Source organism: Drosophila suzukii, chromosome 3 (genome assembly GCF_043229965.1).
Source record: "Drosophila suzukii chromosome 3, CBGP_Dsuzu_IsoJpt1.0, whole genome shotgun sequence".
Lineage (NCBI taxonomy): Eukaryota > Metazoa > Arthropoda > Insecta > Diptera > Drosophilidae > Drosophila > Drosophila suzukii.
The window spans coordinates 34,771,051-34,843,139 of record NC_092082.1 but is presented as its reverse complement, the minus strand read 5'-3'; the positions used below and the strand labels follow the sequence as shown (position 1 = coordinate 34,843,139).

The following is a 72,089-nucleotide window of genomic DNA, read 5'->3' as shown; positions in this document are numbered from 1 at the left end:
GCTTCGGCCATCTCGGACAAAAGGAGAGCCCCACATAACTCCAGCCTGGGAAGGGACACCGTTTTTACTGGCGCCACACGCGTCTTGGCCGTGAGCAAGTGCACCATCGTCTTATGGCCTACTTCTACGCGCACATAGATCGCAGCACCGTATGCCTTTTGCGAGGCGTCACAGAATCCGTGATGCTCTACGCGGAACTCTGGACGGAAGGAAATCCATCTGGGTATTCTGACCTGGTCTAGGACCGAATAGCTCTGGAGAAAGCTGTTCCACCTTTGGCACAGCTCAATTGGAAGTTTATCGTCCCAGCCTAGATCCTGAAGCCAAATCTCTTGCATAAAGATTTTGGCACACACAACAAATGGAGCGAGCCAGCCTGCTGGATCAAACAGCTTGGCAATTTGGGAAAGGACTTGGCGTTTCGTGTGGGACATTTCCGTTGCTAAATCTGGTGGAACGAAAAAGAACCCATCGGACGTCGCCTTCCATCGTACGCCGAGAGTTTTGGCTGTGCTCTCAGTGTCGATCTCGAGGAAGTCGGTTGTCAGAAGATGATCGCTTTGGATATGAGCTAATATTTCTTTGTTGTTGGAGGTCCATTTTCTCAATGGAAACCCCGCGGAAGGACATCGTCTACATACATATGATTTCGAATGTCGTTGCTCGCTCTTGGATGGCTGAGCTGCACGTCAGTTGCCAACTGTTGCAGGACTCGAATGGCCAGGAATGGTGCGCAATTGACTCCAAAAGTTACCGTCTGTAATTCGAAATCTCGAATGTGCCCCTCGCTGTTGCGGAATAAGATGCGCTGGAACGGGGAATGCTTCAGATCTACCCATATCTGCCGATACATTTTCTCGATATCGGCACTGTAGACGTATCGGAAAAATCGCCACTTCAGGATCTTGATAGTTAGATCGGACTGTAAGACTGGGCCAGCATGAAGGATATCATTTAAACTGACCCCATTCTCTAAAGGGCTGGAGGCATTGAAAACCACACGTAACTTAGTGGTTGTACTTTCCGGCTTGAGCACGGCATGATGCGGAATGTAATAACTGGGAGAATTATGGGTAGGACGGACTTCTTTCATGTGATTGAGGTCGAGATACTCTTGAATCACGGAGTCGTATTTGGCTTTCAGCTGACAGTCTCTCTTTAGGCGTTGCTCGGTTCTTAGGAACTGCGACAACGCGGAGGATCTGGAGTGACCGAGGGCGGATTTTACGTTTTGAGGGTCACGAAACGGAAGACTTACGACATACCTGCCGTTATCGTCTCTCGTAGTCGTTCGGAGAAAATTTTCCTCACATGCCAAATCGGAAGATTTTGTCACTTTTACTGGCAGATCCTCCACCTCCCAAAATTTGGTGAGAAGCCTATCCAGGGACGTGTCAACTGTGTGGGAGGTTCGTGTGGAAAAAACGGAAATCTGATTTTCCCTTGGAGCAGGAACGGGTCCTGTTAGGATCCACCCGAAAATGGTTTCTTGCCCGAGGAGAGAGCCACAAATATTCGGCCGGGTGCCGCTTAGGAGAATGGATGGCAGTATGTCGGCCCCGACCAGAATATCTATCTGTGCGCTTTCGTAGAACTTCGGATCCGCTAGTGACAGTTCGGGAAGATCCCGTAGAAACTGTTGCGGAATCGGACAAGATGGAAGGTTTCCAGCTAATTGAGGAAGAACATAGGCCGTCGTGTTTATTTGCAAGCCAGGCCTGGTCGAAGAACGGATGGTAAACTGACAAAGCTTTTTGGATTCAGCGGATACTGTCTGGTTTAAGCCTGATACTTGGGCTCGGATTACCTGGTGAAGCAACTTAATTAGTTTGAACAGCCGCTCAGAAATAAAGGTTGCCTCTGATCCTGAATCTTTAAAATTCGACCCCAGGTGACATATGTCAATTATGGCGGTGCCCAGCAAGACGGATCTATACCCCGTCGCGAAGTAATTTTGGACTGTAGAGTCCGTGGACCGGGAAGCGGTGGCAACTGGTGTACTTGGTCTTGATCTGGGTCTTGGGGCGGGATTCGAAGGCGATTGGGAGGAGTTGCCTCTGTGTAGTAAGGTGTGATGGCGGCCGCGGCACGTAAAGCAACTATGAGTGCTTTCACAATCACGCAGCTGATGCCCTCGTGCGAAGCAGTTTAGACACAGCTGCTTCCTCTTTATGTATGCCGAACGCTCGTCGACCGTCATCTGGAGGAACCGTGCACATGTGCGGACAGGATGGTTTTCCTTCTTAAAAAGGTCACATCCTTTTGGCTTGGGTGCTACCCTTGTCTCGTAAGAATTTATTCTTCGAGGCGCTGCAGTGGGGGCGGATGTTTTTGGCAGAGATTGACTCGAGCCTGACGGCCGTACGTCGTCTATGGCTTCTAAGGTCCGGTGACGCTCCGTAAGGAAGGCGTTCAGTTCCTGCCACGTCGGAATCTCTGCCTTATTGTGCAGGGACTGCTCCCACAAGGATAGCGTGAGCTTAGGAAGTTTGGAGGAGCACATGTACACTAGGAGACAATCCCAATTTTCGGTTTCAATTCCGGACATTTCTAAAGCCGTAAGGCAAGATTGCCAGCCCCTCAGCCGAATGGCTGAAGAAGTTGGAATGGGCGAAGACGGTGCTCCCCAACTACGGGCAAGAGAAGCCTAATGCTGTAAGTGCACAGCCAAAGAGACAACGATCTCTAGAGTTGCCTGGACCTGCGGCAAAGAGATCTAGGGTCCAACAGAACCTGTCATTTGCGGAGATAGCGCGGGACAAGGTTCTGATTGGACTGGTTGACAAGGGAAACCCCGGAGGCCGGATCCCAAGAAACCAGTGGAAGGCGGTCGAGGAGCAGCTAGCGGTCATCTGCATGGCTTTGCTCCGGGACTTCCCCCAACCGACGCCATGTTGCAAGGACGCAGGCTGGTTCCAGGGCAGCGTCAAGGCGGTGTCTTGCGACAGTCAGAGATCAGCTGACCTCTACAAGAAGGCGACGGAGAAGCTCGGAGAGGTGTATCCTGGGGCGGAAATCGTTGCACTAGATTGGTGCGACGTCCCCAGCAGACCACGAGCGAGGATATGGCTGCCGTCGTCTATCAAAGCACCGGAGGACATCCTCTTTATGTTGCAAAGATGCAACCCCAATTTGCCCACGCACGACTGGAAAGTCGTAAAGGTGGAACCTCACGAGGGGCCGATCAGCCAGGCCATCGTGGTACTGAATAAGGAGTCAGTATCCCCAATAGAGGCCGCTCACGGGGAGCTGAACTTCGGATTCAGTGCCATCCGCATCAAAGTCTGTAAGGGAGACTCCAACTCGAAGGAGGACCTGACCGGCAACCCAGCCGAGCAGGTCTTTCCTGAGGAGATAGAGGCTCCTGGAGATGATGAACCGGAAGATGGCTACTCAACCGACGCGTCGCTAAGCAGAGGGATGCAGGCGATGAATCCGGCGGACGAAGACGACGGCGACCTCAGCGGCAGCGAGGAAGCGGACGTAACAGTGGTGGAGGGGAACTCGGCAAATGTCGCTAAGACTACTGCAAGTGAACCTCCATCACAGTAAAGCAGCGTCGGCTGCCCTCCTGCTCCGCCTGGCTGATGGCGGGGCAGACCTAGTACTCATACAGGAGCCTTGGGTGGTAGGAGGCAAGGTTGCTGGACTGGGTACCAAAGATTTCAAGCTGCTGCTTGATCCAAAAGAAGGTAAAATTCGAACCTGCATTTTAGCCAAAAGGCACCTTAGCATATTTCTGCTTCATAATTACAGCAACGGAGACAACACCGTTGCAAGTCTGGAGCTTCCAGCGGCTACAATCAGGGTGGCTTCAGCTTACATGGCCTTCGAGAAGGAAGACCCCCAGACGAGCTTGTCCGGACACTGGTCAAAGATAGCGAGGCGCTCAAAATAGGACTGGTAATCGGCTGCTACGCAAACGCTCACCACACTTAGTGGGGAAGCCCAACAAGCAACAACAGGGGTGAGTCTCTTTTTAACTTCATCCTTGGCTCAAATCTATTTCTATGCAACAGAGGTAATACCCCCACCTTTATCACAAAAAATAGCCAAACAGTCATTGACCTTACCATGGTGTCAGGTAATCTGCTAGAAGCAGTCAGAAACTGGGAAGTCTCAAACGAACACTCTTTCTCTGACCATAGAATTATAGAAACCACTTTATCACTAGACCCTTCTACTCCAGCTGAATCCGTCAACCATAGACGTACCAACTGGCGCGCTTATAGGGAAGTCCTACTAAACATTCTTCCAATAGAACCCCCAAATGACAACAGTGATATACTCAGTCTTGATAACATAGTAGGGATGTTCACGAATGCCTGCAACTCGGCTTTCGAAGCAGCCCACCCTAAACGCAAACCGAGAGGAACCAAAAAGCCTCCTTGGTGGACACAGAAACTTTCAGAACTCAGATCCAGTTGCAGAACCCTTTTTAACAGGGCAAAAGCAGGAAATGAGGATCTAAAATGGCAACAGTACAAGTTAGAACTAGCCTCCTACAAGAAAACCATAAGGAAAGAAAAAAGATCAGCTTGGCAGACCTTCTGCTCAAACATAGAGGAAACAGCCGAAGCAGCTCGGCTTAGGAAGATCCTCTCCAAAACAATCCCCTCCTTGGGGTACCTTCAAAAACCAGATGGCTCGTGGACAGACTCTAGTGAGGAGTCCCTAAGCCTACTACTAGACACCCACTTTCCGGGTAGTCTCCCGGTAGAACGTCTCCCAGAAAATCATGCAGGTCTAAGCATTGACTCGGAAACGCTTCTTTTCGAACGCAACATGAGTTGGGCCAAAAACAGCTTCAAACCCTTCAAATCACCAGGACCCGATCATCTCTCACCTGCGCACATCCAACACGCAGGTCAACTTGCCATCAACTGGCTAAAGACAATTTTCCGTACCATTCTTAGGATAGGAACGTTGCCATCAACATGGAGGGAAACAAAGGTAGTCTTTATACCCAAAGCGGGCAAAGCCTCGCACACGATGACGAAAGATTTTAGGCCCATAAGTCTGACATCCTTTCTCCTTAAGAGCTTTGAGCGACTGATTGGACTGCACATCAGGTCAGTCATGGACTCGAAACAGTTATCAGCAGCGCAGCATGCATATTCAAAAGGCAAGTCCACCGAATCAGCTCTACACGCGGTAGTCACCCAAATCGAAAAGTCACTCAATCACAAGGAATACGCACTTGCTGCATTTCTGGACATAGAGGGCGCTTTCAACAATGTTCTCCCTACAGCCATAACCGAATCCCTCACCGACCTGGGTGTTGAGATCCAAGTCGTGGAGTAAATCCATAAATTGCTGATGAGCAGAATGGTAACCTCCACCCTAGGAATCTCAACACAAACAAGGTTCGTGAACAGGGGAACCCCTCAGGGTGGTGTACTCTCCCCCCTGCTATGGAACATCGCAGTAAATAAGCTGTTGTGCTACATGGAAGGGGTGGATGCAAGGTTGTGGCATATGCGGACGATGTAGCCATTATTTTCTCAGGAAAATTTCCTCAGACACTATGCGATCTAATGACCGCCAAACTTAAAATACTCTCTGACTGGACAACAGAAAGAGGTCTAGGGGTAAGCCCCTCGAAAACGGAACTGGTGCTGTTTACAAACAGATACAAGATTCCTCAACTAAACCCACCAATATTAAATAACTGCTCTCTCTCCTTCAGTGACAACGCCAGGTATTTGGGGCTAGTATTAGATAAGGGTCTGACATGGAGACTAAACAGCCAAGAGAGAACGAGGAAGGTAACAATTGCCCTCTACTCCTGCAAAAAGTCCATCGGAACGAAATGGGGCATGTCCCCAAAAATCGTCAACTGGATACACACAGCGATAGTTAAGCCTATTCTGCTCTACGGAGTGTCAATATGGTGGCCCGCGCTAATGAAGCAGACAACCACAACAAACCTAAACAAGGTACAACGAATGCCTTACGCCTATTCTAAACCTTCCAATTCTGGACTTAGCCGGCACATTGCAGATGAGCTGGCCAGGCATGGCACTACCGTTCCTCTCCTTCCGGACAAGGAGAACATTGGTATGCCGATGGCCACCTGCAAGCTTAACATTAAAAACCAATATAAGAAACTTGCGAGCCTAGCATGGACACATGTTAAGCACTGTCGCATCTCTCGCCAAACATGGCCAATCATTGACGCGAAGAGAACTTCGGAACTATTAAGACTAAACCGTACCGAGTGCGGAATGGTAATACGAGTGTTAACAGGCCACTGGTTGGTTGGCACACACGCAAGCAGATTGGGCGCGCCCCGAAACGATTTCTGCAGAAGCTGCAGGGACGAGGAGGAAGAGCAAACGGTGGAACACCTGTTCTGTTCCTGCCCGGCCCTGAGCAGATCTAGACTGTACCCCTTAGGGAATCCCTTCATGAGCAGTCTATCTGAACTGGCGAACATAAGCCTAAAACGAATAATAAAATTCATTAAAGCAACCGGATGGGAATTATGCTAAGCCAGCTGCAATAAAGGCAGCAGATTTTTAGGAAAGAGGATACAGATCCACGCGGTACCACAATGGACCTTTTAAGGACTAAGTGTATCAATGATTTGGCAGCCGCTCTAACCTAACCTAACCTAACCTAAAGCCGTAAGGCAACCTTGGATGGTACGTTGGAGCTCACGGATAGCTGACCCAGATTCCTGATTAACGGACTGCACATTGAAAAGTATTTTTAATTGGCTATTTACTAACAACCGCTTGTTTTCGAAACGCTCAGTTAGGTTAGCCCAAGCTGAGCGAAGGCCGTCGTTAGTAAGGGGGGAGTTCGACACTATCGTGTGTGCATCGCCGCTTGTTTTGGCATTTAGGTGAAACAATTTTTCGACTGGCGTCAGCCTTGGATTGTTTATATAAATGGCCGTAAACAGATCCCTAAAGGTCGGCCACCGCAGATAATCTCCTGTGAAAACCTCGGTATCGCACGAAGGCGGCCGACATCCAGAGGCAATGTAAGTCTGGGTAGGAACAGCTTGAACTTGGGGAGCCTGGGCTATCATATCCGCGATCTGAGCCCCACATCTCTCGTAAACGGAATTGCAGTAGCCGTATTTAGCCTTGAGAACTGGCAAACTATCAGCTGCACTGTCTCCGGCTTCTGCTATGCACCCGGTGCATTCATCGTTTTCTGCCTTGATGCGGTCGCATAACGCGCGTATTTCTTCGCGGCGGATGTTCAGCATGGACAGAGTAGGAGGGATCGGCGAAGGAGTGTTTGCTCTGGATTCAAACTCACTCAGCCGATCTGAGACCTCAGTAAATTTGCTTAGAGCGATTTGGGAAGGTGTTAGTGCCATTTTGACGTTTGCACAGGTGACCCTTTTTCGGGGCGACGAGGTCTTGGCAGTTTGTTCGGGTGTGGGCGGATCTACGGATATGCCTGCGACTACGGCAGGTGGAATAGACAACTTGTTGTTATCACTTCCAGCGGACATTTAAAGAGAAATGACCTTTTTTTTGGGTCAGAATCTGCTCGCCTTTGTTTATGTCGGATAAATAGGAAACCTGGCCCACTTGTTGAACAGTGGAACGAGGTGTCGACAAGAAAAAGTAGTGGATCGGAGAAATAGAAATTGGATGCAAGTACCGACCTGGTTACTTTGTTGAATTAAACCCAATGATACGGATTAGGAACGGTGAGTAAGGAGTTCGAATATCACCCGTTGAGAAGAAATACTGTAATATTTAACCCTTTTGGTATATGTATTATGGTTGGGATCAAGTTTGGTATATTTTTGCTGGTATTTTTTGCGTTTGGATAAATTGAGGGGGAAAAATACCAACTATGTGTATATATATAGTCCCCGGTGGAGTAATTGTAATATTTTCGCCTTTATTTAAACTTCTGAATGAAGAAAAAATACCAAAATTTGTTGGCCGGAGGATGCGATCGGTTGATTATTTAATATTGGAGTATTGCTTTAATTTGATTTAATATTCCGAGGGAAAAATATTAAAAAATATAACAAAAAATTGGTGGACGGAGGATGCTATGCATGCAGTGGAGTGCAGGGATTCTTCTCGTTTAAATAAAATAAATTTTAAGGAGTAAATACCAAATACCGAAAAAATACTAAAAAGTTTGATGGTAACTAAAACACAATGACCAAAAAATTTTCACGTCGGTTGGTGTAATTTTATTTTTATTATTTTTGACCGGATGGCCGACGGAAAACTTTAATTAGTCGGAACGGGATGGGGGAGTTAAAAAATTATATGTGACTGTATGTAGATATGTGTATATATGTAGATATTTGTATGTATGTAGATATTTGTATGGATGTAGATATGTGTATGTATGTAGATATTTGTATATATGTAGATATTTGTATGGATGTAGATATTTATATGTATGTAGATATTTGCATGTATGTATATATTTGCATGTATGTAATTTTCGCCGGTTTTAAATTTATTAAATAATTATTGCCGGCGGGGTATGTGTTGTTGTGGAAGTTATTGATTTATTGTGTGTGGACTGTATTTGGAAAAACGAAAAAATATGTGGAAGTATTTTAGCGGCGTCGGATATACAGTGAGAAAAATCTTGAAAAGTTTTGGGGGCCTGAATTGGCGGAAAATTTACCGAGTGCGGAATGGTAATACGAGTGTTAACAGGCCACTGGTTGGTTGGCACACACGCAAGCAGATTGGGCGCGCCCCGAAACGATTTCTGCAGAAGCTGCAGGGACGAGGAGGAAGAGCAAACGGTGGAACACCTGTTCTGTTCCTGCCCGGCCCTGAGCAGATCTAGACTGTACCCCTTAGGGAATCCCTTCATGAGCAGTCTATCTAAACTGGCGAACATAAGCCTAAAACGAATAATAAAATTCATTAAAGCAACCGGATGGGAATTATGCTAAGCCAGCTGCAATAAAGGCAGCAGATTTTTAGGAAAGGGGATACAGATCCACGCGGTACCACAATGGACCTTTTAAGGACTAAGTGTGTCAATGATTTGGCAGCCGCTCTAACCTAACCTAACCTAACCTAAAGCCGTAAGGCAACCTTGGATGGTACGTTGGAGCTCACGGATAGCTGACCCAGATTCCTGATTAACGGACTGCACATTGAAAAGTATTTTTAATTGGCTATTTACTAACAACCGCTTGTTTTCGAAACGCTCAGTTAGGTTAGCCCAAGCTGAGCGAAAGCCGTCGTTAGTAAGGGGGGAGTTCGACACTATCGTGTGTGCATCGCCGCTTGTTTTGGCATTTAGGTGAAACAATTTTTCGACTGGCGTCAGCCTTGGATTGTTTATATAAATGGCCGTAAACAGATCCCTAAAGGTCGGCCACCGCAGATAATCTCCTGTGAAAACCTCGGTATCGCACGGAGGCAGCCGACATCCAGAGGCAATGTAAGTCTGGGTAGGAACAGCTTGAACTTGGGGAGCCTGGGCTATCATATCCGCGATCTGAGCCCCACATCTCTCGTAAACGGAATAGCAGTAGCCGTATTTAGCCTTGAGAACTGGCAAACTATCAGCTGCACTGTCTCCGGCTTCTGCTATGCACCCGGTGCATTCATCGTTTTCTGCCTTGATGCGGTCGCATAACGCGCGTATTTCTTCGCGGCGGATGTTCAGCATGGACAGAGTAGGAGGGATCGGCGAAGGAGTGTTTGCTCTGGATTCAAACTCACTCAGCCGATCTGAGACCTCAGTAAATTTGCTTAGAGCGATTTGGGAAGGTGTTAGTGCCATTTTGACGTTTGCACAGGTGACCCTTTTTCGGGGCGACGAGGTCTTGGCAGTTTGTTCGGGTGTGGGCGGATCTACGGATATGCCTGGGACTACGGCAGGAGGAATAGACAACTTGTTGTTATCACTTCCAGCGGACATTTAAAGAGAAATGACCTTTTTTTTGGGTCAGAATCTGCTCGCCTTTGTTTATGACGGATAAATAGGAAACCTGGCCCACTTGTTGAACAGTGGAACGAGGTGTCGACAAGAAAAAGTAGTGGATCGGAGAAATAGAAATTGGATGCAAGTACCGACCTGGTTACTTTGTTGAATTAATCCCAATGATACGGATTAGGAACGGTGAGTAAGGAGTTCGAATATCACCCGTTGAGAAGTAATACTGTAATATTTAACCCTTTTGGTATATGTATTATGGTTGGGATCAAGTTTGGTATATTTTTGCTGGTATTTTTTGCGTTTGGATAAATTGAGGGGGAAAAATACCAACTATGTGTATATATATAGTCCCCGGTGGAGTAATTGTAATATTTTCGCCTTTATTTAAACTTCTGAATGAAGAAAAAATACCAAAATTTGTTGGCCGGAGGATGCGATCGGTTGATTATTTAATATTGGAGTATTGCTTTAATTTGATTTAATATTCCGAGGGAAAAATACTAAAAAATATAACAAAAAATTGGTGGACGGAGGATGCTATGCATGCAGTGGAGTGCAGGGATTCTTCTCGTTTAAATAAAATAAATTTTAAGGAGTAAATACCAAATACCGAAAAAATACTAAAAAGTTTGATGGTAACTAAAACACAATGACCAAAAAATTTTCACGTCGGTTGGTGTAATTTTATTTTTATTATTTTTGACCGGATGGCCGACGGAAAACTTTAATTAGTCGGAACGGGATGGGGGAGTTAAAAAATTATATGTGACTGTATGTAGATATGTGTATATATGTAGATATTTGTATGTATGTAGATATTTATATGGATGTAGATATGTGTATGTATGTAGATATTTGTATATATGTAGATATTTGTATGGATGTAGATATTTATATGTATGTAGATATTTGCATGTATGTATATATTTGCATGTATGTAATTTTCGCCGGTTTTAAATTTATTAAATAATTATTGCCGGCGGGGTATGTGTTGTTGTGGAAGTTATCGATTTATTGTGTGTGGACTGCATTTGGAAAAACGAAAAAATATGTGCAAGTATTTTAGCGGCTGCGGATATACAGTGAGAAAAATCTTGAAAAGTTTTGGGGGCCTGAATTGGCGGAACACTAGAAATTTACCGAGTGCGGAATGGTAATACGAGTGTTAACAGGCCACTGGTTGGTTGGCACACACGCAAGCAGATTGGGCGCGCCCCGAAACGATTTCTGCAGAAGCTGCAGGGACGAGGAGGAAGAGCAAACGGTGGAACACCTGTTCTGTTCCTGCCCGGCCCTGAGCAGATCTAGACTGTACCCCTTAGGGAATCCCTTCATGAGCAGTCTATCTGAACTGGCGAACATAAGCCTAAAACGAATAATAAAATTCATTAAAGCAACCGGATGGGAATTATGCTAAGCCAGCTGCAATAAAGGCAGCAGATTTTTAGGAAAGGGGATACAGATCCACGCGGTACCACAATGGACCTTTTAAGGACTAAGTGTGTCAATGATTTGGCAGCCGCTCTAACCTAACCTAACCTAACCTAAAGCCGTAAGGCAACCTTGGATGGTACGTTGGAGCTCACGGATAGCTGACCCAGATTCCTGATTAACGGACTGCACATTGAAAAGTATTTTTAATTGGCTATTTACTAACAACCGCTTGTTTTCGAAACGCTCAGTTAGGTTAGCCCAAGCTGAGCGAAAGCCGTCGTTAGTAAGGGGGGAGTTCGACACTATCGTGTGTGCATCGCCGCTTGTTTTGGCATTTAGGTGAAACAATTTTTCGACTGGCGTCAGCCTTGGATTGTTTATATAAATGGCCGTAAACAGATCCCTAAAGGTCGGCCACCGCAGATAATCTCCTGTGAAAACCTCGGTATCGCACGGAGGCAGCCGACATCCAGAGGCAATGTAAGTCTGGGTAGGAACAGCTTGAACTTGGGGAGCATGGGCTATCATATCCGCGATCTGAGCCCCACATCTCTCGTAAACGGAATAGCAGTAGCCGTATTTAGCCTTGAGAACTGGCAAACTATCAGCTGCACTGTCTCCGGCTTCTGCTATGCACCCGGTGCATTCATCGTTTTCTGCCTTGATGCGGTCGCATAACGCGCGTATTTCTTCGCGGCGGATGTTCAGCATGGACAGAGTAGGAGGGATCGGCGAAGGAGTGTTTGCTCTGGATTCAAACTCACTCAGCCGATCTGAGACCTCAGTAAATTTGCTTAGAGCGATTTGGGAAGGTGTTAGTGCCATTTTGACGTTTGCACAGGTGACCCTTTTTCGGGGCGACGAGGTCTTGGCAGTTTGTTCGGGTGTGGGCGGATCTACGGATATGCCTGGGACTACGGCAGGAGGAATAGACAACTTGTTGTTATCACTTCCAGCGGACATTTAAAGAGAAATGACCTTTTTTTTGGGTCAGAATCTGCTCGCCTTTGTTTATGTCGGATAAATAGGAAACCTGGCCCACTTGTTGAACAGTGGAACGAGGTGTCGACAAGAAAAAGTAGTGGATCGGAGAAATAGAAATTGGATGCAAGTACCGACCTGGTTACTTTGTTGAATTAAACCCAATGATACGGATTAGGAACGGTGAGTAAGGAGTTCGAATATCACCCGTTGAGAAGTAATACTGTAATATTTAACCCTTTTGGTATATGTATTATGGTTGGGATCAAGTTTGGTATATTTTTGCTGGTATTTTTACCAACTATGTGTATATATATAGTCCCCGGTGGAGTAATTGTAATATTTTCGCCTTTATTTAAACTTCTGAATGAAGAAAAAATACCAAAATTTGTTGGCCGGAGGATGCGATCGGTTGATTATTTAATATTGGAGTATTGCTTTAATTTGATTTAATATTCCGAGGGAAAAATACTAAAAAATATAACAAAAAATTGGTGGACGGAGGATGCTATGCATGCAGTGGAGTGCAGGGATTCTTCTCGTTTAAATAAAATAAATTTTAAGGAGTAAATACCAAATTCCGAAAAAATACTAAAAAGTTTGATGGTAACTAAAACACAATGACCAAAAAATTTTCACGTCGGTTGGTGTAATTTTATTTTTATTATTTTTGACCGGATGGCCGACGGAAAACTTTAATTAGTCGGAACGGGATGGGGGAGTTAAAAAATTATATGTGACTGTATGTAGATATGTGTATATATGTAGATATTTGTATGTATGTAGATATTTGTATGGATGTAGATATGTGTATGTATGTAGATATTTGTATATATGTAGATATTTGTATGGATGTAGATATTTATATGTATGTAGATATTTGCATGTATGTATATATTTGCATGTATGTAATTTTCGCCGGTTTTAAATTTATTAAATAATTATTGCCGGGGGGGTATGTGTTGTTGTGGAAGTTATTGATTTATTGTGTGTGGACTGTATTTGGAAAAACGAAAAAATATGTGCAAGTATTTTAGCGGCTGCGGATATACAGTGAGAAAAATCTTGAAAAGTTTTGGGGGCCTGAATTGGCGGAACACTAGAAATTTACCGAGTGCGGAATGGTAATACGAGTGTTAACAGGCCACTGGTTGGTTGGCACACACGCAAGCAGATTGGGCGCGCCCCGAAACGATTTCTGCAGAAGCTGCAGGGACGAGGAGGAAGAGCAAACGGTGGAACACCTGTTCTGTTCCTGCCCGGCCCTGAGCAGATCTAGACTGTACCCCTTAGGGAATCCCTTCATGAGCAGTCTATCTGAACTGGCGAACATAAGCCTAAAACGAATAATAAAATTCATTAAAGCAACCGGATGGGAATTATGCTAAGCCAGCTGCAATAAAGGCAGCAGATTTTTAGGAAAGGGGATACAGATCCACGCGGTACCACAATGGACCTTTTAAGGACTAAGTGTGTCAATGATTTGGCAGCCGCTCTAACCTAACCTAACCTAACCTAAAGCCGTAAGGCAACCTTGGATGGTACGTTGGAGCTCACGGATAGCTGACCCAGATTCCTGATTAACGGACTGCACATTGAAAAGTATTTTTAATTGGCTATTTACTAACAACCGCTTGTTTTCGAAACGCTCAGTTAGGTTAGCCCAAGCTGAGCGAAAGCCGTCGTTAGTAAGGGGGGAGTTCGACACTATCGTGTGTGCATCGCCGCTTGTTTTGGCATTTAGGTGAAACAATTTTTCGACTGGCGTCAGCCTTGGATTGTTTATATAAATGGCCGTAAACAGATCCCTAAAGGTCGGCCACCGCAGATAATCTCCTGTGAAAACCTCGGTATCGCACGGAGGCAGCCGACATCCAGAGGCAATGTAAGTCTGGGTAGGAACAGCTTGAACTTGGGGAGCCTGGGCTATCATATCCGCGATCTGAGCCCCACATCTCTCGTAAACGGAATAGCAGTAGCCGTAATTAGCCTTGAGAACTGGCAAACTATCAGCTGCACTGTCTGCGGCTTCTGCTATGCACCCGGTGCATTCATCGTTTTCTGCCTTGATGCGGTCGCATAACGCGCGTATTTCTTCGCGGCAGATGTTCAGCATGGACAGAGTAGGAGGGATCGGCGAAGGAGTGTTTGCTCTGGATTCAAACTCACTCAGCCGATCTGAGACCTCAGTAAATTAGCTTAGAGCGATTTGGGAAGGTGTTAGTGCCATTTTGACGTTTGCACAGGTGACCCTTTTTCGGGGCGACGAGGTCTTGGCAGTTTGTTCGGGTGTGGGCGGATCTACGGATATGCCTGGGACTACGGCAAGAGGAATAGACAACTTGTTGTTATCACTTCACTTTTTTGGGTCAGAATCTGCTCGCCTTTGTTTATGTCGGATAAATAGGAAACCTGGCCCACTTGTTGAACAGTGGAACGAGGTGTCGACAAGAAAAAGTAGTGGATCGGAGAAATAGAAATTGGATGCAAGTACCGACCTGGTTACTTTGTTGAATTAAACCCAATGATACGGATTTGGAACGGTGAGTAAGGAGTTCGAATATCACTTGTTGAGAAGTAATACTGTAATATTTAACCCTTTTGGTATATGTATTATGGTTGGGATCAAGTTTGGTATATTTTTGCTGGTATTTTTTGCGTTTGGATAAATTGAGGGGGAGAAATACCAACTATGTGTATATATATAGTCCCCGGTGGAGTAATTGTAATATTTTCGCCTTTATTTAAACTTCTGAATGAAGAAAAAATACCAAAATTTGTTGGCCAGAGGATGCGATCGGTTGATTATTTAATATTGGAGTATTGCTTTAATTTGATTTAATATTCCGAGGGACAAATACTAAAAAATATAACAAAAAATTGGTGGACGGAGGATGCTATGCATGCAGTGGAGTGCAGGGATTCTTCTCGTTTAAATAAAATAAATTTTAAGGAGTAAATACCAAATACCGAAAAAATACTAAAAAGTTTGATGGTAACTAAAACACAATGACCAAAACATTTTCACGTCGGTTGGTGTAATTTTATTTTTATTATTTTTGACCGGATGGCCGACGGAAAACTTTAATTAGTCGGAACGGGATGGGGGAGTTAAAAAATTATATGTGACTGTATGTAGATATGTGTATATATGTAGATATTTGTATGTATGTAGATATTTGTATGGATGTAGATATGTGTATGTATGTAGATATTTGTATATATGTAGATATTTGTATGGATGTAGATATTTATATGTATGTAGATATTTGCATGTATGTATATATTTGCATGTATGTAATTTTCGCCGGTTTTAAATTTATTAAATAATTATTGCCGGCGGGGTATGTGTTGTTGTGGAAGTTATCGATTTATTGTGTGTGGACTGTATTTGGAAAAACGAAAAAATATGTGCAAGTATTTTAGCGGCTGCGGATATACAGTGAGAAAAATCTTGAAAAGTTTTGGGGGCCTGAATTGGCGGAACACTAGAAATTTAATAATTCTCACTGTATGCTTGGCTTATATTTCCACAATATTTTTTCTAAGCTTGGCATTTTTTCTCGATTTTGTATATGTGTATGTAAGTATGGATGAGCGGCCAAATGCAATTAAAAAAAGGAGTCGGAAAAAATTGGCAATATGGCCGCACGTAGCAAAAGGAAAATCGAAAAATTTTTAATTGCCGTTGTCGGATTTAATCGGACTAGGATTTTGGACAAATCGTACAGAAAGTCAAACGAATTATATTTACGAGTGGCTGACTGCAGACCGGCAATTAATAAGACGAAAAGCTTTACTTATCTTATCCGGCTCGAAGGACCAAAATGTTCGCCTGGGGGTAGCGGGGTACCGTGGTGGCGCTGATGGAATGTAGGCGGGGGTGCGACCGCCGTTTATTCACTTTTAACTCCAGAATCGAACTAATTTAGTCTAAGCTCCGCTCTGCGCTCCAAAGCGCAGCGGAGACTTCATGGAGGGAGCTAGGAACAGCGCAAGAGAGCGGGAGCGCGAAAGAGCGGGAGAGCGGTAGAGCGGTGCAGTTGGATAGCGGGGCCAGTCCAGATTCGCCGGACAGTGGGCCTGAACAGGCTCTGTATCTGTTGCAAACTTTCCGACATGCAAGAATTTCTTGCTCAGAAAGACATGAACATCTTCGGCATTATGAGCCACTCCAACAACAAGTTTATTGGGCTTGTTGTTGGTCCTTCTCTTCTTATTTCGAACTTGTATGAAATTTCTTCTCTCAATATTCAGAGCTTCATTAAAAGGGTCAACGACCACGGAAGACGTAGCAGCAGCAGCCGCATATGACTGGGAAGCTGCAGTTACGTTAGTAGGCCTCGATAGACGAAGTTTGAGATTTACATTTAGATTTTGAATCAATGCATCATCTTTAGGAGGGAACGCCTCCAAAAATGTATTATAAAGGCCCTGATATAAGCGCTCCTATGGGCCAATGTACCATCGGTATTGCACTCGGAACAGCGGGGAACTTTTGTGTGTCTGCTCACTACGAGATTCTTGCGGATGGCTCAGAAGATTATGTGTTCGTCCCACCAAATTTATATGACGTGACTGCCCCATAGATCAGAGAGGAAAGACAGGGTTCGAATGCTAACAGTGGATCTTATTCTCGTGCTACTATTACAGCGGGGGAGTGGCTTGGCTGGTCTCGGTATCTCCTCGCGCTGGTTTCACTGGCGGCTGATGTTCCTCGTCCTGGCTTGTCGACGCGTTGACTCGACGACCGCTGGCTCCTGTGTCTCCTGATGCTCGTAGTGACCCGCCTCTGCTCGCTCGCCGACGCATTCCCTCGGGGTCGCATGTCTCGCAGAGAGATAGGCCTTGCGGGTTTAGGAAGGCGTCACCGTTCTCAAACTAGGGTGAACAGGCCTTGCTCTCCAGGGCGAAGCCTTTCGAAACAATAAACGCCTGACCCTTGCTCTGTCCCGGAGGGTCCCACTAGGTTCTCGTTCGCGCGGACAGTCAAGGCTAACGCCAGGAAGCTGCCTAGCAGTTCACTTTGCTTTAGGCCTAGCGCAGACGAGCGGTTCACCCGGCTTCATCCCATTGATTGACGTCCGCGACGTTCCTGCGCTTCCCAATGAGTGGTAATTGCAGCGCTCTCCAACGACTCTTGAAACCACTAATCCATGGACCGCTCGTCCATCGCGTCAGGTCCTGCTTGGTCGGGCAAGGTACACTGGGTCTCAGACAACTTTCTCCCCGAGCACACGGTTCCTCGTCGCACGACTCTATTGTTTGACTTTGACAGACCTGCCGGAAGATGCGCCAGGAGGTTGAAACAAAGTTGGAAACAAATCGCCTTTTCTTAGTCATGTGATGCTTTTCGGACCTCAGCTACCTGTGTCTCAATTCGAAGATTCCTGATGTCCCAATCCCGAACGTCTCGAGGTAGCGGTCTTGCTCCTTGTAGGCTTCCCACGGCGCTGCTTTCGACGACTGGATCTGTTGTTGCTGACTTGCTGCTGGTTGACTTGGTACTTCGACTTCTACAATCCACTTATATAGGGCTCCTGGTACCGTTAGTCCTCGGCTTCTGCGTACGGCACCACTTCAGGGTCCAAAATCCGCGGATTTACCGTTCGACCTTACCAAGCGCGGCAATCTACCGTTAACTCTTCGCTCTTTCTCTCTAAGCTCTCTTTCCTCGTACTCTCTAAACTCTCTCAAATTCTCTTAACTCTCTCGAACCGAATTCACCAAACTCTCTGTCACTGTATTCCCCCATCTCCCTTTTTCCGCGGTTCCGTTTCTACGCGTATTCGCTGCGTATCCAGCAGCTGGCAGACCTCCGTACAGTCGATCTTCGCTTCTTTTTGTGCAGATTTTTTTAACTGTATTGTACCCAACGATGGCCATTATTGTCCAGTGAAAATCGACCGCCTACAAATCGAGGCGCCCCCTTCCCTAGGCAATGGTGATGCAGCGAAATTCCTCTATTCTGGTGAGTATTCTCGCATTTATTTTGCTTTCCTTCACATTCTGGGCCTCTCTTTCGGTGGGCTTGTGGCAGAGCGCAGAGAGGACCTAGATTTCCTTCGCTTGGCAATACCGTTCGCCCTTAGCACTAGGAAAGTACCAAAACACCCACACGTTTTTTTATTTTATTTATTTTGGCTTTAACTCTTCCTAACGCTACACGTACAAGAATACTTATAAAGTAGTGCGCTAGTCACAATTTAATTTACTTCATGAACATAATAAAAATTTCTTAACTATATATTTATAATACAAGACATTAAAGCTATGACATTTGACATATGAAACATTGAATTCTTAAGGACTAAGTTTTGTTTTAAATTATATACTGTTTTGAAGATGAGTGTGTAATTTCGCTTTGAATTGCGTGGCAGACTTAATTTTTTTAATGGATATGGTAGTTTATTCCAAGAACGTACAGCACAGATAAAAAAGTGTTTCTCAGTATAGGCATGTTCTGCTTTTTGACAAATTATATTGTTTGTTCTGTTGAAAGCGCTAATTTTAGTTTGCTTAAGAGATATTTTGGCTCGTAAGTTGTTACTACTTTGTGCAACAGTACTAGTGTTTTGTACTCGATCCAGACTTTAGGCGGCATACCAAAAATTTTAAATGTTGCATTAGGGATTCGATCTGTGCCGTTGCGATTAAATATATATCCCGCTACATTGTTAAAGGCTACAAGGAGTTTATGCTGGCTAGTAGCATCACAATTTCCAAAGACTTATACTCCATAGAATATTAGTGGTGTCAGCTTAGTTTTCGCAAAAAGCATTTTTAAATTTATTAATTAGAAGGTTTTCGTGTCGTTAAGTTGTCTAAGTATTCCATACTTTTTCCCAATCGTACAATTTACGCGATTACTCTAGGGTAGAGTGGAATTTATTGCAAACTCCAAGTTGCTCGCTCTGCCTACTTAGTTTGATTGTTGACCATTTAAGCAAAGTTTTTCCAGATGACTTGTGTTAAAACGTCGGATATGTATTACAATGCAATTTGATTTGAGGGGGTTTAAGGATAACCTATTTCGCTCCGCCCATTTGCAAGCCATGTCTAATTTACTGTTACAGGCACGAACACATTCATTAATTTGGCTAACAGGACAGCTTACATATAGTTGGACGTCGTCGGCATACATGTGCATGTCACATTTTGTTAGAATATTTTGAAAATCATTAACATAAAGACTGAACAAAAGAGGTCCAAGAATGGACCCCTACGGTACACCACGTTTTACGGAATAGATGATTTAGATGATTGTGTAGCTACTAGTTGTGATCGGTTAAATAAGTATGATTTCATAAAACTTGTTGCAGAGGTTGAAAACATATAAAGACGACTTAGTTTAGTAAAAAGAATTTCGTGGTTTACCATGTCAAAAGCCTTACTAAAATCTAATAGCGTCAATAAAGTAATATTGCATTTATCAATTTGTTGTGCAACTGTTGTGTAACTTCTGTTCTTCCGAAAACCGGACTGTTTTTCTGATAAATTATTGTGTGCATCCATAAAACTCACAATTTGGTTAGCAATTAACCACTCAAGAAGTTTTGACAAAAAAGGCACGTTTCCTGGTATGCGCTCAACCTCTCATTGTCTCTTTGCAGGTTTCTGAATACCCCTTTCCTTTTCTTTTCTCCAGCAGCGTACCCACGTCCTCAATCAACATCTTTTGCTTCGTGCTTTTCGGGAATTAATTTTGTTGGATTCCTCCTGCGCGCTTCAGACCTCGTGATCCTGGTGCTCATTTTGACCTCTCGATTTTTAATGTCCGACCGTCGCAGGGCTCCCCTTACACGAAACCTCGGTTGCGCACCTTCCTCTTTGCTTGTCTCCGTTATGTCCTTCCCTGGGGCACTTGCTCTCTTACGGTACAACTCTCTTTGCTGAGCCGTCTTCCCTTTTCCTTCGTATAACACAAAAACGTTGTACTCCGTGAGATCATAGTGGCACTCTGAATGCTGTGGTTCGTTGCTTCCCTGAGTTTCCTAACTGACTTGCTTATGAAACCCAAATTTTGACCAACCTTGGTGAGTATCCCTGGAGATTGCCCTTGGAGGGTATCCTTCGGGGCATTCCCGGGCGGTATCCGTGGAGGTATGCTTGCCTGTCCTAGCATGGTACCCTTGAGGTAGCCTTAATGGTATCCTTTGGCATTCATTGGGGTATCATTGGGGTATCCTTAAGGTATCCTTAGAGTATCCTTCGGGTATCCTTAGGGTATTTCTAGGGTATCTTTCAAGCATCATTTTATGTTTGAATGATATCCTTTTGCTACTGTCTTTGTCCTTGACTCTGGCGAACGCCCGACGCTGAATCCTGTTGCCTTGAGGTCTATTGTTACCCTTATCCTTGTGCTGTTATCGTAGGTGTCCTTTCCGCCTAGCGTAATCGCGGATGACTCTGGCGAATGCGCGACGCTGAATCCCGTTGCCTTGCGGTCTGGTTCATCATTCATCCTTATCCATATCCTTGTGCCCTATCCTAACGATTGTCCTTTCCGCGTGGCGTATGGATGACTCTCGCTTCGGGTCTACTCACAATCCTGCTACCTCGCAGTCTGGATCAATGTGAAATCCTAGTGTATATCTTTCCTGTCTCGCTTCCTCATGACGCTTAATCCTTCCGCTTGTAGCTGTTGTTAGTCCTCTGATGTGTCTGCCGTCTGCTCGTTTTGTTGTTGCTTAAGCTCGACAACGTGAACGGTCCGTTCTTTCTTTTAATGTGTGTGGCGTATTTTGCAGATCATCGGAGAGACGATGTGCCCGTATTCACTCCTAGCATAATCTCCGGCCACTTCTCGTCCCAGTTTCTTTGGTCCTTTCCTGCGAATTGCACAATCAAAGTCTTGACCGTTCTGTCAGATTCTCTTGTGTGGTGTCAGATTCTCTTGTGGTGTGTAGTGCGCGGTGAATTGTTGTCTGATACCCATCCCAGCTGCATTCCGTTGTCCGTTATGACCACCTTCGGGACCCGTACCTTGCGATTATGCGCCCCTAAACACCTTCTTGAGCGACTCGGTTGTCGCACTGCGCAGGGGCACCAGTCCCGTCCATTTCGAAAATCTGTTGATCAGGACCAGCAGCATTTGGTTGACTTGCTTAGATCTTGGTAGGGGTCCGACGAAGTCTGCACATGGTTCTTTCCTCAACACTGTTTCCGGTAGCGACTTTTGTAAGCACATCTTCTTTGACGCGACGTCTTCACTGCCTGCTCGATGTAGCATGTTTCTGTACAGTGTCTCACCTTCCATCACATAGTCCAGGTACTTCTGCGGTTGGGTCCTTATATTCACCCTAATGAAGCTGTTATCGCCGTTGCCTCCTTTAATCCTCGTAGCGTCTCTGGTAGTGGTTGTCTTGATAATGCGTCGGCCACCACGTTAAGCTGACCCTTTCTGTACGCTATCTCAAAGTCGTACTGCTGTACACTTCAGAGCCATGTGGTCGGTTACTACCTTAAAGTGGTACGCTTTCAGATATGGCTTGAGCTTTCGGATCGCCCAGACAATCGCCAAGCTCTCCATCTCTGTTGTTAAATAGTTATTTTCCGCACCGTACAGTGTTCGGCTCGTATAGGAGATTACTTTTTCGACCTTTTCGGTGTCCTCGGTCTACTGAAGTCCGGACATGCTAGCACCGGGTCTGCCACAAGTCTTGCCTTTACTTCCTCAAACGCCATCGTGCTCTGGTGTCCACTCCCACTTGCTGCCTTTCCGTAGCAGGTCATTCAGGGGCTTGACAATTGTAGAAAAATTTGGTACAAATCGGCGGTACAGCAACGCTACTCCCAGGTATTGCCGGAGTTCTTTGTCGGTCGAAAGTGGTTCCAGTTCAGCGATGGTGGCTACTTTTTCCGGATCTGTTCCTGTTCCTTCGTTGGCTTTATTCCGGCAGTGCCTTTCTCATGTCTTTTAATCTGCCATCCATGGCGACATTAGGTTTCTGTGCGAAGTTCTCCTTCTTGAGGCGGTAAATCAACTTCTCTCACTGTTGGGACAATCACGTTGGGCGCCAGATGTAACGAACTGATTTTGTGTGTCTGCTCGCTACGAGATTCTTGCGGCTAGCTTAGAAGATTATGTGTTAGTCCCACCAAATTTATATGATGTGACTGCCCCGTAGATCAGAAAGGAAACACAGGGTTCGAATGCTAACAGTGGATCTTATTCTCGTGCTAGTATTACAGCGGGGGAGTGGCTTGGCTGGTCTCGTTATCTCCTCGCGCTGGTTCCACTGGCGGCTGATGCTCCGACCGCTGGCTCCTGTGTCTCGGGATGCTCGTAGTGACCCGCCTCCGCTCGCTCGCTGACGTGTTGCTTCGTGGTCCCTGTTCGCGCCTTGGACTCGCAGAGAGATCGGCCTTGCGAGTTAGGGAGGCGTCACCGTTCTCAGACTAGGGTGAACCGGCTTCATGACAACGCCTTTTAAAACCAGAATTCGATCGACCGCTCGTCTCTCGCGCCAGGTCCTGCTTGGTCGGGCAAGGTGCACTAAGTCTTAGACAACTTTGCCCCCTCGTCGCAGGACTCTATATTTTGGCTCTGACACCCCTGCCGGGCGATACGCCAGGGGGTCGAAACAAAGATGGAAACAAATCGCCTTGACTTAGCCGTGTCTCAATTCGGCGATGCCTTAATCCCGAACGTCTCGACGTAGAGATCTTGCTCCTTGTAGGCTTTCCACGGCACTGCTTTCGACGACTGAATCTGTTGTTGCTGACTTTCTGCTGGTTGACTTGGTATTTCGACTTTTACAATTCACTGATCGTGGCAGATTGAATCCTTGTGATCGATTGATCTGGCTTCCAGAGCAGGACCCACTTATATAGGGCTCCTGGTACCGTTAGTCCTTCGGCATCGTACTCTCTAAACTCTCTCGAACTAAATTCTCTCTCTTTTGAACCGAATTCTCCTTACTCTCTCCAACCGAATTCTCCAAACTCTGTCGCACTGTATTCTCAAAACTATATTTTCCCGCAGTGCCGTTACTACGCATATTCGCTGCGTATCCAGCAGCTGGCAGGCCTCCGTAAAGTCGATCCTCGCGTCAGGCCAAAGTCGGAGTCAACGGAGCTCACACCCAAAACCAGGACACCAGCGGGTGAAGCATTAACCAGACCAACGAAACGACAGACGACGAAAACCGAAGGAAACAGTAGGGTACTAATGTAAAATACATGTCACCGAAGAAAGGGGAAAGAAGCAGCCGAATCTCAACGGAAGTCACCAAAAGACGAGATGAGTAAGACTAGGAATCTACGCAAAATGGCGGCGACGGAAACAAGAGCGCAGGCCACAGAGAGAGGGGCGGTCTCTAAGAGAAGCTCGAGGGAAATAGCGGCAACGGCCAAAAGGGAATCCCCAAAACCAAGGCTACACGGATGGAAGGGAGACGGGGGACCGGGCAAGCCGAAACGAATAAAGAAACTAAACGATCTACGACGAGCACACGCGTCACAAGGGTAGAGACGAGAACGCAAGCTGCGCTCCAGCGACGTTCTAAAAGAGGCGTATCAGCTGAAAGCCCGGAAAAAGAATGAGTAGTAGGTAAGGGAGGCCACGGTAATCCCATGGGTTCCCCCTTCCCCGGATACTGGATAGATGAAGCCATAGGTTCATCTTGGTACATGACCGTGGTTGTGGCCAAAAACCGGTGGAGAGCAGAAGAGAGAAGACCACACGGTGACGGTGGACCCCAAGCCAGAGGGAGCGCCGTGGTTCGAGGTCCATAAGGAAGAATGATCGCCAGGTTTAGTAAAGGAGCCCGTCGCTCAAGAGGGGAGGAATTCGGTGCGCACTGCTCCAGCAGGGCACTCTTAAGGTCCGGGTGAGGTTGGTGGCATCTGGAATCCGGGTGTCGACCAAACAATAAGTGTTTCAAAATAAATTCTCTAAAAGTAAAACACAAAACACTTGCACTAAGACGGGCAAAGGTCACAAACGCGCAAAAACAAAGAAAATAATTACACGACAGGAGCGGGATATACATATTTAAAGTTAGAAAATTAAAAAAAAACGCAAGAGGGAAGTTGAATCTGAAACAAGCTAAGAACATTTAATACTCACGCATACAGAGAAGTGGGCGAGGGGTAGCTGCGGGAAAGGGGGCACTCTCCCGTCAGTCGAATAAGGGCTTTCTGTCAGGTCATCTCTTTGCGTCTCCGGCATCCATTTGGTAGCCAGTCCGAGAGCAGTTCAAGGACGTAAGGCTGAAAGAGAAAAAACGATCAGAGAAGGGGGAAACGTGGAAATATAAAGAGAAAACTTACCGGCGCGAAAATTTCACCTCGTCAACACACGCATATGGAAGGGGGCGTCTCGATAGGCGGTCGATTGGCACTAGACGGTACTGTCGATCGATGGACCCGAAAATACTGGAAATATCGGCATATGGAAGGTTACACTGGGAGCTATCGCGCCGATCGGGTGGCAAAGCTGCCTTACAGAGTATCGATAGCACGCAACCGATCGGAAAGCTCTAGTGTGACCATCGAAACTAAAGAACACGACGACAAAACCGCGAGTACCGAGGGAATACGAGGGTGGTCCGATAAGTACTTAGCCTAAAAAAGAAAAACGAAAATTTTGGAAAAGTGGCGATTTATTTCTCAACATAATCTCCTTTTAGCTCGTTACACTGGACCCAGCGATGCTCCAACTTCTTTAACGCGTCTGAAAATACGTTTTCTCTAGGTCTGCAAAATAGGCTTCTGTAGCGGCGACGACCTCCTCATTCGACGCAAATTTCTGTCCAGAAAGTGACTTTTTCAAGTTTGGAAACAATAAGAAGTCACACGGGGCCAAATCTGGAGAATATGGTGGATGCGGAGCAGTTCGTAGCCCAATTCGACCAATTTGGCCTTGGCGAGGGCGGAAGTGTGAGCCGTTGCGATGTCATGATGGAAGAGCACTTTTTTCTTCGCCAAAAGGGGGCCGTTTTTTCTGCAATTCGGCGGCGAATCGGCCCAATAATTTGGCATAGTACAGCCCTGTGACCATTTTGCCCTTGTCAATCAAAAAAAACGGTAACCATCACCTATCCGGCCAATGGGACAGTCTTCGCCTTCTTCGGTGCAGGTTCGCTGTCCGGAGTGAGCAAACGCGGCACCCATTGCGCCGACACCTTTTTCATGAACAAAATTTCATGCAGGATATGACCCACTCGGTCTTTTGACATGCCTACTGTATCAGCTATCTCGCGTATCTTCAATCGGTGGTCTGCCAATACGAGATGGTGGATTTTTGTCACGTTATCCTCCGTGGTAGCCGATTTCGGGGCACCTGGGCGTGGCTCATTAAAAACCAACGTGCGGCCACTTTGAAACTCGTTAAACCAATTTTTGACGGTCGCCATCGAAGGAGAAGAGTTACCGTACGCAGCATCCAAGCCCTCTTTGATTTCGCTGCGCGATTTCCCTTCCAAGAACAAGAATCGAATGACAGACCGACATTGCTCTTTCTCCATTTATCTAAAATCCGCGGACACGTCCGATTCCACACGCAGTCAAAACAAAACTACGAGCCTGATTCGGCTGAAATTTCGACAGTAGCCGTCTACGAGAATTTACTACAGACAGTAAATTTGTCTTGCGATAGTGACGCCATCGGGCGGTGAGGCTAAGTACTTATCGGACTGCCCTCGCAACTCCGATCGGGGATGAGATAGAGTTTTTAGAAATGAATTTTGACAAATGACATCCAAAAAACTTGAGATTCATTTAAGAAGACCACATAGAAACACTAATAGGTCAAATTTCAAAACTAGAAGCCAGTGATTTATAGAATCAAACGATTCACTTAAATCTGTGTAAGCCATGTCAGTCAGACATAATGGCCATCTGACTCTAGAAAGCGTTAAGACCTAATTGATTTTGCCGTGACAATGTTTATCTAACGCAATATCATAAAGGCCAGATATATCATCGGACCACTCGCGTGCCTTAATATGCTTAATCAAAGCCCTGAAATAACCGAACCCTCTCAAGCTTACCTTGCACAGACTTACTGGCTCAAATACAAAAAGTACGTAGGTTCACACATTGAACTAAAACCACACTTTAAACAGATCATTACAAATAAGAGACGCTTGCGACGAGCTTGGCAAGCCAGCAGATCGCTGCACTCAAAAACACTCCTAAAATCAGCTTCTTTAAAACTAATCAGGATCCTAAAGCTAGAAGAAGAAATTGCATAACGGTTGTACATCGAGGAGCAATCGCAAACCATCCAAAAAATATCCCTTGTGAGGGCCCATTCAAATCTAAGCTCTCCGATAGAAACAGTCACCCCCACTAGAACATCTTTTGGAAACTGGACTCGATACGGTGACGACAGAGCCGAGACATTCGCTTCATTTGTTCTTCCGTCTACTGATTGACTAGAGTAAACTTTATATTGGCCAGACGAGGTTGTAAAAGTCATCAGGAATCAACTGAAACCGAAAAGGCTCCCGGAGGTGATTTTACAACACCAAAAATGATCATCGAACTTTCTATCTGTGCTATTTCATTTGTAAACTCTTTAATAGTATCACAAAACTCGGCTATTACCTAACAAAATGCCAAACGTCAATCCTTACAATGGTACCGAAAGTTCAGCATGGTAAAGGCCAATAAGCTTACTATCTTGTCTGTCAAAACTGTTCGAAGAAAATCTAAGAGCACAAAATAATTTTCCAGCACATCAATTTGGCTTTCGGGAGAGTCATGGAACTATCGAGCAAGTCAACCGAGTAACATCAGGAATCCGTACTGCACTCGAACATCGCGAACATTTCAGTGATATATTTTTCGATGTAAAAAAATATCTTATATACATCTGCTTTCCCTACAAACGAGCGGCTAACTACATCTACATTCGCGGACGACGCCGCAATTCTAAGTCGATCGAGATGAAGCAACAGCTCAAAAAGCTGATAATCTTGTAATAGTTGAGAAATGGCTATCAGACTGAAGGATTAAAATAAAAAACAGGCGTCCTACTACACAAAGATTACTCTTCACCCCAATCATATGGCAAGGGACTTATCTCGGGCTTACAACTAAACCCGTCTTCGATGAAACGATCTTCAGCCCAGCATTAGTTATTATGGCCTTCCTTTAAATCAGTGTCCGTCAACATGACTTGTAGATAGGTAATTATTGACTTAAGATTTGATAGACCTACTGCTAGTCGAATAAATAAAGAGCACGTTTTTATTTAATTTAGTCGAACCCGATGACTTATGCTTTAGGAAAAAACGCCTATATATGCTTTATGGATTAACAGATATCGGTGTCGTGATTTTTCATGTTAATTCTATGCTACATGAACACGCAATCAGTGGTTCAATGCCCAGCCTTATAGCTTTGCACAATGTAGCTAAAATCGATATTGCAATTTTTAGTGGGCTCTTGTTTGCCCAGTTTTGAGAGATGTAGAATTCAAATGCCTTCTTCCTTAGGCAGGTTATACCGAGAAGGACATAAGCTGAAACTTGGACATTTCCTTAAAAATATCTTAGCAATATCTCTTTTCACGATAGGCTCCTTGGTCCTCGACCAACAACGAATTCCTCACAACCGCTGACTTGAGTCATTGCAGTGCAAATGCATATCCTTCCCAGAAAAAAATACCGAAACGCCAAGAACACCTAGACTCCTATAAAATACTAAATATAAATACTGAATTGGTTATGTGTGTGCGATCACTATTTCTGCTGAAGCGAAAATATAGCGGCTCCAGCTCATGTCTCTCTTCCATGTGCTTTTCTTAGGGAAGAAGAAAAAGTTGTATTGGAATTTTGTCGGAGAAGCGGAACCACCCTCTGTGTGAACACACAATTAGACTTGAGGTTTTAAGTTTACCCAGTGTAAATACTTTTTTGCAGTACTCGGATTATATTCTCACTTGATAGGTAACCCGGCGTGGTGAGACAAAGATTTGATGGTGTCATTTTAGCAAATGTACTTATTATAGAAGAAAAAGTCGCGTAAAGGGAATTGTGGCCCTGATCCTAAAAGTCCTCTGTCTGAACAGTGTATAAGGCTAAGCCCTAATATCCCCTTCACATAGAGTCCATCCGTTCGAAGCGGTTGGGATTTTTGACATATGTGAAACTCCGATTCCCACAGGGCACCTCCACCATGTACCATCCGATAACAGCTGATCTGAAAACCTGTAGCTTATCAAACCAAACCTGTTGCTTTATTTTCAAATGTGAAACTCCGATTCCCACAGACCATATCCACCATCCGTTAACGGCTGATAGAGCTAATCTAACCAAAACTGTCGGTTCTTTGCCTTCCATTTTTGATTGTTTCCTGTCTACATTGCTTACGTTTTTGTAGTGAATGCATAAACTTCCGCTGTCAAGAAGAAGAGCTCAGAGTTGCACTGAAAAAAAAAGCCAAAATAACGCATAAAAGATGGATTTCGGATTTTTTTGGAGCGGCAAAACCTTATGGACCATCCGTTCAACGGATGGTAGATGATGAGTAGAATGACGCTAGAAGGCCTAGTTCTCAGATCGGCCAATAGCGTCTTCCCACAGATATCCATTCATCACCTACATTTGGCTTGGGAACATCGTGCAATAGCGAGGAGCACGAAAATATGTCCATGTGTACATGGAGATGGCCCATTCCTTAACCGAAGCTGGGTTGGATGTGTCCTACAAAGATGTCCTGAGAAAAATTTAAGTCCTGACCAAAAAGTACAGGTAAATTACACGCGCGCAACAACATATTATAAGTCCACTCCACGATACCATTCTTTGCAAGCAGGATTACGAGTTGCTCCACTCATTCCTAGGCGCATACTGCATCCACAACATGGAGCAGAGTACCATGGGGAACGAGAACATATCCTTATATTTGTGGCTTAAAATTAACTAAAAAAAATGTATTTATTGCAGATACTAGGAAATTCTCTGTGGAGGTCTTAGATGTGGGCCCCTATGACAGGGAAGCATCCATCTGCAGCGGAAGTCAACGGTCAGGCAGCACTTCGCCCCCTAATAAGCGCGCAAAGGTGGACCACAAGGCCGAGCTTGTGAAGATAGCTCTGGAAAGGCTGGAGGAGCAGCGAGCGCAGACGAAAATCATGTCAGGGATGGCGGACAGCCAAGCTGAGCTCCAATCGGATTTGTTGGCTGTTGAGAAAATCAACGAATTGGTAAAACAATGAATAAATAGGGTAATTTAAAATACAAAATGTGAATGAAGTAAACAAAAAACAAACATTTTTATATCTAATTAACTTTATTTGTTACCATTTAGACAACATTGGGCAATATCTGCTCTTGATTTCTCTGCAGGCTGCCTAAAATCTGCAGACAGAAAGCACACTTCGTGGCATTTGCACTTTTGCAGAAAAAATTCTTTCGTACAGCTCCAATTCGTCGTCATTCCACTCCTCCTAATTGGTTGCCAATAAAGCATAGTACTCACATCGACGAAAATAATCAATTATCGCAAAATTGCACATTTTCTTACAGTACTTTAAACAAGAAAAGGAGCTTACTTCTGCAAGCTGAAGGTTATAAATCCATTATCATAAAACCATATCATGCAATTAAAATTTAAGAATTTAAGAATATATGTATTTTAAGAATATTTTGAAGACAATTTATTTTCTGTGTCCAACTCCGTAGGGAATTCAAGCGGTCATGCCCGAAAAATGCACCCTCAAAATTGATGTACTGAATTAAAAAGTTTTAGTAATATCGAATGCTTATCAGCTCTCATTGCCGTATAATTTCTCCAATATTGCTTTTTAAATTGTGTTTTAGTACTTCGATGTCGGATTTAGTTGACAGATCTTTATAACCTTCAAGAGGGTATAATGACTTCACTCAGAAGTTGGCAACGCAGTGAAGGAGATCAGAAAACTATGTCCTATAACATTCATAGGAATAATTGAAAACCTATTTTAAGAAAGGGTTTATAAGTTAAAGCTCTGGTTTTAATTATCATATTATCATCTACTCCTAGGAATACAATTTTTGTGTTATTTCAATGTTTGTTTTGTTTTAATGTTTTTAAAAATCGGACGACTATATATATTGCTACTACAGGAACGATTTTATCATAATTGGGAAAATAGTAGGACAAAAATATATCTTTATTAGTTTGTCATGTTGTTTTCTACTCCGGCTAAAAGCATTTCTTTGTTTTTTTTCAGAGCTAATATATGATGGACGTTGATGCACTACGAGCAGTACAAACAAGTGGTCCAACGACACCAAGCACGTGCTTGTTACGCGCGGGGCCCTTTTGTAATTTTGGTCAAAAAATGCAAGTTCGCGAGAAAGATACAAAAAACAAAAAAAAACGGGACACAAATGAAAATAAAAGAAGCAACTAAGAATGAAGCAAATGAGTTGAAATATTAGTTTTTAATACCGGGATAGAAGTTAAAGTACAAACTAAATTAAATTATTTACAAGTGTAGGTAAATTAAGCAATAGTAATCTACTCTGATAAGAAGGTAGCCTTACGTTTTGATCCCAGTTCAAACTACGAAGGGCAAAAAGAATTTTTTTGTACCGACTCAAAACGGTCAATATGCACTTGATATTGCGGACTCCAAACCGAAGAACAGTATTCCAAAATAGGACGGACAAGGGTAAATAACAATTTGGTTGAATAAGGGTCATCAAATTCTTTTGACCAACGCTTTCTAAACCCAAGAACACTCATGGCTTTGTTGACAGTGGACATTATGTGGCAGTCAAATTTAAGTTTTGGGTCCAGAAGAACACCTAAATCATTAACTGAACATATACGGTCGAGTGGCGTATTTTGAAGAGAGTAAAGCCTAGTACTCAGATCGGCTAAGAGTTTAACTAGTCGAAAAATCGTATTCTTTGTAGTGTGACCTAAGTTTTCAAAGTTCACCAGCAATGCATGTGGCATGGTTTTACTGTCAAAAACCAAAAACAAATCAATTGGAGCAATTTAAAAAGGAAGAGTCTGCTGGTGCACAAATAAATTAAAATAAAAACAAGAAAAAACGAAATAGTCGAGTGCCTCGACTATCAGATACCCGTTACTCAGCTAATGGGGCCAAAGGGAAATGGAGATATGCAAGCAGCAAAACCACATTGAAATGCGCCACCTACCGGCGGTAGACAGATTTAAGCGTTATGGGCGTTAGAGTGGGCGTGGCCAATCTATAGGTATTGACGGGACCAATACATTTCAGGTAAAATTTTTGATCTAGCTTGAAAATTGTGGTCGCCACAGGTTTGGGAGGTTTGTGGGCGTTAGAGTCGGCGTGGCAAACTTTTTTTTTGGTCAATCGGTAGGTATTGTTGGGAGCAATACATTTCAGTTAAAATTTTTATTCTAGCATCAAAACTGTAGGAGCCACAGCTTTTTGCGGTTTGTGGGCCTTAGAGTGGGCGTTGCACTCTGCTGAAACAAACTTGCGCTGCGCAGGAATCTCAGGAGAAATTTAAAAAGGAGGAGTCTGCTGGTACACAAAGAAATTTAAATAAATGGAATGTTCAACGAATGTTTTTATTTATGTACACGGACGCGTTTTATATTTGCTCCTACATTTATTCGCCTAGTGTCTAAATTACCGATCTGATATATTCCCAAAGTTTCATTTTCAAATCGGTTGAGACCGCCGTTTGCATGCAATTTAGTTATTTGAGTTAAAACCATTATCTGTATTATTATATTGGATAATAGTTAAAGACACGGGTGCTTTGTGCATTGTTGTTGTTTCTTATTTACATTGTTGTTTTGGCGCTCTCTCGCACCGTTCGCTACAGCTAGTACAACGTAACCAAATCCTTTTGGCCAGATTTTACTTTCTTTGCGAGGACGCGCCCGGCACGATGTTCATGTAGGGAGCGAAGTCCCACTCGACGTGTTTCTTCACACTGGGATTCCCTAGCGGATCTCTTGCAGCACTTCAACTATTCTGCGAATTTGCCCCTTTTGTGGAATTGCTTCCTGTCGTTGAAATCCCAAAATAAAGGGCATAAGCTTGGATTTGGCGTCCTATTGCATCTGCACTGACTTCCTGCATCCGATTTTGGGGGTTTCCTTCCACTTTTAATTTTTAGTTTCCACATCGCCTTTGCACGAACACCGCCAAAGATTAAATTTCTTATTCTTTGGGCCGCGGCTAACGACGTTCATCGAAAATTCACTCCCGAAATCTGGTATTTTTTCTGGTATTTCCTTAGCTCATCTGAGTAACGCGCTGAAAAAACAGACCCGACGAAAAGCGTTAGCCGCGTACTGGCCTCTCACTTACTCCTATGGTTAGCTCGCGGATTTCGTGGATCTGAGTACTAGGCTTATTTCTAAAAGTTTTTCCGTGATCGCGAACTGCACTAACGCACACACATCCTAACATAGGCCGAGATCTTTTTTGTTCAACAAACCCAAGTGTGAAAATCACATTATTATTATTACCCGAACTTTTAATACCGTCGTATATATGTATTTGTTCCTTGAGTGACCGAAGAGAGAAAATACTCATCTCAACGCCCCCGAACTGGTTGGTATTTTTTCTGAAATGTATTTAAAAACGGGACAAAAAAATGATAAAACAAAGTCCTTACCCAACACGACCAATTTTTTTTTGGTATTCGGTTAACCTTGGGATAAATTTTTGGGAGGGATTTATTTGAAGAATCTGAATAAATAACAGTGTTTTTTATATATATATTAACAAAATTATTATTCCAATTAGCGATCAAGCTTGTGGAAGATTTTGTTGTAAATATCTATCCACCAACAAATCAAAATTCATCCACACACACATTCCGTTCTGACAAAAATAAAGGCGCGCACACTACTAAAATAAAACTGTTCCATATTGTCTTGGTATGTCCAGGGAAAATTCAAACAAACTTGCCTTTTCCATCTCCGAAAATACCAAAAATTTGCATAAAGCCGCCGACTAATAAAACAAAATTATTATTCCAATTAGCGATCAAGCTTGTGGAAGATTTTGTTGTAAATATCTATCCACCAACAAATCAAAATTCATCCACACACACATTCCGTTCTGACAAAAATAAAGGCGCGCACACCACTAAAATAAAACTGTTCCATATTGTTTTGGTATGTCCAGGGAAAATTCAAACAAACTTGCCTTTTCCATCTCCGAAAATACCAAAAATTTCCATAAAGGGTCAATAGGTCTTCTTTTCCCCCAAGAAAGAGTTACTCGTGCTAGCACCAAAATGGTTTTAACTGATGCCCAAATTGCTCTTAACAAGTTTATACAGGTCTCAGACCGACTCAGTGAATTCGAATCTAAAATTAATACACCGTCAGCGGGCTTTCATAGCATGTTCATACTGAATATTCGACGCGAGGAAGCCCGAGATGTTTGGGACCGTCAGGGTGTCGGCTCCCTCCGTGCGATACAGAGGTATCGATGCCCAAAGCATCTACAACCAATTCTGCAGAACGGAGAATAAATTTCTGCGCCCGGTTTCTCCGGATGTCTTTCGATGAGCGGTCCGCATACATCAAAAAGAAAAAACTACGTCAAGACACCCCCAGCGCCTTCCAATGCAACTCCGACACCCAGATCAGATTCCACTCTGCAAAACTAATTTGCGACGGGGTATAGATCGGTCTTGCTGAGTACCGCCATAATTGACGTTTGTCACTTGGGTTCCAACTTCAAAGCTCGTGCTCTGATAGATTCAGGCTCTGAGGCAACCTTATGACAGAACGGCCTTAAAATCAAATTAGGTTGCCTCATTAGGTTATACAAGGTGTGAGGCTTAAGTCAGACAGTATCCACTGAATCCAAAAAGTTCTGTCAGCTTAACATTCGTTCGCCGAACCGGCTTAGCTTGCAGTTAAACACGACTGCCTATGCTCTTCCACAACTAGGGACATGTCCGATTCCGCAACATTTGCTACGGGATCTTCCCGAACTTCCACTAGCGGATCCAAAGTTTTTCGAGGGCGCACAAATAGATCTTCTGATCGGGGCCGATATACTGCCATCCATTCTCCTAATCAGTACCCGACCAAACATCTGTGGATCTCTTCTCGGTCAAGAGACAATTTTCGGATGGATCCTAACAGGACCAGTGCCTCCGTCAAGGCAAAATACGATTTCCACCTTTTATTCGCGAATTTTCCACGCGGGTGACACTTCCCTGGATTAACTTCTCACCAAATTTTGGGAGTTGGAGGATCTGCAGGTAAAAGTGGCAAAAGCATCCGATTTGACCTGTGACGAAATTTATTCTCCGGTATGTCGTAAGCCTGTGGACCTCCAACCACATAGAGATCTTAACTCATATCCAAAGCGATCATTTTCTGAACACAGACTTTCTCGAGATCAAAACTTAAGGTACAGCCAAAACTCTACGCGTACGCTGGATAGCGACGCCACCAGTTCTGACCACAGAAGTCCCCACACAACCAAGCTGTTTGACCCAGCAGGCTGGCTCGCCCCATTTGTTGTGTGTGCCAAAATCTTTATGCAAGAGACATGGCTTTAGGAGCTAGGGTGGGACGATAAACTTTCAAATGAGCTGTGCCAAAGATGGCGAAACTATCTCAAAAGTTACTCGTTCCTAGATAAGGTTCGACTTCTGAGATGGGTTTTCTTCCGCCCAGAATTCCGCGTAGAGCATCAAGGATTCTGTGACGCCTCTCAAAAGCATACGGTGCGCCAATCTATGTACGCGTTGAGATGGGCCATATGAAGGTTGTGCACCTTCACATGGCCAAGACGTGTGTTGCGGCAGTCAAAACTGTGTCGCTCCCCAGGCTAGAGCTGTGTGGAGCTCTACTGCTATCCGAGATAGCCGAATCCGTGCTTCCAAAGATGCCGATGCTGTCATCGAAACTCCATTGTTGAACCGATTCTACGATTGTGCTGGCATGGTTAGCCAAACCAGCATGCCATTGGACAACGTGAGTGGCCAACAGGGTAACAAAGATAACCCAATCCACAGGGGCAGCTAATAGGTCGCATGTCCAATCCGAACATAATCCAGCTGATATGGCTAGTCGGGGAGTGCCCCTTCAGAAACTGCTGGATAACCCTCTTTGGTGGCACGGACCCACTTGGTTGCAAACGGCCACGGGATCAATGACTGGTGACCGAGGTAGGAAAGCGTGCCGCTAAGGCGCATGTGGCGTCTATTCCGACGGAAGATATCCTAGATCGCTTTTCCATCCATCGTTATATCCAGCGGTGTAGAGACCATCGCCGCATCCAGAGGTCCGTTTAGAGGCACAGGAACTTGCTGCCTCTGAACGGCTCATATTCATATGCACTCAGCGCAGATATTTTGCTTATGAAAATAGCTGCTTGAGTCAGAAGCGACCTGTGTCCGCGTCAAGTTCAATCCACTTCTTGAACCCCTTTCTAGATCAGTAAGGGCTAATAAGGGCGAGTGGCCGCGTAAAGGCATCCGAATGTTTGCGTTATGATGAAACGACACCCGATAATCCTCCCGTACGAATGTGCAATTTCGCGACTACTGGTAAAGTTTACGCATCTCATAACGGTAACCAGTTAGTGGTACGTCTCACCCGGTCAAGATACTGGGCTCCGAAGGGCTGCAAGGCCTGCGTCACCCACAAGAAGAGATTGCAAGAGAGATGTCCAGATGATGGGAAATTTTCCGAAAGAGCGAGTATTCCCGGCCATTCACGTCCACAGGGATTGACTTACAGAATAACACTGGAACAGCTTGTCTCATCACAAAAGGGTATGTGTTGATTTTTGTCTGTTTCTCTACAAAGGCCATCCATCTAGAGCATTCATCAGATTTGACGACCGAGAAATTCCTTGTTGCTCTCGCTCGGTTCGTATCCAGAAGAGGGTGTCCTCTTTTTTTTACAAGCCGTAAAAGAATCTGTGACTTATGTGTATAGTCATTAGCAGCTCAACCACATATGGGACGCCTATGAGAAGCGAGTATCAAGAGCTTCAAGACCTTGTTTTACAAGTCCAGCCCTACGCGGAAGTACACCTTAGAAAAGCTGTCCACCCTCCTAGCAAAAACCGAAGCTTGTCTAAATTCCAGACCGCTATTTCATTCTGAACCAGTGGTCTCTAAAGTCTCTCCATCAACAATTCCGCGCTCGATGGAAGGGTGAGTATCTAAAAGAGCTTCACAAGCGCAACAAGTGGCAATTTCCCACGGAAAATCTCCGCGACGGTGACATGGTCGTCATCAAGGACGACAATCTGCCCTCGAAAGAGTGGCGACTAGGTAGAATCGACTTCGTCTTTCCAGAAGCTGAATACAACTTCCGCGTAATCGACATTCGAACGGAACGTAGCGTTGTCCGGCGTCCAGTAACTAAGGTTGTTCACCTACCGGGACAGCCTTCCACATCTACTACTTAGTATTTTATATTCTGCTATCCATCGACAATTAGCACGCACCACTCCAGTATAAAACATCTCCATTTGTTTCTTCTTTTTCCATGATTCATTCTCAGCTTTATTAAAAATGGCCCCACGACAACGCAGCGACCAAGCATTGTTGAGCAGACGTACTCGAGGTAAGCAGACCTACCGATGCCGAGTCTGCCGGGGAATTCATCCTCTGAAAAGGTGTCAGAGGTTCCGAAAGCTGAGCGCGGAGAAGCGGCTCCGGGCGGTGCTTACCAATAAGTACTGCTCGAATTGCCTCGACCATGAGCATTCGCAAGGAAACTGTCGTAGGTTTCCAACTGGAGTCACCACACTCTGCTTCCCATGACAGAGCCTCCCAGCGCCCAGCGGTGTTCCGCTTCTCGGCAGCGCTCGCGACGGCAAGATCCGCCAACTCGCAGAGCGCTCGCCTCGACACCGGGTCCATCGCTTTTTGTTTTACGGCACAGTGTACACGTCCTGCCGACAGCTATGGTCAAGCTGGATACCGGGCCGCCCTTATCGACCCGTGCACCCCGTCCACCTTTCGATTGCCGACAACCAGTGTCGGTGACGAGAGGATCTGCTCGGCAACGATTCGGTCGAAGGTCTATGAAGGGACCAAGTTGGAGGTGGTCCTGAAGATTGACCCAAACGTCCGCATCCGCACCCCGATCCGACCGCTCCCCGAAACTATCGTCGACAAAATTTAAGGATCTCCCACTTGCCGATAAGCGGCTCTTCTTGCGAGGACCAAGAACGTTGCAACGCCAGTGGTTGCATGGGGGCGGAATGTTTTGGCAACGAAACGGGGTTTATGATCCGCTCTCCCTCTCGTCCATGCTCGCTTCCAGTGTTCCAGTGTTTCAGCCCCCACAGCGAGCCGCCGCAAGCTGCCTTCAGCAGGAGTTGACCCCCAACGATGTCTGCAGATGTAATTTAAATTTATAAAATTCGAGCCACCAGTTTATTAAATTACACGAAATACTGCTTTAATAGAAATATATAAGAAATAGTTTTTTTCAGCACTCGTATTTTTGCTTAAGTTTACATATCGTAAAACGGGACCTGCCAATACATTATGGCTCCATTTTTTAAATACGTGTAGACCTCGGATATGCTCCCAACCTATGACGGTAATTAGGTCTTCCTTTTCTAAACATTTCTGTATTATAGATTTAATGATTTTGTGATAGTTAGCGAGAAAACTCTCAAATTAAACCGCCCCAGTTCCAAATTCCACTAATTCATCAACTCATCTGAGCTAGATGGACAGACATACAAACTTAAGCATTCATTGAAGTTAAAACGACAATTGTGAGAAGAATTTGTAAATGTTTATAATATAAAAACCTTAAAATGTACTTTAAAATAAGGATAAGAGTAAGAATATATCGATGGACTAAAGAATTAAGGTACAAATATTTTTCTGCGGAAATGCGTGTGTTTGTGCCTAACCGAAGTAGACACTTCCGGGTCACACCGCGGGACAAGGGGGTAATGAGCACTTGTCGCTGGCACGGGGACGCTTTGCTGGCAAGACGATCGCGTCGCGGCAACGGTAACGATGGTTACTGCGATGCCGGACCACAGGCGATGCTGAACTGCGCTGAGGTAGAGCTAACGTGGTTAGCTGCTAGTTGAGATAGTGTATTACGAGCCCTATTCCCAGATGTAGGAAGTAAAACCGCGGAGTTATGAGGTGTGTTGATAACTGTTTTATTCTTCATTTGGAACATGTTTATATACTACTTGGAACACGGAAGCATGGTGTAATGAGTAGAGAAATAAGCTATATTCAAAAGTAGGTCAGGAAATTATGATTATGGTGCAGTTGGCTCAGCTAAAACTGCAACATGTGCTGATTTCATTGGCGCGTCAGTGTGCCGTTGAGTCGGTGAGACAGTGAGTCATATGCAGTGGGTGCTACTACACGCCTGGTACTGACACTGCAACATGTGCTGACTGCATTGGCGGGTCAGTGAGCCGTTGAGTCGGTGAGTTAGTCTGCAGTGAGTGCTACTGAGCGCCTGGTACTGTTCCCAACTTGGCTACTGCTTTATTTGTTGGGTGTGGTCATGTTGAGCACCTTTGGGTACGAACATTCTCCCCCCCATTGAGGGGTACCCTCAATTAAGTCGTGATGTCGGTCAGTTTTTAGCCGAATTGTATAGGAAACACCTAACAAATCAATGACCGAGGTGGATCCCTTCTTCCACTGCGGCGGTTCATGTTTGTGATTCAGGTCACTCATACCTTCTTGATGCTGCTTAACACTCCCCGTTGCGATAAAATTTACTTTACCGTGGGGACTGAAATTGTGCCCTCGTAGAAAAGTTGAACACAAGTCAGGCTTCTTATTGGTTTTAAGTTGATGGGAAGTCGGCTCTGTATCAATTAGTTTTTCTTTTGTAGTATAAAGTGCTGCAATTAACTATTATGTATAGCGGTTAATCCTCGATCGGACGAGTCAGTGTCGCTGGTTCTTGATTGGCTACATACAGTGGTGCTCATAGACTTAAGCCACTGACACTACCATAAACTGTTTTCTTAATAACTTTTTTGAACATATTTATTTCGGCCTGAAATTTTTGCATTTTGCAACACTGTTATTTAAGCATCTGATCACAGTAAAAAATGACAAGTAGGTATTCGTATTTTCCAAAAAATTGATTGTCAAAAAGGAGTATTGTGCTCTGCTCATATACTTAAGCCACCTTGAGCTAAAATCGTCAAACTTGTGTTTTTTCCGGAAAAGTTGTGCTAGTTATTTTCTAAACTAAAGTATTGAATACTAAATACGTTTCCGAAAACAATTTGACCGCTATGGCTAAAAATAAGAATTCAAATTCGGCCGAAAGAAAAACACAAATATTCTACAAATTTGTAAGACTTTACATTTTTCGCGTGGCCAAGTCAGAAATGCGATTGCATTTTATAAGAAACATGGATCCTGGGAAAGTGTTCCACGTGAAAAGCCCAGAAAACGACGATAGACGGATTTCCAAAATCAGTAAAGCCGATCTGTTCTAGACTTGGACGCAAATCAGGGGTCAAATGGTGGCAGATTATGGCGTGAATGTGTCAACTCAGACCATAAGAAGACGGCTAAATGAATTTGGGTTATATGGACGCATTGCCTAAAAAAACCATTGCTGTCAATTAAAAATGTTAAAAAGCGCCTTCAATTCGCCAGAGAGCATATTCAAAAAGGTCCCAATTTTCGGAACATGATTGTTTGGAGAGACGAATGCAAGTTTAATGTCTTTGGGAGTGATGGTAAACCATTTGTACGACGTTCTCCCAACAAACAATTGGACCCCAAATACACGAAGAAGACTATTAAACATGGTGGGGCTTCGATTATGGTCTGGGGCTGTTTCACCGCATCGGGCGTAGGTCCCCTAGGGAAGATAGAAGGCATTATGAACGGCGAAATGGACAGGGACATCCTTGTTAACAATTTATCTGGAGAATATGCCGATAATTTGCCACTTGCCTGGATATTTCAACAGGAGAACGACCCGAAACACACCAGCAAAATAGTCAAGTCGTGGCTTAATCTATGTTTTGCAATGGCCACCGCAGAGCCCCGACTTTAACCCTATAGAGAACTTGTGGGGAATTGTTAAACAAGTCGTTGGCCAAAAAAAACCAGCAAATAAAAACGATTTGTGGCGAGTTTTGCAAGAAGAGTGGAAGAAAATCACCCATCAACAGTGCGCACGTCTTGTGGACTCAGTGCCAAAGCGTTGCTCCGCTCTTCTTAAGCAGAAAGGTCATCCTACTCAATATTGAAGTAAATTTATTAAAAGTATAAGGAATATTGGAAAAATTTTAACTTTTTCAACCAATATGTTCCAGGTGGCTTAAGTATGTGAGCAGGACATTTTGGAGATGGTCTCAGATTTTTTAAGTTTTTCGTTGAATATATATTTTTATAACTTGGTTATTCTTCTATTAGAACACTGATATATAGAACTAATGTGACACAAACAATTGGAGCTGTGAAATAAAAACTTTTCTTAATTTTCGTTAAAATTTTTGGTTGAAGTCTTGTGGCTTAAGTATATGAGCACCACTGTATATCTTCAGGTTCCCTTATTTTATGATCCATCAATGCTAAGTTTGTTAAATGAATCCTTTCCTAGGCGCATAAGCAGCATTCGGTCGGGCAAGATCATCTCTGTTTTCTATTAGATTAGGGTTGATTTCCGTATCAGATGAGGTTTCTTTATTGAGATAACCTGTGATTACATAACCAAGCCTTGTGCCTTGTGCCAAAGGTTTATTAGGTCCTAGTTCAAGACGTTCGCCGGTAATTACACGAGAATACACCTCAACCCCTAAGGTTAGGTCAATGGGTCCAGGTTGCCGAAAGTAAGGATCTGCTAACGGCAGCCCCCCGGGAATATTAAGATCGGTATCAATCGGTACTGACGGTTGGTCTGTAATGACTGTGGGAATAATAAACACCTCTATTAGTCTTTCAAACCCTGATGTAACTGATGAGAGCTTTAGTATTGATCTAATTGCTGTTGATATCTTTCCTCCGTTTCCAGATATTTCAATCGGTGACCTTTCCTTAAGAGATAGCAGATCTGCCATTCTCCTTGAGATAAGATTCACCTGTGATCCACCATATATTACAGCGCGACATGTTTGTAATTGACCGTTTGGTCCTTGTAATGAGACCTTGGCGGTCGCGAGCAGAGTATATCCTCCTACGTGGTCGTAGCCTGCAATGGTTACTGCGCCGGCCACTGGATTGCTATTCGGTCCTTGGTGTAACAGTGAATGATGCCGTTGCTGGCAGACTCGACAAGTGGTCGGTGATCCACAGTTTTCAACCTTATGAGCTGTAGACAAACAATTTGTGCATGCTCCTACTTGAATAATGGCTTGACGCCGTGCTTTGGGGTCCATGTGCTAGATACGGCTACATGCTCTAAGATTATGTTGTCCTAGGTGACAAATCTTACAGCTCCCTTCTTTGTAAACTGACTGATGGCGGAGTGTTGCTGTAGGCTGAGCGCTTATCGTCTCCAGCATGCAAGCGCGCCGCTCAATAATCGTCAGTACACTCCATAACGTTGGAATTTCCGTTGGTGCATCCGCTGAATTTTCTAGAGCAGCTAGAGACTGCTGGTCTAGTTTTCTTCTGATAAGAAAACACAGGATTGGATCCCAGGATTTTGTGCTGATATCGAGGTTTTTAAGAGTACTCATTGAGTTTTTTATAGTGTCATGTAAGGCCCTTAGTTGGCGCGAGGAGCCGACTATAGGCTTATGGTCAATAATTGTTGCAATGGCGGCGAATACTAGTATTTTTCCGTTCTGGTGCCTGGCCTTTAAACGTAACCAGGTGTCGTCATAGCCACCCTGTGAGAAGGCTGTGTCTGTCAAGACGTTTATCGCTTCACCACGAAGCGAACTCTGTAGAATATGTAGTTTTTGACTGGCCGAATGTGGTTTATTATGTACCAATTCCACAAAGAGATCATGGAACCGTGGCCAGTCTAGATACTCGCCGTTGAACTCCGGAATGCTAATTGGCGGAAGTGCCAAGTTTAGGCTCATTGGCGAGTCGTTTTCTCGAAGCAGTTTCATTTCGTATTCCTCGTATAATGTGTGGAATTGAGCTAGCTCTGCTTCTGCCAGGGCTGCGGCCCCAGGTGTGCTGTCCAATTCGTCGTGGGCATGCCTCAGCAACGCCCATTGGAGATCCAGGTGCCTTTGTAGGGCTGGGGTTACGGTTGGGGCGTTCGAGGCTAATGTTAATGATGACTCCAAATCGTTGCATCTTCTCTGCAACTGTCGGATCTCCGTGTCAATTGTGGAATCTCCTTTGAATTGATCTCTTGTTGTGATCTTGATGTTGGCCGAAGTTCGTCTCGGGGCCTTCGGAAGCCCGCTTCCAGTCGGCATGTTGTCCAGAAAGATATTCTGATATTTTTCGACCAGCTCCTTAAGTGCTACTAATCGTGAAGAGTACTTATTTCCAGTGGGTAATGCCGCTTGCTGGACTTCTTCATCTAGGTCGCAAAACTGCTGCCAGAGATCGTTTAACTGATTTAGCTTAACGGAATAATAGCCGTCTCGGCGCCGTCGGTCGGCAGAATCCTTGCCATAATTCTTGATGAGCTGTTGGATTTTCCCTTGCAGCTCGTTTTGAGTGTCTAGTAATCGATTGTGTAAATTGATTCTTGGTGGCTTGTTTCCTCAATGAATGAAGTAGACATATTGTGTGTCTTGAAAACAAAGAATCCGGTGAAGCTGGATGAAGCTGAGTATCCTGTGAAGCTGGATGAAGCTGACGTTCCTGTGACGCTGGAAGAAGAAGCGTATCCTGTGAAACTGGATGAAGCTGAAGATCCTGTGACGCTGGAAGAAGAAGCGAATCCTGTGAAGCTGGATTAAGCTGAAGTTTCTGTGACGCTGGAAGAAGAAGCGTATCGTGTGAAGCTGGATTAAGCTGAAGTTCCTGTGACGCTGGAAGAAGAAACGAATCCTGCGAAGCTGGATGAAGCTGAAGTTCCAGTGACGCTGGAAGAAGAAGCGTATCCTGTGAAGCTGGATTAAGCTGAAGTTCCTGTGACGCTGGAAGAAGAAGCGTATCCTGTGAAGCTGGATGAAGCTGAAGTTCCTGTGACGCTGGAAGAAGAAGCGAATCCTGTGAAGCTGGATTAAGCTGAAGTTCCTGTGACGCTGGAAGAAGAAGCGTATCCTGTGAAGCTGGATTTAGCTGAAGTTCCTGTGACGCTGGAAGAAGAAGCGAATATTGTGAAGCAGGATGAAGCTGAAGTTCCTGTGACGCTGGAAGAAGAAGCGAATCCTGTGAAGCTGGATGAAGCTGAAGTTCCTGTGACGCTGGAAGAAGAAGCGTATCCTGTGAAGCTGGATTAAGCTGAAGTTCCTGTGACGTTGGAAGAAGAAGCGTATCCTGTGAAGCTGGATAAAGCTTTGAGTCCTTTAGTGGGAAGGGGGTTGCTTGAGTGTGATCCTTTGTTGTTAAAGGATCACGTCGGGGTCACCAATGTTTGTACCTAACCGAAGTAGACACTTCCGGGTCACACCGCGGGACAAGGGGGAAATGAGCACTTGTCGCTGGCACGGGGACGCTTTGCTGGCAGGACGATCGCGTCGCGGCAGTGGTAACGATAGTTACTGCGATGCCGGACCACAGGCGATGCTGAACTGCGCTGAGGGTGAGCTAACGTGGTTAGCTGCTAGTTGAGAAAGTGTATTACGAGCCCTATTCCCAGATGTAGGAAGTAGAACCGCGGAGTTATGAGGTGTGTTTATAACTGTTTTATTCTTCATTTAGAACATGTTTATATATTACTTGGAACACGGAAGCATAGTGTAATGAGTAGTGAAATAAGCTGTATTCAAAAGTAGGTCAGGGAATTATGATTATGGTGCAGTTGGCTCAGCTAAAACTGCAACATGTGCTGACTGCATTGGCGCGTCAGTGTGCCGTTGAGTCGGTGAGACAGTGAGTTAGTCTGCAGTGAGTGCTACTGAGCGCCTGGTACTGTTCCCAACTTGGCTACTGCTTGATTTGTTGGGTGTGGTTATGTTGAGCACCTTTGGGTACGAACAGCGTGGTTCTCTAGTAATTGAATTTGAAAGTGGCTTGTCTTCCTATAAAAACAAAGTAGCCAACGAATTTAAGCGTTGTGACATAAGAAATGTATGGGTATTCCATTCGTCGTCAAAATAATAAGCATTTGTGAATAGAATATGTTCTATGGACAGATATTCTTAAAGAACTCGCGTGACCACTGATGACCAACATAAAATGTTGCAATGTTGTTCTTACATTTATTGGTAAATCATTTAGTATCTTCGCATGTTGAGTTCTTTTTTATAAGAGCTCTAGAATTTAAGAAAAAAGGAAGGGCAAGCATATTAATCTTAACTTGTGCATGCTGTCAGAAAAACCTCTCATACACTAGCTCTTTACGAAGCTGTCACCGAAAAACCCTAACGCTTTGTTTGGCTTTGGCTTGCTCCCTGCTCATCTGATGAACAATTTTGTTCGCTCGGTAATGAATTAAGTGGAGACTCTTATCTTTGAAAATAATCGGCAAAGGTTTTTTGAGCTTTAATTTTATTGAAAACACAAAATACATTATACAATATATGAATGCTAATTTATTTTATCCTTTTTATAAATATTTGTTTTTTGCTTGCCATTGACTAGTAATGCCCCCGAAAATGCGCATTATGCACAAAAAAGCGACCAATCACTTTCATTTTCTATCCTTATCTCTATCCCTATCTAATTCTTGCCTGTCACAAAATCAATTTATGAGCGACGTACAGTTTCGTTCTTATCGAGCGTTCAGCAAATCCGAGACTGAAAAGTCGAGCGAAGCGAAATAATTAGTTGTTGCTTACGCTTTGAGCGATTGAGATCCTAAGCTGAGTAGTCCGATTTGAAATATCCGGTTTATTTAAATTCTATGCTATGAATTCAGCCTCTGAAATGGTCATGCTAAACTCTCTCTGTATTTCTCAAAGTTTTTACCGGTCCGACACCTCTAATAGCTGAGAATGGATAAATGCATGAATTCGTCTGTGTTGCTAAGAACAAAGCCAAACTTAATTTACGCTTTTAGTAATTCACGAAACTAGTGAAACATTAACTACAAAATCATAAGAGCTAATGCCGAATAAAATTTGTAAAATGTGTGCTTCTTTGGTCCTGTTTTGGGCTAGCACGGACTTCGATCTTCTTAGTCGCCTCTTTGCCGACCAATCCTTGCCTGTTTCCGACTTGTAGTGATCGTGAATCCTCGCCTGGATTGTGTTGAGCTAGCTTGGTATCATTCATAAATTTCCTTGAATATCTTTGTGTTCTGTTTCCCAGGTTATGTTTACTAGGTTATGTTCTTCAAGTTTGTTTTGTTCCCCTTTGCATTTGGTCACTCGATTGTAGTTAGTCCTTACCACTGACGGTTCAATCCCCCAATCTTCCGAGAAGATTCCAGCCCCCACAGCACAGCTCTTCTTGGTGCCATTAGTGTAGAGCAGCGGTCGGCACGGAATACAAGGACTTTTTCTTTATTTGTGTGAGTTTGCACACGATTTGCAAACGTTTGGGCTTAACTTATTTGGGAAAAAGGCCCCTTCTGATCTGCATACTCAAAATAATTTCATTTTTTTAAAATGATGTAAAATCTAGCTACACAAAAAAAACATAAAGAAAACAACTTTTTGTACTTTCAGCGGGTATATCTACATTGATTTTGGTCCGATCACAATGCGCCATATGTTTTATAAAAGTTACGTCTATTTTCATTCGTCTATTGTAATTTATTTAGAGTAACGGTTTAATGAAACAAATGCTAAAAAGCCTTTGGGCGAATTTCTTTTAAAAGGTTCTTTTGAAATTAGGTGTGTTCAGCAACTCAAAACTAACCAGAAGAAATGGGTCTCCGCAATTATTGCGAAAAAAGTTTAATCTGTAATCTAGTGCTATCGATTTGTGTGTGACGACTGCTGTCCGACGTTGTACATGAGTTGACAGAGGCAGAGCTGAGCTATTCCCTATGCCCGTTTAATGGTACACTGCCGACCGCTGGTGTAGAGTGATAGCTCCCCCGGTTCGATTACTCTTCCAGTCGATGATGTGGCTAAATACCGGTTACCGAACCTCAATCTATTTATTCTAGATACTTAAGTGCTCGGTCTATTTAAATCGTTGTAAAGTACAATTCTCTCAAAAAGTTGTATAGTTTTGTTGACACTAAGGGTAAAGCCACCAATTATCCTTCCTCGTTACCTTTTAAAAAATGACCGCAACAACTGATCGGGCAATAACCGATCTTATTGCCATGTTTTTGCAAACTACATATTCTACTTTATCTTATTAATAATATTCTGTCCCACCTTAAATGAAAGCTCTTTGCTTGTTGATCTTCAACGTGCCAAGCCTGTATATTCGCCTGGTCCTGATGGTTTTCCTGTCTGCGTGTTTAGAAACGGCGAAGAGGCCTTATGTAAGTCCCTTCTTAAATTATTTATCTTATCTTTAGAACCTTCACAATTTCCCAATATGTGGAAAGAATCATTTGTAATTTCTCTCCACAAGAAGTGGAAGCATATAACTATAGAGGTATTTCTAAATTGTCAGTGATCCCAAATCTCTTTGAAAATATTATTACTTCCTCTTTTGCAGCACCTCTGTAGGTCAGTTAGATCTCCGTGTCAACACGGGCTTATGAAACGTAGGTCAACAACCACAAACCTTTTGGAACTTACATCATTTGTAATAAAGGGATTTTAAAAACATCTTCAAACAGACACCATTTACACTGACTTTAGTAAAGCACTTAACTCTGTTAATCAGGGAACCCTAATAAATCCAGTTTTCTAATCAGAAGAACGTGATTTATTAGGGTTCCCTGTTGATCTTTTAAGATGGATCTTAAGTTATCTGAATTGCAGAACACAAGGAGTACTTTTTAAAAAATCTCTCTCTTGTATACTCCACGTTTCCTCCGGTGTCCCAAAAGCCATCTAGGGCCGCTACTTTTTACTTTATTTATAAATGACCTTCCCTCAGTTATAACTCATTCTCGTGAACTAATGTACGTGGATGATGTTGAATTATGCCTGCAGTACAAAGATACTGTTGATGTATCTTAAGTTATCTGAATTGCAGAACACAAAGAGTACTTTTAAAAAATTCTTGTATGCTCCACGTCTCCTTCGGTGTCCCACAAGGGTGCTACTTTTTACTTTATGTATAAATATCCTTCCCTCAGTTATAACTCATTCCCGTGTACTAATGTACGCAGATGATGTTAAATTATGCCAGTAGTAAAAGGATACTTCTTGCCAGTCCAACTTACAATCCGACTGGAATAATTTTCTAACATGATGCTTTGACAATTTACTGGATTTAAACTGCTCTAAGTGTAAGGTAATGACTATTTGTCGAATCAAACCTCAATATGCGAAATACACACTGAGTGATGGATCATTGGATAGAATAACTCTAGTAAACAATCTTGGCGTTCTTTTGGGCCCAAGACTAAAATTTGGTGATCATAGTTGGTCCATCGTGAATAAAGCTAGGGGTGTGCTAGGCTTTATTAAAAGGTGGTTAAAAGAATTTGATCCTTATATTACAAAGACCTTATTTATATTCCTTGTCCGCCTGATACTTGAGTAAAGATCTCCCGTCTGGGGACCCCAATACGGAATTCATGTTGATCGTATCGAATCTGTACAGAAGAACTTGTTGCTATTTGCTTTAAGGCGCCTAAACTGGGATGCAAACCTGATTTTACCTTCTTATTCTAGTAGATTACTCCTAATTAACTTACCCTCCCTAGCCAACTGCAGAACGATGCTTGGAACAGTCTTTATTTATAAGCTTGTTTGAAGCGAAATTGATAGCCCCGACTTAGCCACCTAACCATGCAAATGAACAAGATTTTACATTCCCCTAATATTAAATCATTGTAGATCTTACTATGACTTGCATGAACCTTCCAGAGAATTATGTTTTGACTATAATAAACATTTCCTAATATCTCAAAATCTGACTCTCAGCCTTTCTTAAAACGATTTAGATAATACTTTTTTTTTCCGCGAACTATATCTTAATTTTTCTACGCGTGTATCGTTTCGCAACTTAGTGCCGTAAGACACACGGCAGCGCCCCTCGGTCAATTGGGCGGGAGGTGTGGCCGTGGAATTCCGCGCGAAAAACAAAATACGTTTATTAGTATATACGTGAGGTCTCTTATCTCCTTGTCTAGAGCCTCGGAAGAGGATTGTACTCTTATAGTCAAATTTTCAACCTTCGACCAATCTTACCGACTTATTTTGCGTGTTTTACGTATACGCGTGGATACCTCTCGTCTTTTTGGTGCTCTTATGTCGTAGAAAATATTCCTGTGGTCTGAGAAAAAATGTTGTCTCGAAACTATTTATTTCTCAACTTTGTAATTGCTAAATTCAAAACGTTAAGTGACGTCTAGTACCTTTCTCTCACCTGTTAACTCAGAAACACAAAATTGAACTTCGGGAAATTTCCAAGAACCATTTCAAGTTTTCCAAGATATTTGCGTGCTCCCAAGTAAAAGTCCCATAAAAACTTTTTTTCCATTACCTATATCTTTTTAAAAATTTTTTCCAAAACCCTTCCTTTGGAACAAGGATAACTGAAAATAATATTTGATAACAAGGATTTTTTAAGTGCTTAATTTTCCGTGATGTGAACCATGTCAAAAACCTTGAAACTTGAATAAAACGTATGTCTATATGATTTTGCACTGATATTTGTTCCTGATTAACTGAGCTAGCTAATTTGCACTTCCTTGGATAATTTTTCAGGGCACTACCTACTAATATAGGCAAACTTTCTTATGTTTTTTTTGGTATTTTTTCGGTATATTTTAAAGTTGATTTAGAAACTATTTATTTGACGCAAAGGTAAGAGAAAACCACCCTACAAAACGACGGAAAAACTATAGCGTGCGACATACAGTTTAAACAGTCATTAATTGTATTAAAATAAAGTACTTAAGTTTTTGAACATAACCAAAAACATTTTTAATAAAAGTAAATGAGAAACTCTAGAAAATTATACCTTAAAAACGACCAATGCCCCAAAGGCATTTCTAGCACAAATTATAGTGCTATCCAAATGCGTTTAGATAAAATCTTGGAATTCGGTTTTTTCAGCTTCAAAGCGTACAATTGTCTGCGGGAGTTACAGCATAGGGAGCCTGCGGGAGCATAAGCCTCCCCGTGCTACTCCGCATCAGGATGATGGCCGTTCAAGCTCCCACATAAAATTCTGGCAAGATTGTACCATCAGCAATAGGCAGGATGTATAACCAACACTCGTTCAAGCTCAGATACCAAAAATAACTTGTGAGCATTTTAAGCACCAACAAGTAGAACAATACAGGACAAAGAATATTTTCAGTTTTCGACTACAGAAGAAGACTATCATTTATTTGAAGGTCTAAATCATCAATTAAACATTAAAACTTACAATAAGAAATATCGGAGGGGATCTTATATTGAGTATTGGTATGGAGTATGGATTGAGTATTTTAATTGGGCAGTGAGTACGTGGTGGAGTGACGTTGAACAAAAATTAGAGATATGAAGTCAAAAATAGTAAAAGCGTGTGTGCGCTGCCAGAACACTAAAAAAAAAAAGGGAAGAGCGCTATAGTCGAGTACCTCGACTATCAGATACCCGTTACTCAGCTAAAGGGACCAAAGGGAAATGGATTTATGCAAGTAGCAAAGCGAAATTGAAATGCGCCACCTACCCGATATCACAATTTATGGTTATTTGGGCGGTAGACAGATTTAGGCGATATGGGCGTTAAAGTGGGCGTGGCAACCTTTTTTTTATCAATCGATAGGTATTGACGAGACTAATACTTTTCTGTTAAAATTTTTTATCTGGCTTGAAAATTGTGGGGCGGCACAGGTTTGGGTGGTTTGTGGGCGTTAAGAAACTTGCGCTGCGCTAAATCTGAAATCCTAATTCTCTATCTTTGATAGTTTCCAAGATATCCGCGTTTATATTTACGTATTTTGAAGTATGTGGGAGTTAAAGTGGGCGAGCCACAGTGAGCGTGAGAGTGGGCGTGGCACCCTTCTGGAAACAAACATGCACTGCACAAGAAGCTCAGGAATCTGCTTGCCAAATCCCAATAGCCTAGCTCTTATAGATTCCGAGATCTCAGCGTTTATACGGACAGACGGACATGGCTAGATCGACTCGCCTAGTGATCCTGATCAAGAAGCGGAAACGCTTCCTTTTGCCTGATACATACTTTCCGACGAATCTAGTATACCCTTCTAGTATACCCTTCTAACGGGTATAAAAATATTAAAGTAATACAGGGTTAGTAGAAGTGTGCAGAGGTGAGGAGTAGAAACTCAATCGGACCAAGCATGCATTATGTTCGAACCAAGTTTCGACTCAACTCAATTTAGCCAGGACGGTCGAACCAAGGGTTCGACGCAACGTAAATTTTAATCAAAGTAGGAAGGTTGGCAACTTGGTCGATCCTGAGATCCGACGCAACGGGAAGTTCGGCGGAATAAATAAGTGTGTGAAAAATGACGAAGTTCAAATAACAGGGTGATTGTCCGCCCTTGGTTTAAACAACTGAACCGCGCAAGAATTTCAGTTAGCTTCAGCACAGTGGCTTGTGGAAGGAATACGGAAGAAAATATGTATATAACAAAAAAGTGAAAAAAATAGATGGAAAATAATTAAAGGTGGAGCCTTCGGTCACTGCATCACGCAAAAAAAATTATTTATTATGAGCTCTTACGCCACTGGGTGATCAGAATGGATTTTTCTGAGATAAAAATATGCAAAGGTTAAGTTTTAAAAGATAAAAAAATAAAATTTATAAAAAAAGAGAAAAAACAAGGAAGAACGATAGTCGAGTACCTCGACTATCAGATACCCGTTACTCAGCTAAAGGGACACAGCGAGATTAAAATGCGTCACCTACCGGCGGTAGACAGATTTAAGCGTTATGGGCGTTAGATTGGGCGTTTGGATCAATCGATAGGTATTTACGATACCAATACATGTCAGTTAAAATTTTTTATCTAGCATACAATTTGTGGTCGCCTCAGGCTTGGGCGGTTTGAAGGCGTTAGAGTGGGCGTGGCATATTCGCGTATGTAATCTAAATCTGAGATCTGTTACGTACGCCCTCCACATAGAGAGATTCACAACGACGAATCTTTAGCCAGGGGGAGGGGGTGCATGTGACTAACCAGACTCATACTGGTAAAGGCAGAAGAAAAAGCAATTCGGCAATTCTCGGGTGTCGCGTGGCCAGAACAACGGCCACTATCGACCTATTGGTAACCATACTGCGGTAGCTGGCAAAAGGCAACAGCCGGCCGTTGACTCCCAAGATAGCAGGTATCAAGAAACAGTAATTCTAGGTGGGAACACCTAGTTTATCCGATCCATACCCGGAGCCAAGTAAAAGCTCTAGTCTGGTATTAAAGACCTTAGACAAAGAGAAAGGGTGAGAATCCATTTGGGTGTCTTGCTGACGGAAGCCGGCAGCTTCGAGGGAAGGCGACTTTTTCTGGGGCAGTCGTCCATGGAGTCTTCTGCCACCAGGACCAGCCACCATATCCAACAGTCCTAGAGGAGAACACAATTGCAGCTCGAAATAATCTTGTGTCGAACCAGCGCCGCTATTATCACCAAAGAACGTGGAGAAGATCAACAATAAGGACGGCATCCGACATACTGCGAAGTTTGTGGACGCAGTATCCGTGATCTCCATGCTCCTGAAATTTGTTCAGCTGTAGGAACCATCCGTTCAGAGCGTAGCGACCAATAGCATACGTCGAAGAAAGTAGTGATGCAATATAAATGTGTTAATCGAGCCAACCAAAGCTAAAGTGAACTCATGCATAACCAAGGACCAACATCCTCAAGCAATACAATTGGATAACAAGTGAAAATCAAAAAAAACATTGGAAGCCTTCAAACATGCATTGAAATATATTTAAACCAACCGAATCAATACACAAAGTGCGAGTCATGATAAAATATTAGAGAGGACGAATCTCTTCACCAGCCGTTGAAGAAGTCGCATGCCTCTGGCATAATATATATATATTTTGTGTTTAAGAGATTTGGTACACTTAAGAACAGCCGTATTTTGGTGCACGTATATTTATATATATACATCCAGCATAATATTTTTCCAAAGCCCAGGATCCGGAGCGTAGAGATCTCATCGCACAGGATTTAAAGAGGGGGTAAGTTTGTCGGAACATGTTTCTTTTCTTATAAACATACATATATAAATATTCGTGCAGTATCCTACAAAAACACTTGGCTACTATACATTTTTCAGCGCCAAGTATCAGCCTTGTAGTTATATGATAATTGCAAGAGCCCTCTGAGCGACGTTTGTAGTCGTGAATGGTCAGCATTTCGCTGATGTGTGCACCTTCATAGGTGATAAATTCGATACTCTCCGCTAACAGAATAATTGTCAGTTAAAATAGATTAATCAACAGACGCAGATATATATTACCTAATAAATGTATAATGTGAAAAAGAATTGGAAACCATGGTGTGCTAGAACTCTAACAAAGGGGGTGTGCTGACGCGAGGAGTGAAGTAGGTTAAGAGCAATGACATAACTTTCGACGGACTACCTTGACAATAGGCGATCGTATTGCGCGGCCCGCGACGATCCATTGGACACGAATGTGTGAAGGGGAGGGAATATGGCTAAAACACAGCCCAATCGTATTACGATCAAGCGACAGCTAAGCTTGTGGGGCAGTGTGGACTGACGACTGATGAACTTTATGGCTAATATTATTTTCCAGGCACTTTTAATATTTATTCTCGTTATGTTAGCTTCTTCCGGCAAATGGTGCCAGAATATCGGACGCCTCTCCCTGGGCCCAAGTCCCTGTCAGGACTCGGGCACTAATATGCCCACGTAACAGAATTGGCGCCCAACGATAGGATTATTTTCATATTCCTTAAGGAATATTATTAGGGTCAACCATCTCGATGCCTGCGGTATAGGAGTGGATGCACCTAAGTATGGCAAAGCTGTCATCCTTTTTGCCATAGGTAATTTGACTGTTGTATAGAGCAGGGAGATTAAATAATTTTAAATGTACGCGTACCTACTTAGTTGTCAAACTAGTAACTGTAAAGTCCCCAACTTCTGTGACTGTCAGTGTTGAGTGGCCACTCAATCAGAACTTTGTCGCAGAATAGAGGCCTGACTTTGAAATGTTTTTAACCTTAGAAATTCCCTGTTTGGTTCATGAGCCTATTTACCGGAATCTCCTTAAATCAAGAAGTATGAGGTATCCTTTTTATAATACTATACCTACAACTAAGTGCCGACCGACTATTTGTTGAAATTAACGTAAATACAATTTATAGGCGCTTTCTGGCCGACGCCCCACAACGTACTAGGCATTTGTCCGGTCGTTTGCTTGGTTCGAGTCTTTGCGAGTGACATATTTGGGCGGTGGACGATTTTTACACAACGTATTAGGCTAGTTGGTCAGGTCGTTTGCTTGGTTCGAGTCCAGAGAAATAGGAGACGGTTGTGGAGCCCGAGAATGATCGGTCAAATAACTTGTTTTCCGACGACTGGCGGGAGGGGGTTTTTGGACAGATCCCTTATCTAAACACAACCAGTTTCCGTTTGGAGCATTTGAGCCGAATAGAAAGGGAAAGTAAGGGCATGTTAGTTTGGCGGAACCCCGTTGTGTAGAAGCGCTAACACCCCTAGTTAGGGATATTTATTTTGTTTTTTTTTTTTGGGGCTTAAATATTGGACGGTTCTTGACCGAAGAGAAACTTGAGAAGCGGAGAGAAGCACCCCCGGCCTATAAACATTTTATTGTCGACTTATTCAACGTTTACGTTGACCGGGTGTTTTGAAAAGAATCACGTGAACCTTTTACATTAAACGAAAATTTTAGTGCATGTATTAATCAGCACAAAGTGTGAATTTATAAAAGAAAACGGAGGCCTTTAAAGAAGGCCTAGTCATATAAATGAAGGGGGCCAAGAAGAAGGTCCTATTCCAACCCAGCACCGGTAGAGTGACCCGAGCTACGACGCGCGGTGAAAATCACCAACCCCGGAGTGCGAGCGCGCCAAGGCTAGGAGATTCACCTGAAAGAGAGCCGTGGGAGCGCGCACAGAATCAGCCAGGACAGATAGATACCCTGTCTGAAGAAAACAATCTGGACCAGTATACTGAAATGGAAGGAGCCGCCGGTGGGGAGAATCTACCCCTAGGACCGCCGAAGGGGAGATCAAGTATGCTTCCCCAATTTCAGAGGCGTGAGGAGGACAACTTAGAGGCTGCCGAGCGGCGGGAACAACGATTGATGGAGCTCTTGAGGCAGAGCAAGGAAATGCAGCGTGGTATGAGCGCCCAGATAGAAGCTCTGAAAGCACAAATAACAGAGTTGCAGTCTCCAAACACAGCTTCTTGACATATCAAGAGACTCCGCCTCTGGAACCGGCTACCCAGGACATGCTCAATAGCCAGATGCACCGGTTAAGAACACCCAGGCGGGTTGATACTCCGTCACACAGGCAATCCAGAACAAACGAGAGGGAGTCGAGTCACCAACTGCACCCAGAGATCGATCGGAACTCATCGTTTCAGGGACCGAGACCAAAAGATGTTAGATTAGACAGATGGAACCTGAAGTTCGATGGAAGCGGACGCGGCATGACAGTTGAAAGTTTCCTGTTCCGCGTGGACCGATTGCAAGAATTATATGACCTCAGCCGCCAACAAGTATTTTGTGAATTCTTCTGTTGGCAGGTGCAGCCACGAAATGGTATTGGCAGCTAATGGAGGACAAGGCAGGTGACTACAATTTGACTACTATTCGTTGACACTCCTGTGGATGGAACGAGCATTTTCCACTACCGAAAGTGACCTTATGAAAGTCAAGGAACTAATGGAACGCAACCAAGGACAGCACGAAACCTTCAGAGATTATGTCTCCGATATGCACAACTTGCATTTCAAACTGATGCATAAAATCGATGAAGATGAATTGGTTGAGCTTTTGAAAGACAACATGAACTCCCAGATGGGCGGCTTGCTGCTAACATCCCCATTAACTTCGTTAGCGGAATTCAAAAAGGAGGGTCTCCGAGTGGACCGCTGTTTAAAAAATACTGCGAAAAACATGCACAGCAGTACAAAGCTTTCCTAATAGTACAAGAGTTCTTAAACCTTATAAACATATAAATCAAACATTTCTAATAAATATGCTTTAATCAATCGTCAGTTAGATAAAAAGAGGAAACATCAAAACACAGATTCCATGCACCAAGTGTATTAAAATTACTAATGTGCAGAATATACCCTTTACATAGAGCAACAGCAGTGAGGATATCAGCCTGGGCAGCTCAGCCGATAAAACATGAGACTCTTGATCACAGGAGTGGGTCGAAGCCACACGATAATGGGCGCCTAAAACGGAGAAGAAACACGGAACAGACAACGATGTTCGTACGCAGATTACTTTTGCGAAGTCATTCCATGCGACGATCCATTGGACACGAATGTGTGAAGGGGAGGGAATATGGCCAAAAGACAGCCCGATCGTTTTACGATCAAGCGACAGCTAAGCTTGTGAAGCAGTGTGGACTGACGACTGACGAACATTATGACTAATATTATTTTCCAGGCACTTTTAATATTTATTCTCGATATTTTGGAGAGGAGAGAGGTTTACCAAGATCTCACGACCCGAATACGACGTAGCTTATGCCGGCAAATGGTGCCAGAATATCAGACGCCTCTCCCTGTGCCCAAGTCCCTGTCAGGACTCGGGCACTAATATGCCCACGTAACAGATCCCAATTCTCTATCTTTGATAGTTTTCGAGATATCCACGTTCATATTTACGATTTTTTGAAGTTTGTGGGCGTTAAAGTGGGCATGGCAAACTTTTTTTGGGTCAATCAATAGGTATTGCGGAGACCAATACGTTTCAGCTAAAATTTGTATTCTAGCATAAAAACTGTAGGAGCCACCGTTTTCGGCGGTTAGTGGGCGTTAGAGTGGGCGTGGCAAGCTGCTGAAACAAACTTGCGCTGCGTAAGAAGCTCAGGAATCTGCACGCCAAATCTCAATAGCGTAGCTCTTATAGTTTCCGAGATCTCAGCGTTCATCCGGACAGACGGGCAGACGGACATGGCTAGATCGACTCGGCTAATGATCCTGATCAAGAATATATATACTTTATGGGGTCGAAAAAGCTTCCTACTGCCTGTTTCATACTTTCCGACGAATCTAGTATACCCTTTTACTCTACGAGTACGGGTATAAAAATAACATGCAAAGGTCATGTTCTGAGCTATGACCCCACTTCATAGCGCAAGGGTGATTAAACCCAAAAAGAATATAAAAGAGAAATGGGAAAAAAATAAATTATTAAACATAATCACACATTATACTTTCAGAGATATTCAATTCTTCAATTCAATGTGTTTAATTGTTATAAACAATAAAATAACTAATAAAATAATAAAAGAATATTAATATTTTTCAGAGAACAAGTAAACGACAGACCTCGCTTCCAAGAAAGGTAAATTACTAAAAAAAAAACACACATACACACGGAGAAGGGAAAAATAGGAGAATTTGAAGAAATTTGTACACTATCATTGATTGATACCTCTATACTTAAGTATTACACGAAAAATATGTGATTTTAAGTAGTAAAAAGAGAAATAGATGACTAGGAACAGAGTCTTAAAGAAAGCTACGACCTTACCAACAATAGCTAAATAGGTACAAGTAGAAGCTACAACGTCAAAAGCTGAAAAAGATAGTATGGCCAACTAGGCCAACTACCGGCATTCGATATGTTGGGAGGAATAAAACTTTCAGATGTCATTAGATCGATTCATGCTTATGAGGGAAGTGCAGAAAAACTTGATGAGTTTATACTAAATGATAAAAGTTGTATGAGGCATCATGTTTGAAAGCCTTTATAACAGGTCTAAAGGGTAACTCTGCCTGTGCTGTTCGGAGTAGGGAACCAAACGCATTACATAGAGCTTATAAAGTAGCTTTTCGAGAGAGAGACATCTTTCTTAAAACAAGAGGGGTAACCAGGTTTATCAACACTGTTAACTTTGGGGCCTACAGCAGGCAACAATATCAAGGATAGAACAGAAACAAGGGGTACAATAATTATTACTCCACTCCTTGAGCCTATTTTTTTTGTGAAATCTAAAACTAATATCTCTTGAACGACAAGACGTAAATCCATCAAATTTGAAATAGATATTCATTCTGCACGTGTGTACAATATGTTAAAATGAATATATTCCTTATTTTGTGTGTATTTTTCAAACAATTTATAAATTTAGGAAGTGAATAGCTAATAGAGTAGAGTTCACAAAAAGAGTGGAAATTTGTTGAGTAAGTGTGTTAGGCCATCTTTTAGAGTGATTTATTCCTAGTATAAAGAATCCAGCCTCAATCTGCGATTTTTGCGACTTTTTGCAAAAATTACATTTTTATGCAGCAACCTCTCAATGTGCAATGCGGCCCTGTCAGAAGTGTGGCGCAAGAAAACGTACGGACGTGATAAACAGAGTGCCCTATTCGCTTTTATTTGTGAGCATATCCTCGACAATACCCTTTAGATGATTGAAACTCGTTTAAAGGAGAAAGCGAAAGTGTTTTCCGAAATTTTTACGATTTTTCAATTTTGCCAAAACTGCAATAGAAAAGTGGACATCTTCACTATGGATGGACAAGTTCGCTCGGATTTAATATGAAATTAAAGAAAAGTATAGCCGAAAACGTAATAAGATGGACGTCGAAAATTACATTTTCTTTAAAAGGCACAATATGCAAGATATGCAGCAGCCATCTCTCTCGGTTTAGAAACATAATTCGAAGTTACTGGTACACAGAGAAAAAAAAATACCAAAACTGGTCATCAATCGGGTGTTTTTTCATATCAATTTTGATCCCTTATGTTGCCATATCATATTCATATTTTCGAACATATGACATTGATATTTTCGAACATGTCAATTTGGTATTTTTCATACCAGATTGATATGAGCACATATCAAAGTTGTGACCAAATTGTGGTATTTTTTAATATCCAACTGATATGCTTTCATATCAAACTGATATGCTTTCACATTAAACTGATATGCTTTCATATCAAACTAATATTTTGTCAAATCAATTCGACACTTAACTCATACCCAGCTTTATATTTAAATAATTTTATTGAGAGAAACAAATTTGTAGTTTTATTTAAAATTTATTTTCATTCAAAGTCTTATGTTACATATAAAAAATAATTGTAACCTAAAATTACTTATCATAATTAAATAAACTAAAATATTTTTCTTCTTATCATTTTAAGACCAGTTGGTGTGTAATATACATGAATTGGTGGGCCTTCAAATTCGTTAATATTTATTATTTTAGTATTATTTATAAGTGAGCCAATTTCATAGGATTGGTAATGCTCATTTAAGCTGCTCACAAAAAATTCTTTTGTAGTGATGTCACCTTTTCTTTATATGTTGGTGTCGTATCCCCTGCGCAGACATCAATGTGCTAAAATTTGAAATTATTACAACCTGTTATGAAAATATTAAAAATTAAACTTACTTGTGATCGCTTCCATTTTTGGAGCTTCTCGCGGAACTTGGATTTCAGACCAAGATGTTCTCTCTTGGAAAATATTAAATCAAGATCTGAAGCACTAATGTACTGCAGCCTTTGGTAGTTGTATCCACACTCTAGGAATATATTGCAAAAATAAGTCTCAACTAATAATGGCTTACACATGTATATATATATATATATATATATATGTGCACATATGTTGATTTATAAAAACCTAAAAGCAGGTCTGAATTAAAGAAGCCAACTCTCCCGTGTGCAGTCGCTTTATTGAACGCTCTATAAAATAAACGATATTCCACGGAAAATAACATTTAAAAAATTGAAGAAAGTCTATAACTGCCTAATATACCACCAGCCCTATCCGCGAACAACACAACATAGTGCTAATAAACAAAGTTGATTCTATAAATCAGAAAATAAATTCTTGCTGAACAACAAGTGCGGTTGTGCGTGCACCTTCAGTGAGAGACAATCGGTGCGGCAGCATCTTCGGAGTGCAAGAGAGAAAAAGGTTGCCCCATCAGCTACGCTATTGCCGATAAGGCAGCTATTCACTATTGTCGATAAGGCAGTTTGTCGGTAAAGCAGTGAGTGGTTGCAAGCTAAGCTATTACGTAAACTTAAAGATTAAATCCGAAAGATACAATACAAACACAACCGACCTAACCTTAACCAAATCAAACAATAAATACACTTAAAAAAAGTCATGGGTTCTTCTGCTCCACCTACTAAACGCACCCGCACTGGAACTGCCAGCGAACGCATCTCGGATGTAAATTCGCCTCAGCTTCTGGAGCTCCTAAAGACTCGCTTCGAGGAACAAACCGAGAAAATTGAGTCGGCCGTTCGGGAAGCTGAACAGCGAATGCTCAGAAGCCTTATGGATCGCTTGGACAAAATCGCCGGGGAAGTAAAACAAATGGATGCTCGTGTCCTGACGTTGGAGCGCGAGGTTGCCGATCTTCGCTCCATGAGGGACCGAATGGGTGAGCGGGTTGAGACGTTGAACCGGGAGGTAGAAAATCTACAAGCAGCAGGTCAGAGGTTGGGTGCACTGGAGGCCAGGATGGCAACGCAATGCAGGGAGACTAGCTCGTGTGATCTGAGGGTTCATGGAGTTCCCTATGTCGAAGGTGAAGATCTCAGAGCGCTCTATCACAAGCTATGCTTTAATCTCCAGCTGACTCCACCACCAAGAGTCTGCGATATCTTCCGAGCAAGGAAATCACAGCAAACACATGTGGATCCGGTGATAATAATTAAAATGCTAAACCCACGCGAAAAGGTCAAGCTGCTTGGTCAAGTCGGAATGTACAGGCGCGAGCACAAGAAACAACTTAGCTTGCAGTTTCTGGGTTTCAATTCAGAAGCGTTAATTTATATTAATGAGCAATTGTTAAAAGAGCATTATCTCATCTTTAAAGAGGCTATGCGCATGAAAAAACATAAAATCCTTACGGCTGTCTTTACACGACGCGGCCTTGTGCACGTACGCTGCACTCGAAGAGAGGGTGTCTGTTGCATTAACAGTATGGAGGAACTTTCGTCCATTAATCTTTCGCCTGATCCACTTTCTACATCTCTCACTAACGCTTCGGCTGGACCTGAAGCTGATAGCTTTCGTTCTTAAGCGTATAAATTGTATCCTCTTAATTAAGATAGGTTTAAAACTAGTTTACTCTAAGAAATGTATAAGATACGCATTGAATATTGAGATTGCGCCCCTAATAATCATTGATAACAACAATGCAGGATGAGGAAGTTTGTTCCATAGCTAGTGCCATGATAAAAACTATAAGTAGTTATAAAATTGGTCTAAAAATTGTTCACTTAAATGCACAAAGTTTGCTAAAGAAGATTGATGAGTTTAGATTCCTTTTCACTCAGTCTAATGTCGATGTGATATGTGTGTCTGAGACGTGGTTTGTAAATGATCTATGTGATTCGTCTATTATTTGTGAAGGCTTTAATGTTTATCGGTCCGACCGTACTGGTCATGCAGGAGGTGTTGCTATATACGTGAATGTGAAGCTGAAATGTAAAGTGGTACTTAAACAGCCAAGTGACAGTACTATCGAATACATTCTATTAGAACTTCCCAATAAATCCCATGGAAGAACCCTTCTAGGTTGCATATATAGACCGAATCGGACAATTGACTACGGGTCATTACTTAATGTTGTTTCAGGCATTTCGTTGGAGTACACTGACATCATATTGGCAGGTGATTTTAACAGCAACCTATTGTCAGAAAGCCATCTCCTAGATAACTTTAAGTCCCTAGGTTTGTTTTCCGTAAGCGAAACGATTCCCACGCACTATAGCAGCCACTGTGATACATTACTTGACTTATTTATTAAATCATACATTATGACCAGGTTTCTGTACCAGCCTTCTCCAGACATGACCTAATATTTTTAACATACGACTTGACCTTTGACAGCAAAATCAATTCTTTTACGTACAGAGATTACAAAAATATAAACTATAATGAATTAAAAACGGAATTTTTGTGTTGTGACTGGTCATGTATTTACCATCTTCGTCATGTAGATTGTCAATTACAGGTTTTAACCAACAATGTCCAGTATTTGTTCAACAAGTTTGTGCCCCTAAGGACCAAGGTGATTAAGCCAATGCAAAATCCATGGTTCAGTAGTGAAATTAAAAACCTAACCCTTCAGCGAGATGTAGCTTACCTCCGGTGGAAGCGATACAAAACTGATGAATTTCGAAAACAATACAAAGAGGCTAGGGTAAAAGTAAACAAAAAGATAAAATCAGCAAAGAAAGAGCATTATAACATACAATTTAATAATTGTGTTAACTCAAAAAAAAGATGGAACAAACTAAAACGGTTAGGTATTGGAAAGTGTAAGCAACAGACAGAGTCTGAGGTGGATGTCGAATTAATAAACAAAAAGTTTTTGGAAATAGATGTACCTGAAGCAACATGCAATCCGTACCTGAATACTCAACCCCTCTGTGATAATAGTTTTAGCTTTATATGTATAAACCAAAGTGATGTCCTAGCTAGTATTCTGCATGTCAAGTCTGATGCTGTTGGTCTCGATAATATGAGTCCAAAATTTGTTAAGCTTTTGCTCCCCTTAATGTTGCCCCATATTACATATATTTTTAACACGGCTATTACAACGTCTTCATTTCCGTTAATATGGAAAAACGACAAAATTTTCCCAATTCCTAAGCCAAACAATGACTATAGACCTATTTCAATATTACCTTTTCTATCAAAAGTCTTTGAAAACCTTATGTCCTCACAGATTCAACTATACTTAGCTAATAATTCTCTACTTGACGAAAAACAATCAGGATTCCGTAAGAAAAGGAGTTGTATTACTGCAATCACAAATATTGTAGAGGATATAAGACAAGAACTGGACAGTAACTGCGTAACGTTTTTGACGCTCCTTGACCACAGCAAGGCTTTTGATTCTGTGAATCATAATATTCTCTGTACCAAGCTTAGGAATATGTTTAATTTCTCAACTAATGCGACGAAGCTTATTAGGTCGTACTTAACGAATAGGTTTCAAGCAGTCGTCTCTGGAACGCAAGTTTCTTCTCTCCGGAACTTATCCAGGGGAGTGCCACAGGGATCTGTGTTAGGCCCTTTATTGTTTTCTATATATGTCAATGATCTCCCTAGTATCCTGTCTAAGTGTGAAGTACATTTATATGCTGATGATGTCCAAATATATGTTAGTAGACCCGTAACTGAAATACATGACTGTGTCTGTATAAGTAATAAAATGTTGTGGCTAATTGAAAAATGGGCAAAGGAAAATGGCTTGGGTATAAATCCTAAAAAATCGAAGTGCTTGGTAATTGGTAAAAAGCAACTTTCAACACTTTCACTTCAAAAATTATATATAAACCATACGCCGATAAGCTATGAAGTGAATGCAGTTAATCTAGGCAAATGTTATGCCTTTATATTTTATCATGGAGCAACCATATAGTCAAAGCGACAGGGCGTACATATGCTCTGCTGAGAAAATTTTCATTCTCCAAATCGTTCTTAACTGAGGAAGTTAGACTATTAATCGCCAAAGTTATCCTCCTGCCCACTCTCTTTTACGGCATAGAAATTTTTGGAAATTGTGATGTGCGGGATTTGCGTACATTAACTGTAGCTTTTAATTCAGTTGTCCGTTATGTGTTTAACTTAAGACGTTTTGACCATGTATCAGAACTGACATATAAAATACTTGACCTTAACTTGACCTCCTGGATCGATCTCAGAATTTTAATCTTCTTTCACAAAATAGTGACGAGTGGAGAACCAAAATATCTTTTCAATAAACTTACCCCAGCCACATCTGTAAGAACCAAAAATTACATATGCCCTCGAATACAAACACTGTGTTCGAGAGGGCAATTTTTTATAAATGGTATCCGGCTATGGAACAATCTACCGCACCAATACAAAACAATTAGGAGCGCAACTCAATTTTACAATAAAGTTAAAGATCTTTTAAAATACCAGTACACATAAGTATAAAAATTAAATGAAAAAAAATAAAACAAAAAAAAAAAAAATAAACCAAACAAAAATAAAAAATATAAAAATATATATATTTTAAAAACAATAATAATTGTAACTAAGAAACTGCGAAAATTTGATGTTAGTCAATAATATTAATTAAGAGCGAGAGAAATTGTTTTAATAACTTAAAAATAATAATAATATAAAATATCAACTCAATGTGACTAGCGCGATAATTATAAGTGTGCACTTGTAGCGCTAGGATATAAATAAATAAATAAATAAATAAATAAATAAATAAATAAATAAAGGTCAAGCACAACCAAATTGACCTCGTGGTCCGTAAGAAATTGAAGCAAAAGTGGATCCTCCATGGTACTTCGTCAAACTAATGCACAAATAAAGTAATTTAGTTAAAATTATACATACTTACCAAGTAATTACATTTATAAACACCTTAAACTTTTCTTTTGTCACGTTTTACACTAAAATTGACGCAGTAAATAAAAGTGGGACCACCGCATACGAAGCGTAATTATACCGTTGTACACAGAATATACACAAAAAGGACGAATTTACAGTCATACTATTTTTTCGAAGACTTTTCGATGTTACGTTTGATATGAAATCTTATCAACTTGCTAAGTATTCATATCATTATGATACGGATTCATATTAACATTTGAAGTTGATATGATTTCGTATCAAATTGATATGAATTCGAATCATTTTGATATGAAAAAATTGATATGTGAAAATTGAGGAGACAATATCAAACGGGTATTGTTCCGTTTTTTTCTCTGTATACAAGCGGCAAGCAGAACTGCTCGTAAGACTTTACCATGTTAGGAAGCACAGCAGAATTTGTGGTTTCACAGAGTGGTTTCAAAGAGCAATGGACTTCCGATCCCATAATTTCATCGGTAAATTTAAACAGGCGCATTCAGAAACACAAGCGAGTTCCCCTTCCACATGAAGTCCTAGCTTTGCTATCATGCGACTTGAAACATACAGAGGGATTTTTAGATTTTAAAATTGAAGTCAAAAATAAATCATATATTAAATAACAAAGAACAAAAACAAAATTTAGGGGTGGGGGGTGGTGTTGGGTAGGCCGACACCCTTACTTCTGCAAATTTAATCTAAGGGTGTACCGGTCACTACACAGAGAAAAAAAAATACCAAAACTGGTCATCAATCGGGTATTTTTTCATATCAATTTTGATCCCTTATGTTGCCATATCATATTCATATTTTCGAACATATGACATTGATGTTTTCGAACATGTCAATTTGGTATTTTTCATACCAGATTGATATGAGCACATATCAAAGTTGTGACCAAATTGTGGTATTTTTTAATATCCAACTGATATGCTTTCATATCAAACTGATATGCTTTCACATCAAACTGATATGCTTTCATATCAAACTGATATTTTTTTTGTATCAATTTGACATTTCTTTTATTTTAACATGTTATGTTTTTCCACATCAAATTAATACTTTTTCATAAGAAACTAATATTTTATCATATAAATTTGTACTTTTAATCATTTTAACACGTTATGTTTTTCTATATTAAACTGGTATTCTTTCATATCAAACTGATATTTTGTCAATTCAATTCGACACTTAACTCATACCCAGAGAAACAAATTTGTAGTTTTATTTAAAATTTATTTTCTAGATTAACGTATAGAACCACAAAAATAAATTATATAAACACTGATTAAAGTTAATAATATTTAAGCTAGAAACCATTAGTTAGAACCAATAATGTCACCTTTTCTTTATATGTTGGTGTCGTATCCCCTGCGCAGACATCAATGTGCTAAAATTTGAAATTATTACAACCTATTATGAAAATATTTAAAATTAAACTTACTTGTGCTCGCTTCCATTTTTGGAGTTTCTCGCGGAACTCGGATTTCAGACCAAGATGTTCTCTCTTGGAAAATATTAAATCAAGATCTGAAGCACTAATGTACTGCAGCCTTTCGTAGTTGTATCCACACTCTAGGAATATATTGCAAAAATAAGTCTCAACTAATAATGGCTTACACATGTATATATATATATATATATATATATATATATATATATGTGCAAATATGTTGATTTATAAAAACCTAAAAGCAGGTCAAGCACAACCAAATCGACCTCGAGGTCCGTAAGGAATTGAAGCAAAAGTGGATCCTCCATGGTATTTCGACAAACTAATGCACAAATAAAGTAATTTAGGTAAAATTATACATACTTACCAAGTAATTACATTTATAAACACCTTAAACTTTTCTTTTGTCACGTTTTACACTAAAATTGACGCAGTAAATAAAAGTGGGACCACCGCATACAAACCGTAATTATACCGTTGTACACAGAATATACACAAAAAGGACGAATTTACAGTCATACTATTTTTTCGAAGACTTTTCGATGTTACGTTTGATATGAAATCTTATCAACTTGCTAAGTATTCATATCATTATGATACGGATTCATATTAACATTTAAAGTTTATATGATTTCATATCATATTGATATGAATTCGAATCATTTTGATATGAAAAAATTGATATGTGAAAATTAATGAGACAATATCAAACGGGTATTGTTCCGTTTTTTTCTCTGTGTAGAAAAAAAAAAGGAAGAACGCTATTGTCCAGCTAAAGGGACCAAAGGGAAATGGTGACGAGAGTAATACATTTCAGTAAAAAATTTGTATCTAGCATGAAAATTGTGGGCGCCACAAGTTTGGGCGGCTTGTGGGCGTTAAAGTGGGCGTGGCTAACTTTTTTTGGGTCAATCGATTGGTATTGATGAGACCCATACATTTCAGTTAAAACTTTTATTTTAGCATAAAAACTGTAGGAGCCACAGTGGGCGTGGCACATAGCTGAAAAAACTCGCGCTGCGCAGGAATCTCAGGAATCTGCATGCCTATTCCTAGTATTGTAGCTCCTATAGTTTCTGAGATCTCAGCGTTCATACGGAGAGACGGTCAGACGGACATGGCTAGATCGACTCGGCTAGAGATCCTGATCAAGAATATATATACTTTATGGGGTCGGAAACGCTTCCTTCTGCCTGTTACATACTTTCCGGCGAATCTAGTATACCCTTTTACTCTACGAGTTACGGGTATAACAAGGAAGAGTCGAGTACCTCGACTATCAGATACCCGATACTCAGCTAACAAGACCAAAGGAAAATGGAGATATGCAAGCAGCAAAGCGAGATTGAAATGCGCCACCTACTCGTGATACCAATATATGGTTATGTGGGCGTGGCAATATGTTTTTTGGATCAATCGATAGGTACTGACGAAACTAATACATTTCAGTTAAAAGTTTTTATCTAGCATGAAAATTGTGGGCGCTACAGGTTTGGGCGGTTTGTGGGCGTTAGAGTGGTCGTGGCATATTCGCGTAACAAACTTACGCTGCGTACAAGGCTACGGAATCTACATCTGAGATCCCATTTCTCTATCTTTGATAGTTTCCGAGATATCCACGTTCACATTCACGATTTTTTGAGGTTTTTGGGCGGTTTGTTGGCCTTGAAGTGGGCGTGGAAAACTTTTTTTGGGTTAATCGATAGGTTAGGTCGATAGGACGATAGCTGCAGCAGCGGGATGAGTCTGGCGGGCGATCTGGCCATTTGAAGATTAATCCCGGTTCGCTCTGGGATTACTTCAAATGGCCCATGTATCCAATGACCCAATGGTGAGAGAGGCCATGTAATATGGCGGGGGGCGATGATCAGCAGATATCGTGATAGTCGCGGCCATACTGTCCAACAATCAAGGCAGATGCAGCTAGGAGTGAGAGTATAAATTTTCTTTGTGCTTTAAATTAAATAGTGAGTTATGTTAAAGTTCCATAGTAGTTCGGTATTTAATATTTATCATTTATAAAGGCAGCCGGGGTCCCAATACAAAGGGCCCCGGAAGAATTTATTTGGAGTTTTACCGACATCGCCATACCTACCAGCCCGACTTGGCTGCCCACCAACCGGTGTCTGTTCGACCCGTGCCAACGACCATCCAGAAAGGCCTTCCACCGTCGACGCCGACGACGTCAACATTCCCCGGTGAGTCCGTTCCGGCGTACCGCGTCCTCCTCATCTCGGGAACTTCCAGCGGTCGCATTGCGGCGCTGAGAACTATCGCCATTTTGTCTGGCAGCCGAATCTCGGACTGCCCTTACACAACTCACCGGAGAGCGCCGTTTTCCCGTGTGGAGATCCGTGTCGCTGCTGGCCTCCGGCGGAAAGTCTTCAGCCCGGGCTATCATCGCCTCCAGGCCCGGCCCAACAGTGGCTGGAATTTAGGAGAAATTAAAATTCACGTGTACCTCGATTATATATATTGATATCTACTTACCTGTTCGTGAGTTTATCCGGAATTAGACCCGAGAGCCTTATTTGTCCTCGTTGTTTGCCTAAAATTAAAAAGGTCGCGAGCATTAGTTAAATGGTATAGCTTACAGTGCAGTTACGTACCTTTTTGGCCTGTTCCTTCTTTTCCCCTGGAGCTCCTCAGGATTAGGTGACCATACACACGCGCATCGCGCATGTTCCTCTGAGGGCCGCGTTTCCATGCGAGCTCTACCATTACATGGCTGGTAGAGCATAGTTTCCGCGGCGCCTGTACCCTTTTCGAGCAAAATAAATCCTCTGCTTTGACCGCGTAAATATCCGAGACGGCGGCCAGGTTTCGGTCTTAAAGGCTGAGGAAGGATAAATCTGTTAAGAGGAGCATGTATATAAACGTTTGTACTTACGATATTTATTAAACCTTTGTAATACCCACTATGTGTGAATAAGCTTTCCCAGTGGGGGAGATGGAACCGTAGCCGTAGGAGGGGGCTCCTGCCGACTGCGAATGGGTGGTGCCCTGCAGCATCTTGAGGGCATCCATGGTTGCTAGGTCACCGATAGCCACCAAATGTAATCCATTTTTCCGTCAATATTTGTAGAATTTTGCTTTGTTTACTTTTTTTGTAATTAGTGATGACCGATAGTTTAGTAATGTGAGACCGTGAAGTATCGATATTTATGTTGCGAGCTGTGGCATTAAGGGTACTCTGGAAAGACTGAGCTAGCAGCACTGCCAACGAAAAAAAGCAGTTCGTAACAAGGTATTTACTCTACGAGTAACGGGTATAATGATTAAAATACCTTGCATAGTTCAGGAGTTATTAATTTATGCCAAAAAACAGGTCAAAGTCCCCATAGTGCACTGGTAAATCAGGATTGATCGACCGGTACAGGCAGCAAGGAATTTTGTGTTCTAGTGTCTAGTCTATAATGAACCGCTAAATTTTTACTTATTTAATATTAATTCCTATTTTTATGGATTATTGGATATGGATATACTTAGGAGAATAATATCTAAGCTAGATCTAGAGAATATATTTAAAGAAACAAAAAATTGGAGAATTCCGGTTCAGTTGAGGTCACCGAGATACATATGTATATTGGAAGAAGCATCGAAAACGATTATAACACTGTCTGTTATAGTGAACAACGGTGCATTTTTACTAAGCCCAGCGGTAGTGGAGGAAGAAGTAGAAATTAATGGTGGGATCTATCACGCAAAGAGAGGGCAAGCTAAATGGTGGAAAACTTTACGGACTGCAAAAGAAAACTATACTTTGAAGAACCATTGTCGGTAATAGCATATAACAAGAATAGTGGAAATGTAAATGCTGACACCATTTAAACGAAACTCCGATGGTGAGTTGAATTTAATATATAGTAACGAATTGACTAATGCCCCAGGCACTTTTTAAAAGGTAATGAAAACGATTCTGGAAGAATTTTTAGGAAAATTCTGTTTGGTATACATGGATAATTTAAGTCTTGCCTCAACCAGTCTCTTAAATACTGTATGTAAGTCTTGTATGTGGCTTTGCAATGACGGTATATAAACTATATATACCGTCATTGCAAAGCCACATACAAGACTTACATACAGTATTTAAGAGACTGGTTGAGGCAAGACTTAAATTAGATACATACAAATAGGAGTTTCTCAAAAAGAAATAGAATATCGGGGTCATGTACTATTTCAGGAAGGGGATAAGCCAAATCCAAAGAAGATTGAAGTCATAAGTCCACTACCAAAAACAACTAAAGAAATAAAAAAATTCTTGGGATTGATCAGATATTATAGAAAGTTTATAAGGGATTTAACCAAAAGATTAAAAGGGAATCAACAAGTCGCTGTCAATGACGAATATATTTAAACGTTTAAACACTGCAAGATTCTGTTATGTAGTGACCCCGTCTTAAGATACCCGGATTTTACAAAACCATTTATTTTGACGACAGATGCTAGCAATTTCTTTTTAGGTGCAGTGCTGTCCCAAGGGGCAATGGGAAGTTACCCATGTATTGCATTTGGCAGCAGAACATTGAACGATGCAGAAGTCAACTACTTCACGGTGAAGAAAAATATGCTGGCCATAGCTTGGGGTATAAAACACATCAGACCGTATATGTTCGGTGACAAAATCACAAAAGTCACATGTCACCGTCCACTAACCTAGCCAATAGGCTTCATGGAGCCCAATTCCAAGTTAGTACGGTGGTAATTGCGACTGTTGGAATATGATTATGAAATGGTTTATAAGAAAGGTTCGCAATATGTATTGGCAGACGCTCCCAGTAGAACAGAGCTACAATTTCACAGCAGCGAGCTAGATTCTAACCAAGCTACGGACCATAGACTTTGAAGAAAGAATTCAAGTGTCGGAAAAACCACTGAATAATTTCAATATTATTTAAAACTTCGCATTTGGCCAAAATCAAATAGGACGGTGATATCCCCTCTTAAAACTAGAAGAGTAACAACTGAACTATGCAAGAATTATGAAGAAAATGCTCAAACCACATAGAATTTGATCTATTTATTCCCCTGATGAAATTTTTAAAGAAATACAACAATCTTTTGCAGCATATATTAGGAAGAGTGGGTTGTATAGAAAGGTGTCATACTTTAAGAAATCATAGAACAATTGATGAGAAATTTTGGGAGTTGAGACGTAGAGTCTATTTTCCTATTATGAAAAACAGAATTACTCAGGTCATAAATAAATGCGGGATATGTCAGACATTAAAGTATGACAGGCACCAACCTAAAAAAATACTTTTGAAGACAGAGACTCCCATCAAACATCACCATAAACTGACAGAAAATTATAGAATAGTTTTAAGGATTAGGAAAGACTTTAAATTGGAACGTGACCATGAGGAAATTTGGGACGAGGAGTTTCTTACGTATAGCGATTCTATTCATGCAACTACTAAATTAAAAACATTTGAACTTTTCTCGGGTAGATCGCACATTTTTAAAAAAGAAATCAACTTCGATGAAAAACATAAATACTTGAAATATTTTAATGAGTTTCGAATGGAGATTTACAAGTCCAAACCATGAAAAAGAATTCGGAAATAGTAACTAAATTTTTTAATAAATTGCAGGTACATTTCGACAGACTTTGGGCCTTCGAAGATTAGAAGAAGGAAAGGCGCTCGCAAAGATGGAATTGGGAAGAGCTGGTTGCAGGGTCAAAGGAATTTAATCATGTCATTAATCTTAAGGATTATGAGATTAAAATAGATCAGATGGAAAAGGTACTAACTTATGTGGAGAATGTTAGGCTTTCAGGAGAGACTGTTCAAAATATAAAGGAAAATTAAAGGCAAGTAGGATAATAGTTAGAGAAACATAAACCAAAGGAGAAAATAAAGTGGGAAGTTTCTAATGGATTAGGAAGTGTTATAAAGATAGTGTCAGGGAACATGGATGCCGAGGAGTTACAGTATCGGTATCGCCGCCTACACCTCGCCGTGCTACACAGCATCTAAATGATGACCGACATCTAGCCGTTCATCTTCCCACATAAGATTCTGACAAGATGGTACCATCAGCAGTTGGCAGCATGTACAACCAACACTCGTTCAAGCTCAGACACCAATAATTACTTGTTATACCCGTTACTTGTAGAGTAAAAGGGTATCCTTGACTCGCCGAAAAGTATGTAACAGGCAGAAGAAAGCGTTTCCGACCCCATAAAGTATATATATTCTTGATCAAGATCACTAGCCAAGTCGATCTAGCCATGTCCGTCTGTCTGTCCGGATGAACGCTGAGATCTCGGAAACTATAAGAGCTAGGCTGTTCAGATTTTGCGTGCAGATTCCTGAGCTTCTTACGCGGCGCAAGTTTGTTTCAGCAATGTGCCACGCCCACTCTAACGTCCACAAACCACCTAAAACTGTGGCTCCTACAGTTTTGATGCTAGAATAAAAATTTTAACTGAAATGTATTGTTCTCATCAAAACCTATAGATTTACCCAAAAAAAAGTTTGCCACGCCCACTTTAACGCCCACAAGCCGCCCAAACCTGTGACGCCCACAATTTGCATGCTAGATAAACATTTTTAACTGAAATGTATTGGTCTCGTCAATACCAAAAAAAAATTTGCCACGCCCACTCTAACGCCCATTACGCTTAAATCTGTCTACCGCCGGTAAGTGGCGCCTTTTATTCTCGCTTTGCTGTTTGCATACCTCCATTTCCCTTTGGTTCCTTTAGCTGAGTAACGGGTATCTGATAGTCGGGGTACTCGACTATAGCGTTCTTCCTTGTTTTTTACTTGTTTTAAGCACCACCACTAAT

The 72,089-nt window shown here is 42.2% G+C and overlaps 1 protein-coding gene and 1 long non-coding RNA gene across 6 annotated transcripts; both read left to right on the top strand.

Annotated features, from left to right (window-relative positions):
• Nucleotides 1–28,438: 28,438 nt before the first annotated feature.
• On the top strand, nucleotides 28,439–29,350 carry LOC139353213 (uncharacterized). Its single transcript, XR_011604388.1, has 3 exons — nucleotides 28,439–28,590; nucleotides 28,651–29,021; nucleotides 29,217–29,350. It is a non-coding gene; the product is annotated as an uncharacterized lncRNA (long non-coding RNA).
• Nucleotides 29,351–33,427: 4,077 nt separating this feature from the next.
• LOC139352986 (uncharacterized) lies at nucleotides 33,428–38,067 on the top strand. Of its 5 annotated transcripts, none has more exons than XR_011604056.1 (3): nucleotides 33,512–36,017; nucleotides 36,077–36,113; nucleotides 36,194–36,538. XR_011604056.1 is itself a non-coding variant. In XM_070995954.1 (3 exons), exon 3 carries the CDS (start codon nucleotides 36,955–36,957, stop codon nucleotides 37,381–37,383), a length of 429 nt encoding a protein of 142 aa, XP_070852055.1. In that variant the 5' UTR covers nucleotides 34,954–36,017; nucleotides 36,194–36,404; nucleotides 36,757–36,954; the 3' UTR covers nucleotides 37,384–38,067. The 5 variants fall into 5 exon arrangements, 3 of the variants coding, with proteins under 3 accessions (XP_070852055.1, XP_070852053.1, XP_070852054.1); XM_070995954.1 differs by lacking the exon at nucleotides 36,077–36,113 and adding an exon at nucleotides 36,757–38,067 and having other exon boundaries at nucleotides 34,954–36,017; nucleotides 36,194–36,404; XM_070995952.1 differs by adding an exon at nucleotides 36,757–38,067 and having other exon boundaries at nucleotides 34,954–36,017; nucleotides 36,077–36,404.
• Nucleotides 38,068–72,089: the final 34,022 nt, after the last annotated feature.

Excerpts from the sequence above, each read along its gene's own strand:
- LOC139352986 (XM_070995954.1), top strand. The coding sequence starts at position 36,955 with ATGAGCATTCGCAAGGAAACTGTCGTAGGTTTCCAACTGGAGTCACCA.